The sequence below is a fragment of the Megalops cyprinoides genome, chromosome 1 (genome assembly GCF_013368585.1).
Source record: "Megalops cyprinoides isolate fMegCyp1 chromosome 1, fMegCyp1.pri, whole genome shotgun sequence".
Lineage (NCBI taxonomy): Eukaryota > Metazoa > Chordata > Actinopteri > Elopiformes > Megalopidae > Megalops > Megalops cyprinoides.
In genome coordinates, this window is record NC_050583.1 from 73161501 (window position 1) to 73231026 (window position 69526).

At 39.2% G+C, this 69526-nt stretch overlaps 2 protein-coding genes across 3 annotated transcripts; one reads left to right on the forward strand and one right to left on the reverse strand.

Annotated features, from left to right (window-relative positions):
• The first annotated feature begins 684 nt into the window (after positions 1-684).
• LOC118785601 (neuromedin-K receptor-like) lies at positions 685-9207 on the forward strand. The gene is made up of 5 exons (XM_036540412.1): positions 685-1159; positions 4117-4311; positions 4939-5089; positions 7591-7787; positions 9021-9207. The coding sequence occupies exons 1-5, from the start codon at positions 753-755 to the stop codon at positions 9205-9207; spliced, it is 1137 nt and encodes a 378-aa protein (XP_036396305.1). The 5' UTR covers positions 685-752.
• Positions 9208-13149: 3942 nt separating this feature from the next.
• On the reverse strand, positions 13150-55654 carry LOC118774185 (hexokinase-1). 2 transcript variants are annotated; one of them, XM_036523348.1, is made up of 19 exons: positions 55390-55654; positions 41556-41718; positions 33995-34143; positions 33626-33745; positions 32696-32791; positions 32220-32319; positions 29790-29973; positions 29357-29512; positions 28966-29199; positions 26268-26572; positions 24083-24231; positions 19514-19633; positions 18193-18288; positions 18031-18042; positions 16812-16911; positions 16375-16558; positions 15684-15839; positions 14889-15122; positions 13150-14468 (listed from the first exon to the last, which is right to left on the reverse strand). In XM_036523348.1, exons 1-19 carry the CDS (start codon positions 55450-55452, stop codon positions 14321-14323), a joined length of 2769 nt encoding a protein of 922 aa, XP_036379241.1. In that variant the 5' UTR covers positions 55453-55654; the 3' UTR covers positions 13150-14320. The 2 variants fall into 2 exon arrangements, with proteins under 2 accessions (XP_036379241.1, XP_036379246.1); XM_036523353.1 differs by lacking the exon at positions 18031-18042.
• Positions 55655-69526: the final 13872 nt, after the last annotated feature.

Here is a 69526-nt window from a genome sequence, read left to right on the forward strand (position 1 = left end):
AGCAGGATGAATTATGAAGTGTATAGAAACATCTTGTCTGCTCACTTCCAAGCTCACCGAACGGCTTCGTCGCGCAGGTGGTGGTGATGTCTATGGGTCGCAGACTTCAGGCACTGCATTGCACTCCTTCTGTATTTTCTCCTAGCGCTGAGACTGCAAGTAATTCAGACCCATTTCTATTCCATTTTTATTCTACAGCACGACGACAGTTAAGATAATTAATACGATGCAAAATATATAACTTTAGCTTCCAAACTGTCTTTAAAGAAAACACATTTGTTTTGAGCTTAAGATTAGTATTAATTGAATACAAACAGGGCATTTTGAGAACACCTTTGCGTAAATGCTCCTCATAACAGAAGCCAACACCCTCAGATAACTGCTTTGTTGCAATCACGAATTCTCCTCCCCTACCACCAAAACGTCACTGTACTCAATCACCTCCCAACTGGAGTATGTCTTAAATTCCATCACTTCTCAGCAGAAGAGGTTGGCGGCGGTAAAGCTCCGTGAACGTATGCCTTGACGAAGACTCATGAAGTTCACCGTTTACAGTGAGCGACGTATCGTTTGTAAATGTGCACGTCATGTTTTTGAGAGCTCAGCAAAGTATGTCGTCATTTTTAATTTGAAACCTTGAAGATGTGTGTTTTCATAGGTCAGGATATGCCGAGATGATGCGTAAAATTTGTTCGGCTCTGACGCTTTTTGCAATATCAGTATCAGACCTAAGACACAGCGTCTGAATAAGAATGGATACAACTTCGGCCCCTCTGTTATTTTTGACCTCAACTGTTTCATTTGAAGACATAAAGGATGGAAACGAAACCACCACTAACGTTTTCGCACAGCCAGGCTGGCAAGTAGCTCTCTGGGCGATTGCATACGCATTGATTGTAACCGTGTCCGTGATTGGAAATGTAACTGTCATTTGGATCATTCTCGCACATCAGAGAATGAGGACAGTAACCAATTACTTCATTGTGAATCTAGCGTTTTCCGACGTGTCAATGGCAGCTTTCAATACCGTTTTCAACTTCGTCTACGCCTTGCACAATGACTGGTACTTTGGATTAGGATACTGTAGGTTCCAAAATTTCTTTCCCATCACGGCTATGTTCTCAAGCATATACTCCATGACAGCAATTGCTGTTGATAGGTAGGTAAGCCAAATGTCGGTATATGATGAAACAAGTTTGTTATAGTGGAATATGAGTTAAAAACACTGAAGCTGAATTCTTTATTACCAAAATTAACTCAAATCTGTATGTTACATCTAGGAAGATCAATTATTCATAATATACGGTATATTTTGGGCGTATTAATATATTAATGTGACATTTAAACACGCATTGGCAAACGTAATTTGCAAATTGTTGTGGCTTAAATTGTCGAATTTATTATGGAACGGCAGAGAAGTTTTTAAATTGAAAAAGAAAATCTGTTTTGTAGTAAAAGATTATGTAATGCAAGTGTCACAGAATATTTGCTATTGTTTATGCTTGACCGTATGTAACTGTAATGACCGTATTCGGTGGGGAGATATTTGGGCTAACGGCCTGTTTTAAGAACAGTTATTCATTTTTTAGTTCATTTCTTGCATTATATTATTTTACTAATTAATTACTTACGTATCCACCAAGAAGAAGTGTTGATATTTCTAATATTCACATTGCAATTCCTATTGACTTTACTTTTTACTGTTTCTTTAGTTGCATGCGATAAACTATATCGGGAAACACTCGGTCAGGATGCATTTCTAAGTACTATAGACCCCGGTTGCTTTTTTATTCACTTCTTGTGTCCGCAGGGGTTGTTTTACACTTAAATATTGTAAAACGTGATCCAGTGTAAAGCCTGTAGAAATCGTTCAGCAAAGCACATCTTCCGCCAATTAGCGTTGTCACCCTCAATTTCTGAAAGTTGGGAGAAGCTGGTTTACAGATGTAATAGGATTGGTTTGCCTAATAATTACGTAGGCAATTTTTCATACACGCCTAGAGTTAATGACAAGTTAATAGAACACCTCAAAACTGCAGAATGATTTGTTTTGACAAATAATTAGGACTCTTGTAATATTGAGGAATTGACTGAATTGAATTAATTGTATCAACTTTATTTAATTTGACCAGAAATCATGGCTGGGTTACTTTTCAAATTTTGAACCCACTTTTTTCATTATAGGCAAGCCTTAAGTATGCCTTACATTTTGATGTCTGTAAAACACACAAATCTATCCAATTAGTTATTAAACCTGCATAGTTTTCTTTTTTGAGCTAATGCAACTGTCTTTTTTCACAATAATGAGATGCACAAAGTAAGGACATTCATGTACCATACAATTACATAGCATTTTGTAAAATAATGCTAGAATTATGCTAATTTCTTATAAAGTATATTAAAACATACTGTTTAAGGAATTCCTTACCATCAAATACCAAATACAAATGACATTCATTTTCAGTAAGCTTTTCAAGTTTTAACATAATACTCAACCCCCATTTAAGATATAGGCCCACAGTTGCTCCAAGGCTAATGTTTCTCATATCAATTTTTCAAAACATGTCAGATGTCAGAGGGTAAATCCCTGAAATGTGTGTAATTTGTGGTTATATATTTCATATAATTCTTTTTTTTTCTCAAAAATATGTAATATTATACATAATAATACATAATATGTACATTGCTCAGACCATTATTATATTTGCTAATATTCAGTTTTATTTGCAGGATTTAATTATTGTTTTTGGAGTCTTGAGGAAAGCTTGATGTGTGATTGTTTTAGTAATTGTTACATTTTGTTATGTGGACAACACAATCAAAACACACATTTAAATATTTTACATTTGTCATTATGTGTTTAAATTAATTTTATTCAAGTATTAATGTATTTATTCAACATTTGTACAATGATGTTTGAATAGTAAATCTGAGGAAAATTATTGCACCAAGTGACTTTGCTTGTTGACATATACATGTAGAGAACATGACACCTGAGACATTTTCTAAAAAAGCCTCCAGTTCTAAAGGGACTTCCCCTTGAAAGACCCCTTGAAAAGGTCTTTACAGAGAACAATGAAAGCCTAGCTGAAAAGAATCTTACTGTGTCATAATTATATCTATATGATAAGGAATTTAATAAAACACTGATTTCAGTGTTTTGCCCAGATAAAGACTAAGCAGTTGTTAATGTGTTTTTATGGAGGGAACACAGGCACCAAAGAACAAAGAATTTGCAAACAGTGCATGCTTGTTCTGATATTAGCACACTCTATGTGCAAATATGAATATGTGAAATGATTATGCTTTGAAGTCTTACAAGATAATCGTGATAATATAATGCCAAACCTTTTGTCAAGGTCAGACATTTGAACAAAATGTTCAGCATGAAAGGAGTCAGGTTTTTTGTTATGTATATGTCTATCCAGAAGCATGCATGTTTCATGGGGTGGCAATGTAACATAGTAGTTAAGGAGCAGGACTTGTGACCGAAAGGTTGCTGGTTTGATTCCCTACTGGTGCACTGCTGCTGTACCCTTGGGCAAGGTACTTAACCCACTATTGCCTCAAATATCCAGCTGCATCAATGAATAACATCGAAAAAAATGAAACTGATGTAAGTAGCTCTGGATAAGAGTATCTGCTAAATGCCAATAATGTAATGTGATGGGTTTTGATAAATCAAAGAAAATTATCATGATTTACATTGAAATATGTATTGCTTGCAGTTTCAGTGGACATGTATTCAGTTACATTTAATCACAAGTATAGTTAGATAACTCATTTGTTGTACATTTATATAGCTGCAAAACATTACACATTTCTGGCAGATAATTCATTCTAGTATTAAAATATGTTTTAATCCCATCCTCTGATATTCATGTTGATATGAGGCTAATATGAGGACAAAGTGGTGTATTACAATTAACAGTGCTGGTTAGATTGTATGGTGTGGAACTAAAGGATTGTGGGTTGGAATTTAAAATGGGAGTATACCCTTGAGGTATATACCCTTGAGGTATATACAGTACATGAGTAAAACTCGCATAGTAAATCCAAATGCATTAACTGGAAACATGCACAAGCCACATGTAATAGATCTTTTTTCTTTTACAGGTACATGGCCATAATCCACCCATTAAAGCCCAGGCTCTCCTCAACCTCCACAAACGTAGTCATCGGATTGATCTGGGCTGTAGCTTTCTCCCTGGCTTTCCCACAGTGTTTCTACGCCAAAACCATCTTTTACTCCCCCCGCACTGTTTGCTTGGTGGACTGGCCTGAAGACATTGGGGGAAAGCATCAGCTTGCGTGCGAAGCCATCCTACTTTCTCATTTGCAAGAACAGCTTTAGGAACACAATTTGATGTTAAATATACTGTTCAGCTTAGATGGATTTCAATAAATCAGGGTTGTACATATCTGTACTTTCCACAATAATCTTTTTAAGCTTAGTACATACTGGGCATGCATTTTTTATTTTTCTATTTACATTAGATTTAGCTGAAGCTGAAATTCATCCAGATATTCTTCTAAGAAGAACAAAAGCCATCTGCAAATTAGCACCTCACTTCCAACTGAATAGAATACTAGTAGCATGGGTATGGTTTTACTCAGATCATGTTTTATTAAACATTATTACAGTGTTATTTTTTGTTGGCAGTTGGACAGTATTTTTATTTATTAGTAGCTTTGTGAATGAAAAATGCTGTTTAAGTAATAGGTCTACCATGAAAGTATTGATAGCACAAATTGTTTTGTTTTCAGGACTGAATCAGGCCCCTAGACAGGTGATTTTTTTATAGCCAATGTAGTCAAAGGTAGTGAGCAGAATATTATGTGAGACACAAGGGTCTACTTCAAGTTCTTACCAGAAACAACCAGAGGCCAATTATTTGCAAAAAATCAATATCTGTATGTCATTTTTTTTTGTTTCAGGTACCAGATTGCATTGATCATCCTGATCTACCTGCTCCCTCTGCTGGTGATGCTCGTGACCTACAGCCTTGTGGGCCGGACATTGTGGGGCAGTGAGATTCCTGGGGAAGCCTCAGAACACTATCAGAACCAGATACAGGCCAAACGGAAGGTCAGCTGTAGCCATATATGTATAAAGGGGTGCAATCCTAAATACTGAATTTGTAACAGAATTGCAGAGGGTGTCCTCTGTGCTGAGTTTTGTCATATTGGAATGAACCCCCTTAGGTCTACCATAGTACATGTGATATCTTCATGTGACTGACCAATTGACTTCTGTCATCTTGTGATGACTACATATAGAGTATATGTATATCGCATCTGTGTGTGTGTGTGTGTGCAAATATATGTGTGTTCATAATGGTCTATTAGCATATTTGTTTTGTGTGGCATCAGTAAGATACAGTTTGGTTGTGGGTGCTTGTGATGGGATGAGGTACTGGAAGAAAACTCAGATGACTACAAAGGAATGCACAAATACTTTCATTTTTGGAGAAATTGAAGTATTGGATCATTTCATTTGAGCCAAACCTTGCATAGTATAGCCAAATCTTGTATACTATAACTTGGGGTGGTGTAAAAAAAAATCACAAGAAGGTGTACTGCAACTGTACCTGATACACTTAAGTAGGAGATTACCGCAGAATTCATGCAGTTGAGACTGACATAAAACATGAGTTTTGAAATCATTGAGTCATAGTAAGCGTCTCTACTTCAGGATCTGGCAACAATTTCCAAGCTGTTCAGTTCTGCCCACTGGTCAAGGTTGTGACAAGTACTATACTTAACTATAGCTGGAGACACAAAATCACATACCATTTTTGCTTTTTTCCTGAATTATTTGGTATTTTTCATGGCTGTAGGCAGGGATACAAACTATTCTCTCCATTCCACTTGTTTTTATAACTTATAGCCCAAGTTATCTGTGACAATACTCTAACTTCCACATTGAAAACTGATTTCTACTGCTACACAAATTCTTTATACACTGATGATACACTTGTATACATGTTAGACTTGTAGCCTTTTCTTCCAAATATGCTTAAAATTATGAATGATTTTTAGTCTACAGCTGGCACTGAATTAACTGTTAAAAAGTTGCATTTGCATGGGTGTTACTCAGTTCTGATACAGGTAGGGTAATATTCCCCCTAGCCTTCCAGCTGCACATTAAGTGACTTAATTGGGTATTGAAATATATCATTTTATTTTAAAAGAACTTCAAAAAATTGAAGGGGGTCTAGGTGGATGCTACTATACTTTCAGCATCAACCCCTGCTACATTCCCTGCTACATTCCACAGATAAGTTCAGTTATGTTTCCATTGCCTAGACTTTTGAGTTACTGTATAGAGAATGAGGGGAGCAGCTGCTTTCTATTCCTATGTTATTGAATGATCATTTTCATTGATGTTAGAAGTTGAAAGCTGAAAGAAATTGACTTGTAGTGTGGAGGTACAGAGTAAGGCAATTATTGTCACTAAAGCATCTGACACACTACACATTTTTAAGTCAGTGTGGGATTTCAGTGTGCACATGCTGAACTTCAATAGGAATCGTAGCAAACCCATAGGAAACATAAACTGGCTATCCCCTGTATGAACCATTAAGCCTTGCAGCCGATACAGAATGATGGCCCGTCTGGTTTTCAATCAACCAAAGAAGGCTCACGATACATCTCCATTTGCTTTGCTCCACTGGCTCCCTATAGCTGCCCACATCAAGTTCAAGGCATTGATGCTTGCATTCAAAACTGCATCATTACGCTCTGCTACTGAATGGTGTCTGGTTGTCCCGTCACATCGTGGCATAAAATCAATATCCAGAATTTTCTCCGCCATTGTCCCCCAATGGTGGAATGAACTTCCACACTTCATCTGTTCTGCTGAGTTGCTCACTCTCTTCAAGAAACATCTGAACACAGCTCTTCTGCACTGGCCTGAACAAATGAAAAACACTACCACCTAAAGCAATTTCTTATGTTTTGTTTCAACTTTAACTTTGTTAAAAAATTTCAAATCTATGGTTTCATACATTTGGATCTACCAAGTGTATGAAACCATAGATTTGATCTACCAGCTAGCTTGAAACCATAGATTTGATCTGCCAGCTAGCTTGTACCTAGCTTGTACCTTGTCTAGCCAGCTACTGAAACTTGGTCATGCAGCGCTTCTAATATTGTTGACTCCTTATGTGGATTTTTGTTTGTGCTGTACTCTGCCTCACTTGTAAGTCGGATGAAAGCATCTGCCAAATGAATAAATGTAAAGGTATTAAAAGAGCTAGATCTGGGAGAAACTTATTGTGGATACTAAGATTGCGTGCACTGTGTGTGTGTGAATCAGTGTCCAAAGGTCAAAAGATTTTGAATAATAATGCAATTAAATTGCATAACAATGTAAAATATAGAATAAAAATTATGAAATGATATGTTTGATAGATGACAGCTATATTCTAGCATACTCTTTGTGTCTCATCTAACAGCTGTTTTCCTATAGTTGCAGGCCATTACTCTTGTGTTATTGAAAATGAATCATTCTTACACAAAATTGACTTTGTGTAAAGTTAAAGGTGTAGCCATTTAACACATTAATCTCAAACTGTTTTGTCCCAGGTGGTGAAGATGATGATTGTGGTTGTTGTGACCTTTGCCCTCTGTTGGCTGCCCTTCCATATGTACTTCATTCTGGGCAGCTTCAATAAGGATATCTATAATCAGAAGTACATCCAACAGGTCTACCTGGCCATATTCTGGCTGGCCATGAGCTCCACCATGTACAACCCCCTCATCTACTACTGCCTCAACCAAAGGTACAACCTTTACAATATACAGGATATACATAACCTTTACTCTAAGCAAGGGTGAGGACCCTTGGACATTGGCTTTCATGAGGCACAATGCATGCTAATGCTCCCTGACAACTAGCAGTGCCAACTCACCAGGATAATCACTGACATCACCTAGTCATACATCAAATCAAAAATGTAAATAAGCAATCTGTTACCAACATCGGGTTGTATCAAACCGACTCAGCATTTCCTTACCAGTTTTAATATTGCGTTTATGAATGACATTTGACCAGTTAGTCACAATTTTGACTTTACTTACTTTCTTATAAACTTTAATGCTTGAAATGCTACTGTGATATGATAATGTAGCAAATGTTAACATTTGAAATGTATTATGTTCTAAATAAAAAGTTGATACAATTCAGTTAACTTCAGCCAATAAGCCAGAATTTACAATTAAGCAAGAATCAGAAAGATCTTAGGGGGAACATTAATTTATTAACTAATCTTGATGAATACAATTAATGTTAGTGATCTTGTAAATTTAAAACGCGATATGATGAGCTGCTCGCTAACCCTGCATGCAGGTCACAAGCCAGTCACTGTTAGCCAACTTCCATGTTTGTCTGGGTGTACACTCTACAGGCTTAGGCTTGGAATCATAACTCATAGCCCAGGTTTTATTTAAATCAAACAAAGAACAAAAATAAAGATTTCAAAAAATAATGGATGATATTTATGTACAAATATTTAAATATTTATACAATCTTGGCTGAAAAACAGTTTGAGGGAGAGATGGAGTGCAAATCACACTGCAAATTCTGTCACTTGCTGCCATGACGAAACAAAGTGCATCCAAATAAGGAAGTCCAAACTCAGCAAGGGAATATATCCGTTTGAAGCTCATTTTCAGTGCACCCCCAAAAATAGTGTATTAGGCTTCAGGTACAACCCTAGCTTCTGTGCATATCCATGTGTATCCTCACATTTTAAAAATGACAGAATGAAAAACTTGAAGGAAAAAAGTAAGAGGGTGGTACAAAGTTCTGATCCAGTTACCTTTCAGAAAATACAGAAATACACCCATGTGCTGAAGTTGTCCAAAAACTGACAATGGTGTAGATATTTTGCAGCATTGTTCCTGGTGGATGCTTATGAGACTGATAAGTTACATGATAAATGAGAAGTTATGATAAAAATATTGCAAAAAGCTGACAACCCAAATCAAGACCTGGTTCTCATGCCTTCCCCCAGATTCCGTGCAGGTTTTCACCGTGCCTTCCGCTGGTGTCCTTTCATCACTGTATCAGAAGAGGACAAGATGGAGCTGCAGCACAGAAGGACCTTCATGATGACACGTAGTTTCCGTATGGAGTCTACCACCACCACAATGTATCGTGACTCCGCCGAACACACCACTACCAAGCTTATCAAAGCCTGAACCTAACTGTATCCTGCTCGTAAACAAGAAAAGAGTAAAGGACTTGGAGAAATGGGAGGGATAAAAGATTACTTTCTACTACACCATTCAGCTACTTCACCATCCACCTTAAAAACATTGAATGGCAAGGTATGGAATTCCCATGGAAGCCCCTCAAACATTAAGTGAGTAGGAATTAAACTATGTAATTGCACATACTAACTTATGACTGTTGCTCATCACAGTGGGAGGTCATGTTTATACTTTGATTAAAAAAAAAAAAAGTCAGCTATGTAACCATGGAGCATATACAAATATGTGCCATTTACTTAGTCCTTTCTGGCTTTTTTGACAATGATTAGGGATAAGGAATGGGAGTGGTATAGTAGATCCTGGATGATGTTTCGGGACATCTGGTAGTTGGTCTCCATATGGATCCATGATGCAATTGAAGCACCAAATGCAGTTATTTAGGAAAAACGAAAACTGTCACATTGACCAAAAATCGACTACTGGTTATAGCACCAGACAAATGAATCATTCAAAGTATAATGATAAAGTGCCTCTTTTCCAAACATTTCCTGTTGTAATTAAAAACAAACTAGGCTTCAATGTGAGAAGTTAATCATACATTTACGAATTGTTAGCTAGAGCAACTGTCACACACTGCAATGAGAGCTGGACACAAGTGCGGAAACACAAAACTTAATTCTAGAACGGGGCAGGATACAAACAGGGTACAAACAAAAGATCAGATGGGACATAGGAATTACAGAGCTGGTTGGATTCAAAGACAAGCACTCAAGAAACCAGGCTTAGCATACCCTTACACAAGAGTAGACTTCACACAGGAAAACTAAACACAAGGGTTTAAATAGGGGAAAAAATCAAAGTTAACGAGGCGGAGACAGGTGAGGGAGATGATTGCTGATCAGACCAGTGATTAGCAGGTCAGCAACTCTGAGTGCTGAATGGCTGAAGCTAGAGTGGGAGGAGGCAAGGTCGTTACAGCAACACAATGTGTTTCAGACAATAGCATATCTATGATGCTTTCGTCAAAGGGAATTAGTTTTAGTAGGCTACATGTTGCAACAATACAAAATGTAGTTGTAGTGCACATAGCCAACTGCTGAAATAAAAAATGGCAGCTAGCTAGAGAGCTAGTACTTATGGTTCACAATAAAAAAGTAATACTGTCAGGACTCCGTCCCCCTAGCCGTGGTGTTTTTGTTTTTTCCCTGTCCATGTGCTTTTTGTTTTCCTTGTGTTCCGCCCCGCTCCCTGCCTGGTCCCTGCCCACCTGATTGCCCCATTACCTTCACCTGCCTGCCTGCCCTTTCTTTGTTTTCTGCCTGCCGTCTTGTCCCGTTGCCTGATCATTTGCCTGCTCGTGTTACCGACCCTGTTTTTGTCCGCGGACTGCCTTCTGGTTTTTGACCCTGCCTGCTTTTGTTTTCGCAACTTGCCTGTCGTCATTAATAAACCCGCCTGGAACCTGAAGCTCTCTTGGTCTGCGACTGAGTCCTTGCCTGAGTCGTTACAAATGCATAAAAATCTTGGTCTTCAAAATACCTTCTTGTACAAAACAAACTTATAAATTATATAGTGCTTGCAGTAGCTACTGTATGTGTGTAATGTCCATGCAAAATGCCAAGGGAAAGGAAATGGACCAATATTTAAGATGCATTTGTTTTTACTTCAATGAAACACTGTAAATATCTGATCTGAATGTAAGTAACTTTTCACAGATTTTGTAATTTCATATTAGCTATGTACATTTTGTGTTAACTGTTATTGTTGAATTAGATTGGTGTATATTGGCTATTTATGAAGAGAATTACCTTGCTTGTTTTTAGGAGCTTCTGTCACCTATTTGATCATCTGTTCTATGCTGCTAGTGAGCTGCTACTCAGTTTTCATATTGTTTGAAAAGCACACCACATTTTAAAGTAACTTGAAACCATACTACAAACGCACAAAAGACTGCACTATGAGTAGTTATAGTGTTCATAATTAAAATATTGATTTACTGGATGTTATCAGTGTTTGTCACTGGGTGTGTTATCAGTTAATTCTGATATATGTGGAAAATGCAGTCCTGTGTAACAGTTATTTCACATATATGTCACTGCTGTCTGATATCACTGAGGTACAGAAATGCAAGATGCAGAGTCCTATATCAAAACAATGAAGAAGGCCTCTTTATATCTCTACCATGTCAGATTGTGTCACAAGACCAATTGGAGGAATGATGATGAAAAGACTGAGAAAAGCCAGTGATTACTAGAAGACTGTTGGAAAAGGTCCAGACAGATTAAATACACCACAGTCAATACATATTTTGTGAAAAGGAGAGCTTCTTGAAGAATTATAACTTATAACTTAATTTTTGGTTGGTATTCCTACTCTCATGTTTTTATTCAGGCCTGGTATGCTATAACCAAAGGATGTAATATGTGTATGTCATTTGATGGCAATTGAGATTTACACATTTTAATGTCTGAATGGCACATCTCTTGCTACATGTCTCCTATCAGCATATTCAGATGAAATGGAAATGAATGTGCAGGTTTTGGGCTTGTTTTTTGTCAGTCACATGCTGTTTATTGATCTTTATGTTATGTGGATCAGCTGATATAGTGGCCTCCTTAAATATCCATTCACTTTGGTAGGGCCATGCAGATCATATCTGACTCATACATTTGAAAGCCTAGTGTCTCTAGGGGATATAGAGCATGATTTTAGGTTTAGGAATAACACAAAAACTAAGATTTAAAGAAATTTCCCTATCGGAAAGAGCACCTCGTGAAAGAGAAACCATACTTTTAGTGAGTAAAAAAAATTGTTTGCATAGTGAGGTGTTTGCTGATATACATTGCCAATTGTGCCTATAATCTGTTTAATCGATTTAACAGGTCCAGATAATGTCATAGTCATTAAAAAGCCAGAAATATAACTGTATTTTTGTAGCTATGGGTATGAAGTTGTAGGCTGTACTGAAAAGAAATAGCAATCCCCTGTGGATTTTATCAAGTGTAAGTCTTATCAACTGAAAAATCCACCTTGCAAAACCAAGGAAAGAACAAATTATTCAGATTGTGGAAATGTCAATGTAGAAATTCAAGCTTAATGGATATTTTGGCGATCAGTTCTGGAGGAATTAGTGTGTGAGCATGCATTTCATATCTTTACAGCTGTCTCTGATAATAACTGAGGATAGCTTATCCAACAGTTCAGTAAACATAAAGCACTTTGCAAGTTCCCTCCATGTAATTGTTTACAGTATGATGGCCAATTGTTCAACCCTTATAATGCTGGGCATTTGTTGTGAATGGAACAGCATATTTTGTGAAGTTTATATTGTGGACAGCCATAACGCTGAGCAGTACGTGCTATAAAGATGTCTTTAATCTGTTTTGAAAACAGTTTTTCCCCAGTTGTCAAGAGCAATATTTCAAAGTAAGTGAGTAATGAGGCGGTAGCTATTCATTTCTTCTTTCTTTGTTTCACAGTAAAAAAAAAAAACTGCATGAACAGAAGCTAAAGTGCTCAGTCAGTTCCAGGCCTATCAATGGAAGATGTAACATGGTAACAAAAAGTTTACTACAAGTGGTGAGAGGACAAAGAGTAAAAATAGATTTTCTTTTGTGGAAAAAAAAGTAGTGAAAAAATGTGATAATCAAATGCATCCAGCTGAAAATGTGTAAATGTCATTAAATTTGATTGCTATGCCTTTTGAGAAATACATAATAGATTTATAGAATACCTCACTGTAATTTTTCTTTGTTGCATTGACAATGATGTAAATGGAGATGTCAGATACAAAAGATGTGTTACTGAATAGGTTTTATCAGTTGCTGTGACTTTATTGTGTAAATATTTCCATCTGTCAGGGGTTGTGTGAAAGAACATAACTGAAGATACAAAGACAACAAAGAAGAAAGCAGAAACAATTCCATTCAATTCACTGCACATCAAAATAAATTTTAATGTATTGAGTTATGTCACTTTCTTGAACACAAGTGCATCTCTATCAATGTACAAAATAAAATAAATGAATCCTATACCTTTGTGTCACCAAGTAAGGCATGCATTCATCATATAGTTTCTGACATGTAAAGCTACAGGTTGTTTTACAGTAGGACTCACAAACATTCACAGTACACATGAAGCATACTGAAAATATACGCTCCCTTCTGACCCAATAAGCATATATTCCATTTGTACATTGCGCACAACAGGGATTCAATAACATCTACAGTAACTCACAAAAGCAACACATACTGCAACTGGGGTCATTTTGGTCTCTGAGCCCTCTAAGCAATAATTATTTTCAGGGAAGTGGTTAAGTGAAGGCAAGAGGTTCTGTACTGGCAGAATTTGCTCAGTTCCAGGGCATACACCTAAGAAGAGCTCAGAGTACATTTAAAGTGGATGGTCAGAGAACATAACATAGAAATGCAGCCGTGACTCTTGCATTTGACCTTCTTAGCAGCTTATTGTCTCAATAATTACAAAAAGAAGAATCCCTAACTTAACATTACCCCATGTTTGGTGGAGGACTTACTGCATCAATGGAAACAATTACAAATTGTAATACAAGTTAAATGTTAACAGGTATCATGTTTGTAAGTACTTAGGACTGCATGTTCAGCACCGTACCGGATGGTGTTTATGCACAGTTCAGAAAATTCATGTGGTCATATGGCTGTAACTGTACTTATAAATATTTTATCACAATATGTCACCCTATAAAAAATAAAGTAAATAGTACATTTACCATCAGTAGTTTCAGAAATTTACCACAGAGATATTTTTCCCTAATTCTCTAATAATCTTCATCACAAAATAAATGTAGACATTAAAAGGATACTGCTGGTACAGTAAGTATTAAGAAAGAAGGGGTAGATCCAAAACTATACGCTGTATCTGAGATTTCTGCCCTGGACACCCAAGGGAGAGTAAAAGTCCATCAGAGATCAGAGAGAAATAAAACATGGAAGTGTTCATCTATCCCTGACTATGAGAATAGCTGGCATGGGTTGAAATGGTCGAGTCACGGCTGCTGAAGAAGAGTAGTAGTCTCATGGATGAAGAGGTGAATTTTGGGTTCTGGAGCGGGCAGGCTGCAGACTCAGTTCTGCTGTTCATGCTCTCGCTGGCGGCAGCCCACTGCTGTAATGAGGGCCGCCCCCTTTCCACTACCATCCTCAGACAGCAGGAAGGTGACATCACACTTAGGTGCCAACTCCTTCACGGTCTGGTGCATAATTCTGGAGAAGCTATTTAGACAGGAAGACAGGAGGTCAAAACCTTTCCAGAAGTGGCTGGGGTTGCAGACCAATGCCATGTCACAAACCCATGTTACATGTTACATGTAATGTTTGCTGGCGTCATGTGAGAAGTTTTTATAGACATAAAATGCTGTACTTTGATTTTGGGACTTCCCAATAGTGGAGCACCTTCCATTCCAAAATTATTCCCTTAAAGAATTATTTTCATTTATAATTGAAATTGACATCAATTGTACCCAACAGTTCTATTCAATAAATAAGAGATACACAAATTTGCCAATCAAAATCAAATAAAAATAATCAAATTAAAAAATATAATCAAAAACCAAGCATTGATTGCATTGATTATGCCTATAATCAGTAGCAACAAATGGCACAGACTGAGCCTTCTCTTGATTTACTACTTACTGGGGGTGGAGTTTGTACAGCGTGCCGTCGACTCCCACAGTGATATCTAGGTGATCCAATCCTCGGTTCTCTCGGATCTTGTCCACAACAGCAGCCATGCCGGCTCCACATATCTGAGCAGCCCGGCGAGATACAGTGCCACACACCTCCTTCACGATAATACTGTCATCGCACGTGCTGTCCAGACCCAACTGCTGCAGGATGGCCCTTACCTGCAGCAGTGCCAGACGATCACTAGAGGATAACAATGCCAAGAAAATTCTATAAATACTTACATTTTCTCAGCATAGTAAGCACCCCTTCCTCTGCCATACAGAATAGACTGCAATGCATCATATAGATATTATACCCAGAATTTCCCTTCGTTGGCTACACAATGCTTTGATCCTAGAAGAAAAAAATAGCATACAATAGTCTGAAACTTATTCTAAATAGATGGGATATCACACAATGTCTGGAGATTTAAAGTGAAGATTTATATGCAGAAAACCTATAAATGAGGCATTTCAAAATCCTTATGATGGGTCACTAATGTAGGACACAAGGAAGATGAAAGAGATCATTTAAAAACACATTAAAAGTTATCTCAACTGACAATTCCCTTTCTACTTCCACTGAATCATATGGCATGCTTTGGATTCTTAGTAGCTCACATGGTGTCCTGTAAAACACTGAACTCTGGTGGCTCTGAGTTGGTCCTCTTTTACTCTCCACTTCTACAGTAGTAAACCATTATATCCATCTTTTCATTCTTCATCAGAACGTCTGTTAGAAAGCCGATACTCCATCACTTGCCTCTCAATCTGGGAGAGGAATTTGGTCTCGAAGATGCCCCGGGTCTTCAGTGTCTCAGAGATCTGCCCCCTGAAGAGGAACCCACGCTTTGTCAGGTCGATCAGGATATTCCTTACGATTTCACCAAGGTACATCCCGCTGACCATCTTCTCGTATCTGAAACAATGGCAAAAACTCAATAAGAATAGCTAAATTAGTGGACAGACAAGGTCATCATGGGTTCACCCAGATCCAAGACCTTAACCAAGCCCATGTAAGTTTTCCCTTTCCAAATGGCAACAATTTTTTTGTGCTAGGCCCAGTTTCCATAATGATATGTGAACAGATTCTCAAGATTCATTCCTCCTTGCAAACACTTCCTCTAAATTGGAACTGCTTTAAAGAACCTTCCTACTCATATGGACGTAATCACTGTACAACACATTGCTGCTCTTACAATGCGGCTGAATCAACTTCAGGAATTAGTTATGCTATGAAGAATATATGAAACTGGTTCAAAAGCCTTTTTCTTTACTGTTTTAGCTAGCCAGTGACCAAATGTGGAGTGACAATAAGGTTGAGAAAAAGATGGCCTATTAACTTCCAATCACACAGAAGCCTGGTGTGTGGAAATTCTACACTTAAGATTAATGACATTAATGAGATAATAACATAGATTTCTTTGCACAACAGGGAACAAATAACGGGTCACCTTTGTTTGCCCTCATTGAGCGAATTTTCATCCACAGCCCTGTCATACTGTGTCCTTATATCATCCAGACAGCCATTGTCTCCAAAGGCCCCCCACTCCATGTTGACACACATGCGGCCCTGGTCTCCATCCACAGTCTCAATGTTTCTCATCTCCTCCATATAGCACGCATTGCTGCCTGTTCCTACAGTCATAACAGATACATGGTCAGTTTGGTCATTCCATTCACAGTGAATCCAAAACACTGATTGATTATAACACTGTAGTCCTTATTGTAAATCACTCCTCATATTGTTAAAATTGTTAGAAAAAATAAATTTCACTAAATTTATTTCACTTAATGATGTCCAGTCAGTTCACTTCATTAGTAATGATGACAAAGGCAACTTCCTTTTTTGGTGAATACAGTTATGATTTAGATGAGAGAAATGTCTTACCAGCAATCAGACCAACTTCACAGGAGGGCTCTTCGTATGCACAGGTCATCATTGTCCCCACTGTGTCGTTAACCACTGCCACCACGTCCAGGTCAAACTCCTTTAGCAACGAAATACACATGAGGTCAGTGACATACATGTCTTGCATCTTGCCTTGTCAGGTCTTGCAAGCACAAAGAGCAGACCAGACCAAACACAGCACAGTAGCACAGTACAGAGCATCTGTTAAATGTCAATATTGTAATGTAGTGTAGTATAGTGTATCGAGGTGCCGCTGACAGTGATAGTGAAGGGAGGCCACTATTCTGAGGAAAGCTTTGGGATTGCTAGTTAGTACCAGTTACTACCACTTGAAATTTCTTTGAGCCAAACAGAACAATGCATCAACTAATTCACTAGGTAACATAGCTGTTTTATAATTAAGAGGCTTTCTTTTTTGTTAATGTTTGTCATTAAGTTAGCAACAGAGTTAATGACAAAGCTGGAAATCTGTTAAATCATAGCCAATATCAGCTAGCTCACCAGCAAGTTACACCAAGCTAAAGTCAATCACCTGTTGGTTGGCTAGCGAGCCATATTAGATATATACTACTAATGTGATATAATATGGTGACCATATGTCCTCTTTTTCCCAGACATGTCCTCTTTTTGGCACACATTTTTTAGGTCCCATAAAGAGGACATGTCCGGGAAAAAGAGGACATATGGTCACCCTAGATATAATACTTTTTTAATATACACAGTAAATACACAGTAATTGCAATACATGTGTCCTAAAATCCACAACCTCGGTCTATACACACTACACAGACAAATCTAAATGTACACATACTTTTGTCAGTCATAGAATGTGAATGTTTAAACAATGTTTTCAATGAAGACATGAAAAAGTACAATTGTTTCAGTGTTATTTGTTTAATCAAATAGTGTTTATCTATAATGTCCTTCCAGAACATGCAGAGTTCTTGAGATAATAGGATGGAGGCTAGGACCTTAAACTTCCATGGTTGTCTTTAGCACTTTTCATTATCTAGTACAAAAGATATATGATATATAATATAAGATACATTATGACTGGAATTTAAACTGAGGTGCAAATAGTTAATCTATGTGTTATTCACGCTTTAGCACAGAGTCATTCTAACTCTGCTCATGCATCTGTACTACTTTACCTGTATTTTGAGTGTTTGTGTGTCATTTTGTTGAATTTATTACTTACTGGGTCTTCAATCTAAAAGGTAAGGGTTTTAAAAGAAAGAACTGAGGATAACAGATCTTTGATTAAATCAGTTGATGAAAAGTTCTGCAGAAATTAGGATATCAATGAACATAAATCTTAGATTCATTGCTACAATGTGCTGCTTCCTATTTATTTTCTCACCTCCTTCCTTTTGATTCCCTCCCGCAGAAGTTCCACCACATCCTCCCCCTCACAGTCGGTGGCCTTGAAGCCTTTCGTCCAATTTACAAGGATGCCCTGGGCCGTAAAGAACCAGTCTTAGTGTTATTCATGTTTCATTCAGAGTAAACAGCAGCAGTCTGTAAGCTTCTCATTAATCACTTGCATATATGCAGTGGCACCATGCTATGCCACATCAAATAAGTACTGAAGGTCTACTTTCACTCGATCAGCCAATGTCTGCATCCAGGCAAGTACCTGGTAACTTAAAGTCACTGAAAAAAGTCAGTGTCACTTAAATCTCCGAAATTCATCATCAACATGGGAAAGACCAAAACTTGGACTTGGCCGTATCTGGACCTGGGTCATGACCAGTATATTATATACAGTTCAGTTAGGTGACTCACTGACATAGCTTACTTGTCAGTACTTCTGCGTGATGTCCTGCTTGTATTGTTTCTGTCTTCCTGTCTGTCAGTGTGGGTGTGTCTTTTGTTTGTTTTTTTTTTGCATGCATGTGTTTTTGTTGTCAGCCCATCGTCCCACCTCCTGTCCTGCCTATCTGCCCTGCTGCCACACCCACCACCTGAAGCCCACCCTGCACACCTGTTCCCTGTTTACTCATCACCAGCCTGTGCATATATACTCCTCTATCTTCTCTGTTTTTCTGCCAGTTTGTCTCAGTTTATTTACCTGCGTGAAGTTGGCACCCCAAGTATTTAAAAAGTTCAAAATGGTTTTACTGTTCGTTTGTGCTACGTTTGTGCCGTAAAAATTTTCGTTTGTGCTGCTATGATTTTTTAGATAACAAATTATATTGTATGTGCTGTGACGTCACCAAGCACCCCAACCTCCTCTGAATTGCTCCAAAATGGTCTCGTTCGTTTGTGCTACGTTTGTGCCGGTTTGTGCCATAAAAATGTTCGTTTGTGCTGCTATGGATTTGTAGATATAAACATTATATTTTTAGGCAATAACGTCACCCAGCACCCCAACCTTCTCCGAATTGCTCCAAAATGGTCACGTTAGTTTCTGCTACGTTTGTGCCGGTTTGTGCCATGATCATTTTCATTCATGCGGTCATGCTTTGGATAAACACTGTACGTCATGGCAAAAATTCTGTGACAACTTCCAGAACGCTGCTTTCTCCATAATTACGAAAGTGGGTTCTACTGTGCAACGTTTTGCTGGTTGGTGCCCTGAAAAAACTTTGGCATTACATTATTTCCTGATAGGCCTACACAGAGCGCTTCAATGCCAAGAGCAATAACAGGGAAAGACAGAAAAGAGGTGGTCAGCTCACCGCATCGAGCCTGGTCTGTTTGCAGGGAAAGGAGAAGGTGAAGCCCAGTGGCAAGCGAGCATTCTTCATCCCCATGTAGTCCAGGAAGTCAGAGATGCAGTGCACAATGTGATCAAAGAGCTGGGAAACAATAGGAGAAACCAGTTTTATTGACATACTTACAATTATCTCTTGAAAGTTACAGGATGATACCACCTCTTTGAGCACACCGGAGTCACAGTATTTAGATTTTTTCTTATTTTTTGAATTGTAAGTCATTGAGGAAAAGATATGTAACAATGCACTGTGAACATAAATTATCCTCAAAACAAAATATATCTACAGTACATTTGTTCATTCAAAATAACTATTTTCTAAATGTGGAGTTTGTAAAATTATTTGGTTTTTATTTTTCTTTAAATCCAAGACATTAATGGTGATACATTTAATTTGAAAAACAGTGAAAATTGGTGTATAAATTCGAACACGCAAACCTGGAAGAAAAATGGAGTTAATTTTGACATGATCTTACACTTGCATAATTGTGTGTAAAGTCAAAAGTTGTCAGGGCTCCGTCCCCCTAGCTGTGGTGTTTTTGTTTTTTCCCTGTCCATGTGCTTTTTGTTTTCCTTGTGTTCCAGCCCCGCCCCGCTCCCCGCCTGGTCCCCGCCCACCTGATTGACCCATTACCTTCACCTGCCTGCCTGCCCACCTGCATCCCATCTCCTCATCAGCCCAGCCCTATTTCTACCCTGCTTGTTCCTGTCTTGTTTGCCAGTTCGTCTCAGCGTTTTTTTGTACCTGTTTTGTTCCTGCAGTTTTTTTCTTGATTTCTGATTTCTCCGTGTTTGACTCTGCCTGCCCTTTGTCTTCGTTTTTCTGCCTGCCGTCTTGTCCCATCGCCTGATCAATTGCCTGCCTGGTTCCTGACCCTGCCTGCTCCGGTTCCCGACCCTGTTTTTGTCTACGGACTGCCTTCCGGTTTTCGAACCTGCCTGCTTTTTGTTTAGCAACTTGCCTGTCGGTATTAATAAACCCGCCTGGAATCTGAAGCTCTCTTGGTCTGCGACTGAGTCCTTGCCTGAGCCGTTACAAAAGTATTGTCACCATATTGTCATTAATGAACCCTGATTCACATCACATGCTACTGAATGTAACATTTTGGTGCTTACTCTAACTTTGTCAGGATTTTTCTAATAGATGGCAATGGTAACTAAAACAGATGAACTGTGAGACTTTCACACATTGTTTCTTGAAAGCCTGTGGGTAAAAATATGTGAAAACATACATAAAGGGGTTTAAATTGAGGTGACAATCAGTGTAGTCTTATTTGTCAGTATAAAAATATAGGGCTATATATATATATACACAGGGTTAGGGAGTAACATGTAACAGCGTTACATATTTAAAATACAAAATTTGAGTAACTGTATTCCATTAGTTTAATTTGATTTAAACTAATTTAAATTGATGGTAATCAAATTAGTTGCATTTTAAAACTATTTAGATTACTGAAGAGATTACATTGGATTTTTTCATTTATTTTTTCATTTAATGTTAATTCAGTTGGAAAATCTATCCAATGACCGGCAACTCCGGGGTGTATCTCCCATATGCCCCTCCCAAAAAAAAAAAGATGAAAAAAGCACCAGCCTGCCTGACTCACAAGACAGTAGAATGGAGAGTGAGACAGAAAGCAACCAGTGCAACGCGTTTATGTCATGGAAATACTGGGACCATTTTACTTTCAAATTTGGCAAAGGTCGCAACATAACAGTACAATGCAAGCTGTGTTTGCATTCAACCAAACTGCTACCCGCTTCAAAAGAGTCTACCTCTAACCTGAAGGATCATCTTGCAGTAGCTTAAGTTCTCTTTTTCATCATTTAGGATAATATTGATCGCTAGCTAGCTTACATAGTTTGGCTGAACTGGATTAGCTATTCAGCTGGCTAGTAGGTACAGTATTAAAGCTAACTAGCTAACGAAGTTGTTAGAGTGACAAAACAAGTGAAATTTCACATGTTCAAAACTGATTACTCCAACAATTTTACACGATGCATATTATACATTAAATCGTTAAGCTACTCCTTTCTCACTCACAATGTGTTTAGGGTGGCTCGTGCCTTTTCTAACTCATGTTTTCGTGTAATGTACAGTTTTTGAATTAACATTTACAGTTCTGAAGAAACTGTGATGAAACGCCCACAGACATAACATGGGGGTGCCAAATTGTTAGCCACAACAATGCTAAGTGAACATTATAAAAATAACCATTCAGAACCTTAGTCGGATGGACATTCTTTAAAAAAAAGCTGTTAAGAACGTTCTTTGGATTCCATCTTGCTCTTTCAAGGACCTGTCAGTGCTTGCTAAAGAAATAATTTGAAAAAAAATGGTACTTAAAATGGCTTCTGTATTTCGGTAATGAGAGAAATTTTATTTAAAAAGTATATTAAAATATTTTGAAAACTACTTTTAAAGTACTGTTGTGATCAATTTATGCACCTGTCTAAATGTGAAAAGTTCAGTAAAATAGGCCTTTTAATTAGTCTTTTAGCTTCATCATAAAACATATCAGTAATGAGAATTATACCGGTGCACATCCTTATAAAACTTAAATAAAATGCTTTAAATGTTTTTTTTCATGTGATATGTTATCATAATTAAAAAAATGTATAGACTGTATTTTATGTATTGAGTAAAAAAAAATCACTCAAGAAGTTTAGCTATTTAGATTTTGACATCACTTGGACATAGATTGTGAGAATCACCCAACCAGTATATGCCACATTCACACTTTTACTTTACTAAAAATTAAAAACACAGTGTTCAGAAAGTAATCCAAAGTATTTAGATTTTAGGATTTAGGATTTGTTATATGGGGGGCTCTGTGGTTTCAGGGTTGCCATGGGTGCTCATGTGTGTGCGCATAGACAACAACATCTGATTGATATCATTCGACACTGTAAATAAAATATAACAAGGTGAGACAACCCTCTGCTCTGAACATTAAAATGCTAATCACAGTCATTCTAGATATTGTTGGCAGTGTGCAAGACTACAGCTGATGACAATAAAATCTTTCTGTAAGTGCACTCTCCTGTGTATCTGTGTCAAATATAGGAATGGTGTTGTTACCACTAAAGGAGAGAATAATAATACAAAGTAATATGAATAGAACAGTCTTTTTAATAGTTACATTAAAGTGGAATTAATTTACATCTTACAATATTACAATATACACAGGCTGCCAACTGTCCCAACACCTTTTCACATTTCCAAACCTTTCCATGACTTTTCAAAGTCCCATAAAAATTCAATCACCATTTCCTTGCAATCTTGCTAACCATAATCTATAGATAGAAAAGTGAAAAAATGGAGAAGCAACTACATGTGTATTCACTGAGGACACATTATCCCAACTAGCTAGATAGAAGAATTAATGTAACAGTTAGCTAGCTACCAGATTGGAGGCAATCTGCTGCAAACTATCTTACATTAACATTCATTTAGTAAGATCAAAACATTGTTTAAGCAGAATATCACAGCAATTTACATTCTGTTATTAAACGTGTCAGTTTCTGACCTATACTTTGCCATCCACCTATCACTCTGCCATCTGTACTGTCTGACTGACTGACAAGTGACTGAGGTCACTGATCTGCTAGGTAGCTTTTAACCCTTCCACGCATACGGTCACACCAGTGTGATTAGAAAACTAGATTGGAAATACTGTAGCTAATTTTGGCTTTGAGGAAACAGCGATTTAACATTAAAAAATAGCAAATAGCAAATGCTAACTGAAAACTATGAGAAGCTTAATAACGTTAATGAAAACATAACAAACTAGATAACATAACACACGCGCTACATAGCATAAAAAAGAAATTATGTGTGAAAGGGGGAAACCCATTGACAGAAAAAAGAGAAACCCTGTGAAAGTTCTGATGTTCGCAGGTTCTTACATCATCTTATTTATGTTCTCTACTGCTATGAAGGAAACGTGTTTTAGTCATTGTTTGAGTTATTAAGAATGAGAAAAGTGTAACAATATAGATGTGTGAGGCTGATTGTCCCCTGATGACATAGAAGAACGCAGGTGTATGTGCCGACCCAATTTAATCCCTGTATATATATATATATATATATATATATATATATATATATATATATATATATATATATATATATATATATATATATAAACACACACACATACATCATTACATTACGTTACACAGTTGGCATTTGGCAGATGCTAATTCTGGGCTAAGTACCTTGCCCAAAAGTACAACAACAGGACCCCAGCAGGGAATCCTTACCACTATGCTATGCTGCCCATATATATGTACATACATCAACTTATAACTGGATGGTTGCTATACCTTATATAGCAAATTTGTAAATAACTTCAGAGTGAATCCCAACTTGTATCTTAATTACCCTCCAAACCCACTACTGCCACCCTTCCCCCCATACCACCACACACATACACATTTCCCAGAACTGCTTCCCACTGCACTTCTTTCCCTTCAAACAACAGCCTTTGATTTCTTTTTAGTAGTGTTTGGAGCTTCCCCTGCATACCTCTTCTCCTGTCCCTTGCATGACTTCAATGGGAATGGCATAGATTTTGTTGTGCATCTCCACTGTCCGCCTCTTGCCACTGCGGATCTTCACCAGCAGGACCCTGAAATTTGTCCCTCCAAGATCCAATGCCAGGAAATCACCATTTTCTGAAAGTATAACCAACATAACAATACTGGTTCAGTTTGATGTGAGGAATTTCCACAGATCTCTTTATTTTATGTTTCATCTTTACATGTAAAATATAAAGGCATAAACATGTATAACAGTGAAACCATCACTTGATAAGTCTTGCATTTATATTAGTTGTTATTTCCTGTTATTTACATTATATATAAAACTTCACTATATTTTCAGTATAAAAGCAATTGTGTGATTGAAATTAAGAAAGGTGACTCCTAAAATGTGGCTGTGATCTGTGTTTACATGTCATGGACATGATTGGAGCCATCCTCCAGGGACATATTCTATGTGGCAATAATCATTGGGGTACCAACAAAGAGTCATTGCTATATAGTGACAATATTTTCTTGACTGTTCACTGAAAGTAAGGAATTCTGACAGGAAGGAATTTTTTGGCTTCATAAAGTAAACAAATTTTATTTAATATCCTGTTGTCAGGTGTATTCTTCATAACGGCAATAATAAACAAAAAATAAAAAGAGATCTATTACTATTTTTTTTAATCAACAAAGCAACTTTGAAGACATCGGTCTGTGCGTGGAGGCAGTGGCCTAGGAGGGGAAAGAAACAGACATACATTTGAAATTTGATATATTTTTGTTTATACTCTAATAATTTGGAAATCAATCTTCTTAATTAATTATATTCTTTATATTTTAAGTTGTCCAGATGTGCTATCATTTGTTCATTGAAAAGGGTTATCTAGGTAAAAAAATCCCACTTTCTTCTTCCTTGTCACTCATAATGCTGTAAAAGCAATCATTTGACCGCAACAGTTGCCATGCTTCACTGTAAAATTACAAATACATCCTGAATTTTATACCTGTACAGTCATACAATGAAATACCACAATAACTGAATGGTTTCATGAATCTGGTAAGACACCCTGGATTGTGGCCTACAGGTGGGTTGTGAAGTGGGTTGAGATGGATTGCAAAATGCAAGTGAACATGTTGGATCAGTTCTTGTTGGTCAATACCTTGTTGGCCATGTATATATTCATAAAACATAATGGCTAAAAATACCTTGTGACAGGTTTTAACAGTTTTTAACATAGATTTTAATCTATGAAGACAGTATCCATTGAACAACTGAAAATGAAGTCATAGGGAGCAGCAACATTGATGCTCCATGACACTCTTTTCCCAGCCATAGTTGTGAATGAGAACTTGTTGTCAATTGACCCTTTTGCTTCAATAAAGGTTTACTAATACTGTGAAGTGCCCAGCTACTCTTCTCTTGCTTTCACCATATCAGGTGGGCTTCAGATCAGTAACTTATGATTTACACTGTAGATAATGGGAGTATGGGCGTATGATTTTGGTAAGCATTTATAATGCAGTCAGTACACCTAAAAGATGTACTAATCACTAGTTTACTAGTTACAGATAGTGTCCTAAGCAGGTGTGGTATTATCTATGTCTATTCATGAGTGCTCAGGATCTGAGAGTTCACTGGCGATAATCTTTGCAAAATGGAAGCGCCAAGGTAACATCGTGATACCAGAGAAAAATTATTTAAAAAAACAAAACCCATTGAATAAAATAAACTTAAGACTTCACCTGCTACAGAGCCTTTATAGTGGTTATACATCCTTTCAATGATAATGTACAGGTAAACCACAAACACTAACATCTGATGAATGCAGGTGCAGTTACAGCTAGGCTACAGCTGACTTGGCTTTTAAATATCTAGCTGGCAGAATTTTAAATAGACAGAGTTATTTATGTAATATTTGTCGGCAGGAAAAAAAGATTGTTTTCATGTTTTTTTTATCTTTCTTGATTGTATTTTATAAGATAACAGTAATATGAAAACTTAATACTTAGACTTCACCACTACCTGCTTAGTATTGCAGCCTACAACATTCTTGGCACTGCCAATATTGACATACCATTACCTCATCCCTTTATTATACTGTCTCCATAGATATTTATGCTCTACTCTGATGTTCAGGGAGGCTCCTGTGGAATGGAATCCTTCAAGCATCTTCTTTTCATACCTGAACCATCGGGTGTGCTGCGTACAAAGGTTGGCAGCATCTTGACCGTGGCTGTGTCATGTGTCTTCTTGCCTAGGCCATTTTGGATCTCTGTCCTCATCCTCTTCTTGACCTCCAGCAGCTGGTCTTTGCTGAGACAGAACTCTGCCAATGTCTGAGCGATCTGCCGACTCTGGTCTGCCAGCCGGTAGGCCACTGCAGTCACCATGGCGGCACCCTTGCCACTTCCACTTTCTGACAGCAGAAAGCGCACATCTGACTCAGGCACCAGGCGTCGTACTGTCTTGTGTAGACGGCGGGCATACCTATGAATGTGTGGCAGGAAGACTTAAACTCAAGCAAATATTTTGCCTTTCAGCTATCCTGAAACCATTATTATTACTATTATTATTATTATTATTATTAATAATAATAACAACAATAAAATAATTGTTTCTGCTATTAAATGTTAATACATTGTGCTTTTATTGTTATAGTTATTTAATAGTAGTAGTGGAAGTAGTACTGTTAACAAATAGCAATGATATTAAAAACAAAAAAGACTAGGAGATTGATACACATTCCAAAGCCTTGCTTTTGAAAAGTTCTGCACAGCAGGATTGTTGTTGTATACAAACCAACCAAAATACTGTTCTGAGCCAGCCAGGCTTTCACTGTCATTGACAGTAACAATCTTATCCTTTCAGAGGGTCTTGGCACAGGCACTAAAACTTTCAAAGGACTTTACTCCAGATGGGAGGCCACTCAATCACAGGGCAAATAATATACAGATGGACAGATATACTGCAATGCTTCTCTGTATATGGCATTTGACAAGAGAGTATCATATTACACACCAGCTAGGCTGTGTTCTTTTCTCCCTCCGTCAAATCCTTGTCAAAATAGTTCTCTCCATATTCACAACTTGGGCCTGTGTATAAATAGTAAGGGTAGGCTTACTGTTGAAGATTCCAGAGTGGTGGTACTTTTTAACCTGATCATTCAGCAAACAGCAGACATTTAAAAATTAAGAGTGAACACCCTGTTTTTTATATCAGTTTATGGTATTTCAGTCCATGCATCTTCCTTTCCCCTGTTATTATGATGTCCACTCCACTCTACATACAGTATTAAACGCTAATTTCTAGAATGGCAGGTGGATCCAATGAATTGTACGTGGATACAAGAATGGGCACAGGAAAAGAGCAAGGTTTTCGGTTGGTTGATGTTTGGGTTTTAACATGCAAAGTTAAAACCCAAATAGAAATAGAATAGCAATGGAAAGGGCCAGCTAGGCAAGAATGGTTCCAGCTTTCAAACATACACCACATGGACAAAAGTATTTGGACGCCTGACCATTACACCAACAGGGACTGTAATGACATTGAATTCAAATACATATATTTTAATATGGAGTTGGTCCCCCTTTTGCAGCTATAACAGCTTCCACTCTTCTTGGAAGGCTTTCCACAAGATTTTGGAGTGTTTCTGTGGCAATTTGTGCCCATTCATTCTGTAGAGCATTTATGAGGTCAGGCACTGATGTTGGACGAGAAGACCTCGCTCGCAATCTCCGTTCCAGTTCATCCCAAAGGTGCTCGATGGGGTTGAGGTCAGGGCTCTGTGCGGGCCAGTCAAGTTGTTCCACACCGAACTCATCAAACCATGTCTTTATAGTCCTTGCTTTGTGCACTGGGACACAGTCATGTTGGAATAGAAAAGGGCCTTCCCCAAGCTGTTGCCACAAAGTTTGAAGCCTAGCCCAAACCCTGAAAAACAGGTGTGGCCAAATACTTTTGTCCATATAGTGTATAATTTAAGAAGAGAAACATAATCTTTTTATTCTAGAAATAAGGAGAGCCAGGGGGGATTTTATTGAGATTTTTACTTTTTTTTAGATTTTTCTCTTTTTCTCACAGGGAGTTGTATATGCATGGAATTTGTAGCAGAAACTGAGACCAGAAGCAGAAGAGCGAGCTTGAAACAGTATTAGATAGACAGTAGTTAGTTAGACAGTATTAGATACATTTTAGACCACAGATGAAATGACAAGCCTAGCTGGGCTAAATGACCTGTTCTCATTAAATGTCTTATGTTCTTATGTTAAGTTCTCACAGTCTTTGTCTCATTCCATCCTGCTTGTGTTCTGCTAACACTCAACAGCTGTAATGCTAAATATTGAAGAGTAATGTTATGCCCCAGTGGGAGGAAGATCTAACATCTAACCATTTCCTCCTGTTTAGGAAATGAAATTTGTTGGCTCAAAATATATTATAACTATAGAGTTCAGCTGGAATAAAAATAGGTAGTGGTCCGCTGGGCCAGGGTTTGGAGCTTCTGTTTTTATGGCTTCTTCTTCTCCAATCTGAAATTAAGCTGATGGTAATCAAGCCAATCAATTTACACTGATAATGATATACAAATGATAATTTTTAATGACCAAACAATCAGAGCTTTAACATTTAAATGATCAATAAAAGATGAAATATATGCACATAAAACGAGGTATCCCACCATCAGATATTGGGAAAACTTGTGAATCATTCATTGGTTAAGTAAGTTATTTGTGTTGTTAGGAGGAACAAAAGTGCTTGGATCTGAGGGTTATGTCATGTGGTTTAAATGCATACTGAGAATTCCAAAATAGTTCTTAAATTAATCAAACAACACTCCACAGATGGATAAAGATTGGGATGTGTGGACAGGTTTGTGTACTCACTGTGGGTGCATCTTGTAGAGGGACCCATCAATGCCCACAGTGGTGCGCAGGCGTGGGACACCTTTATTGTCCTTCAGTCGTGTGAGGATACCCCCCATAGTTGCGGCAACAAGGTTAGCAGAGCGAAAAGAGACAATGGTGCACACGTGTTGGACAGCAATGCAGTCCTCTTGCGATGGCTCCACACCCAGGCGGGTCAGGATGTCCTTTGCCTTAGAAAGGCCCTCCTTGCTTCTGGAAGGTGAGAGACAGAAATACAGAAATCTTGCTGCCATTGAGAAATACAGGACAACATTCTATTCCCTTAGGAAAATGCCCCTCGGGACTACTGATTGTCCTATAGATAGATTAACGTGCCCATCCAGGGGAGAAAAATGCAGCAGTGACTCACTTCTCAATGGCTGAAACATGTTTTGTTTCAATCTTCCCTTTGGTGAGAAGCTCAGGAGTAATTCGGCCCTCAAACAACAACCCTTCCTTGGCCATCTTTACCAGAATGAGTCGCACAAGTTCCCCCATGTACATCCCACTGACCATCTTCTCAAACCTGGGAGGACAATGATGCATGAAGAGGTCAGGAAGTGACATATTATTACAATATATGATTTTGAAACAACACAATGAGGAATATTGCATTTACATCGTCAAAGTGCATTAATGCACTCCTAGGAGATCCATTAAAAATATAATCTGGTACTGAGGAGTAGTATTACAATGAAAAATAAGCAATTGTAGAAATGGCTCATCTTCACCCTCCTTCATGTAGAAATTATTTCAATTGCAACACTGTACTGATGACATGCATTCAGGGTCACATGACTTACAACTGCTTCCCAGGATTTAGAGAGCCTCTGTCAATTTCTCTGTCAAATTCCGTACGGATGTCTTCCAGGGAACCGTCGTCCCCAAAAGCCCCCCACTCAGTGTTGATGCACATCCTGCCCTCATCACCCTCCACCAAGTCGATGTGCCTCAACTCCTCCATGTAGCATGCGTTGGTGCCTGTTCCTGTGGTTTGTACAAGAAGCAAGCCATCAATACCAACCTCCTGTGTAAACACTGCTGAGCAAGGCACCCTCTGTGGAACTCTGCCTTTGCCAAGCACACTACTGTCAATGTTCTTTCACCCTAAATGTCTACTTTATCTTCTTCATACCTTTCTGTTCAGTCTGTTCTAAATGCCATACCTTTACATTGTTTGCAGTGGATGATGTAAGACTGAGAGTATTACTTCCAGAGCTGGAAATGTCAACAAGATCACCTGCTGTACAGTTCCTCCTGGACAAGCGAAGAGGTCAGGTGATGTATCTAAAGTCAGTCAAGTCTGACCTTTGCTATCATTTAAATTGTTAACCAGGCTTGGGGAGTAAGGGAATACATGGAACAGCATTACGTAATTAGGATACAGTATTAGTATTCTGTTACAGTTACAGAAAAAAAAGATGTAATCAGATTACCGTTACATTTAGTAAAAATGGGGATTATTAGCAGGATTACAAATTTAAAATACGCTTTAAAATAAAGAACGACATACTACCATGCACATGCGCACACATAACAACACTTCAAGAGTCTCAACGCACCACTCTGGTCTCAAGTGAAACCATAGCCAATCTTACAGTTGCCAATTAATTATCATGGCCTCTAGTGAAAAAAATGCTCTCACTGGGTGGACACTTCGCCATTATTTTGTCTTTAAAGCAGAAAAGGGGAACAACATGACAGTACAGTGCAAGTTATGCCTTCCAGCTGTGAAAATGCTGTCATCATCCAAGGACTCAACATCTAATTTAAAGAAACATTTACAGGTAAGACCAACCGCTAACGTTAGCTACACAGAAATCCAGTTAGCTAAAGTTAACATTAGTTAGCTAGCTAACCTGTCAATACTACTACTACTACCAGAGGTGGAAAACCCCGAAAGCTTCAGAAAGTAAAAGTCCTGCTACGTATTTGTTCCACCCATGTGCTACACCAGCTGAATTTAATTAGCACAACTCTTCAGCCAGGTAGAGGAGCTAATTAGTGAAATCACCTTGTTTAGTGAATGGCTAGAACAAATATATGGTAGGACTTTTACTTTCTGAAGCCGGGGTTTTCCACTATTACTACTACTGAAAAATATTTTGGGACTGTAGGTGGTGATGCCGATGACAGGATGGTGTGTGGGTAAAAACACAAGCCCCAGTCCGGAATAAGCTTAACTAACGTTAAGTTGCTGGCTAGATAGCTAGTAAACGGTACTTAAGATCAGAAGTCAATATCTTGGCTTGCAGTACGAATGTTAAAATTAACTATTTGTTCAGAAGAGACATGACAAATCTGTATTGGTTTGATTATAGCTAGTAAACTGCGTGAAAGCCAAATTAGCTAGCTAGCTACTTGCACATTCAACTACAAAGCACAAATACCACCTTACAAATCGAGCTAGCTAGCTAGCTATAATACAAACAAAACAATAGATGTAACTAGACTTCCCAGCTAACACACAATGTTGCAGCAATGTCGCCAGTAAGTGCTCATTTGGTCACTGCGAAATATGGTCACCAGGACGTTGAGGTTACAGGGTTACAAGGTACGTCACAAAATTACGTTGCCATTACGAAATGGCACCTTTCACTATCTACACTGCTGCGACGTCTGACTTGACACTGTAGCAACGTATGTTTGGTGACAAAATTACGTTGTCGTTACGAACTGGCACCTTTCACTTTCCACGTTGCCACGACATCCAACTTGACATTGTAGCAATGTATATTTGGTCATTACATTACATTGCAGCAACGTGACTGTGTTAGCTGGGTAGCTACTATCACATTCCGCTGACAAATACAAATGTCACCTACGCATAGCTAGCTACCTACAAAAAAACAATGTAGATAGATAGATAGCTTCCTAACTAATTTGGCTTTCACACACTTTGCTCAACTGTCATATTACTAATAGCTATCTAGCTAGCTATCAAACTAATACAGCCTCATCACATCTCTTCTGACCAAATAGTTAATTTTACCACAGACACTGCAAGCAAACTGTTCTGACAACTTTAGTACTGTTAGCTAGCTAGCTACCAAATTAACATTATAGTCATATTTGGTATTGAGGCAATCCAAGTAACAGAAAGTAATCAAGTTACGTTACTTTAATATTGTGATACTTGGATTAGGTTACTGACTACATTTTTTAACAGGTAATCAGTAATTGTATCGGAATACATTTTTAAAGTAACCCTCCCAACCCTGTTGGTAACATACCTATAATAATGCCAACTTCACAGCGCTGGTCATCAAACCCACAGGTCATCATGGTTCCAACTGTATCATTTACCACTGCCATTATGTCAGCATCATAGTCCTGAACAATACAAATTTCAAATAAATATAAATATTGCTGTGAAATAAAAAATGTACAAAATTACACCATATGGAAACCATGATGCTATATTATTTTCTTTCCTCATGTTCTATGCAAGTTTCATTTACTGTGATTCCTTTTTGTTGATTGACCTTCAGTTTGATTTAGGATAAAAGTGGCATGTTTTCAGATCATTATTTTACAAATAAACAATTTATGTAGTAAATGTGCATTTGTGTATTTGAGTTGTGAATACAATTTTTGACCTTTAGGATGTTTAATTTAACATTGTACTGGGGACATGTTACTAGCCACAGGCAAAATGCTTGGATACAACTGAATGACATCACAAATTTATTTTAAAGATAAAACCTACCCCTCGTTTCTTGATGGCCTTGTTAAGAAGCTTAACAACATCCATCCCCTCCACTCCACTGGCTTTAAAACGTTTCGTCCATGTTAGTAAAACAGCCTGCAATAGTCAGGTTTCTTGTTTACTCTTCCATATATAGCATATACACCAGCCACGTGTCATATGAATATTGTTCATCAATCATATATTCCACACAAAATACCAAACTCAAATTTCACCATGTCCTCATAGATTCCTCTTTAGTATTAGCTGGCAATAAAAAAAAACAAACCACTAGATAACAAACAAGTTTTTCTTTCTCTCATGGGATTATGTGCTTTCCCTAGACAAACTTATTTCAACGCTGTATTTTATTTTCCTGGAACTTTTTACATTTACATTTATTCATTTGGCAGACGCTTTTATCCAAAGCGACTTACATAGGTTACAGTTTTTTACAATGTTATCCATTTATACAGCTGGATATTTACTGAGGCAACGGTGGGTTAAGTACCTTGCCCAAGGGTACAGCAGCAGTGTCCCAGTGGGGATTGAACCAGCAACCTTTCGGTTACAAGTCCTGCTCCTTAACCACTATGCTACACTGCTGCCCAACTATTCCCCAACATCATTTATATTTTACAACATACAATTTATAAATTCATGAATTGCAATATCTTTCAGTGGTCTTATAAGACAATATAATTCATCTTTGTCATACGTAATCTTATTTAAACTAAAAATAGTAACACAGTGTTGGTTTTTATCATAATTTATAAACCAAACCTTTTACCAGTTTTGAACAGGTAAATGGTTGAAAGTGGCTGAGAAAAGATCACCCTTTCATTCTTTTGGATTCTACTGTAAAGGACAAGTAAACAGTATTATAAGAAAACACTTCCAGTAAAATTAATACAACACGACCCTTTATTATGACCTGCTAAAATCTCTTACCTCATCCAATTTGCTCTGGGCACATGGGAAGGAGAAGGTAAATCCCACAGGAAGCTTTTTGTCCTTGATTTTTTGCTTCTCCATGAAGTCCCCCAGGCATTCCGCAACATGGTCAAATAGCTACAAGTTTATACAGCAATATGGGATATTTATGTAAAGGTCACATTTATTTTTTCAAAAACTGCTAATGATTTATTGACCCTTGATGAAAGGTTGTAAGTGTTTTGAATATCAGATTTTAATTGGTGTATTCCCTATTTTACCATCAAATATATATGCTGTAACTAGTTCTTAAATGATTTATGAAATTTGAGCCTTTTTGTAGCAAAGGATGTTTGAGGGAAAGAGGTTGGTGGAAGACGTTTTTACCCGTGCCCCACTTCCATGAATGATGTCCTCTGGAGTCTCATAGACCTGGCTTTCCATCTGAACTGTCTGTCTCTTCTCATGGGACACCTTCACACGCAGAATGCGAAAGTTTGATCCCCCAAGATCCAGTGCAATGAAATCTCCCTTTTCTGAAAATTGCAAAATAAACAATAAACGCATTTAACTTCATCATGCACTGCATTCTGTGTATTTAATTCAGCAGTTAAAGAACAATAATTATATCATTAATTATATATTAATCATACATACCTCTTTCAAAATATTCAAAAATAAAAACCAAGTCTCTCCATGCCAGCAGCAAAGCCTTTATCATGTACAAAGCCTAAGGGTTTGAATCACATTTGATATACGTACATCTTGCAAAGGCTAACACTACACCAAAACACAAAACCATTACCAATCATTAGTTTGATACTTCTGGCAAAATAACAAAAATGCCTGTGTAACTTTCTTACATAGCATTGATGGCACTGCATGTGCTTGTGTGAACTGCTATGAAATGACTTGCATTTGTAACGCTGTATTCTGTGTTTAGAAAGGAAAGGAAAGACCACAATGGCAGTGTGGACATAAATGCACTGCTGTGCAGGGAGGACGCTAGTAGAAATTAGTTTGTTCTAAGCCAAAAAAATTAAAAGACACAGCACCACCATGAAATAAATCTGTTTAGTCCCACTTCAAAATAAGAAGGGATGAATGTATTGTGGTGGCAATACATACAAGTAAGAGAGGAGTGAGTAAGAGTAACTGTACAAGCACAACTTTTAGGGATAAACATCATGGACATTTCAGTAATGACCGGCAAATTTGGTTCTTGTTGAATTAATATATTTCACTTAACCCTATACACCACACTCTATTTTTGATGTTTTGGACTCACCTCAGTTTTAGGTAGATTAGCTGCCCACTGTCATGTGTGCTTAATTTGAATTTTGGGTAATCAGATTGTTGTGCTCCACCACATTTGACAGTTTTGATGGCATTTTCATTTAGGGCTGCAATTTCAGACCAATTAAAAGCGTGCACTCCTATTTTGGAGGTAAGAATAAACATGGAAATAATAACCACCTTTTTGTATTCTGATAAATTACCTTACTTCAAACTTTTTGTATTCATTAGAGATGGGCATCAGTCTCATAAAATTGTTTTTATGCCAGTACATATTATAAGAAAAAAAAGAAGGATGGAGAAGACGAATGCGTGTTGCAGTGAAAGTCTTTAATTCAGTAGAAAACAGAATCAAAGCACACAAAACAGACTTCGGGTTCAGTGGTGTCAGAGTGAACCCCAAACGTTCAGACTAATTTCCATATACACAGTTTAGGTTGTTTTTAATGTAAATGAACCGGACCTGTCGCATGTATGATAACGAAATCGAAATGACATGTTTTTTAGGTTACACTTTTGATGTGAGTGAACCAAACCTGTCGCCTGTATGATAATGAAGTCACAGCATTGGTTTTGAATAAACCAGGATACCATTGTTTGAATAAGCCCGGATACCCCTTTGTCTGAAATAGTTCTTGATTGCCCACTCCCGGTCCCATTCTATAATTGTTTGCCACCTCGCTTGACCAAATTGTTAAGGTGTCAGCAGAGGTGTGGACCATCCTGTCGGGGTCTCTATGATCTCAAGCCCTTTCGGATGCCACAGCTATTCAAATTAGATCATGCCTGGTGGATTACACATTCTGGAGCAGAATGCTGTAATTTCTTACAATATGTACGGCTTCAATTCCTCCAAGCAACGACCAGATTATGATCCAGCCAAACTATCCATTAGTCCCACTCTGTTGCCTACTCAGAATATAAGTAAGCAAACATTCAAAAGGAAGGCAACTCAATGTAGCAATTATTGGGTACTCAAGCGTACCAGAGCTCTGTGAGGATTGGGAAATCATTAACTTATCCCTTGTTAATGTCACTGCTATGTGCCACATTGGTTTACATGCTTACACAAGATTACCTTGTGTATAGCAAAGCATAAAGTCTACTTGTACTTTAATTAAGCCAGTAGGTACAATGTCTGGATTACAAAAACACCAAATATTAACAAGTCTGAAAGTCAAAAGATATATACTGACTTCTGAAATTCTTTATGGTAAATTGAGCTGGTCCCACACTGACACTGGCTCTTAGCCCCACACTGTGCTGGTTCATTCAGCTGTTCTTTCACTGTGAGCCTGTTTAATCCTGTCAGGCTCTGATTGCTACACACTCCTGATTCTCATTCACTTTTCACCAATAATACAACATAATCAAAAGACAATACAATTGATCACACCATTTCATTATGCCTTCTTCCAACTGAAATTCATCTTCCAGTGCAAAGACATCATCCTTTCAAAGACCTAATGATCACCCAGAAAAACATAATGGTGTCAACCTACCAGACTGTCAAGACCCCCAGAATGACACTTCACAGTGATCTGTAACACCATGGTCTACACAGTGGCAACCAGCAGGTTCTCTGTAGCGTAGCAGTGTTAATGAGCAGGGCTTGTAACTGAAAGGTTGCTGGTTTTAATCCCCACTGGGGCACCATGGCTGTATCCTTGCGCAAAGTACTTAACCCACAATTTCCTAAGTAAATACGCAGCTGTTTAAATGGATATCATGTTTCAACCAACGTTTCAACCGCATCTCTGTTGTGCATGCTCACAGTGCAATAGCTATACAACTATACTTGTACATATCTATAGTCTGCACTCAGGTACACTTTATCTCATGCTCATTGTGCAATAGCTCTATAAAACACAGAGAAATAGTTGTCCTTCCCTCCCGAGATGGCCACTCCTAAATCATCAGCATGTCTCACTGACATCTTGGGCTGGATGAACAAGCAACAGCTCAAACTGAACATCGACAAGACTGAGATAGTCTATGTCCCAGCATGCACAGCCCCTCCGAGGAAGCTCTCAATCTTCTTTGACAACGTAAAGGTAATGGTAACCACAGCTGCCAAAAACTGAGGGGTAACCTTGGACAGCAGTCTGTCTTTCAAAGAGTATATTGCAGCTACAACCAGGATCTGCAGATTCCTGTTATTCAACATTAGGAAGATCAGACCTTACCTCTCTGAATATACATCTTAAGTTGTGATCCAGACTCTCATTCTGTCACGTCTGGACTACTGCAATTCGCTGCTTATCCAGAATGCAGCAGCCCAATTGACATACAGCCTCCCCAAGTAGGCCCATGTGACACCTCTCTTAGAGTCTCTCCACTGGCTACCGGTTGCAGTGAGGATCAAGTTCAAGACCTTGCTACTAACTTTTAAGGGACTTAATGGATCAGACCCCCCAATACATACAGGACATGATCAAGGCCTACAAGCCAGCAAGAGTGCTGCACTCTTCTACCTCGGGTTGCCTGTGTGTCCTGAAAAACAAGGGCAGGATCTCTCTAACCTGCCTCTTCTCAGTACTGACTCCACACTGGTGGAATGAGCTTCCTGCCGAGATTCGGACAACAGACTCCCTGGGCGCCTTCAAGAGAAAACTGAAAACTCATCTTTTCAAGCTGTAATTCTAGTCTACCTTCCTCTCTATCTATCTATCCTATGTATCCCTGTTTTCAAACTCTACACTAGTTTAGCACTTAACTCAGTATCTTACTGACCTCTTGCGATAACTACTCTTAGCATAGTTATGCACTTATTTGGAAGTCGCTCTGGGTAAGAGCGTCTGCTAAATGATGTAATGTAATGTAAAGTCCTGCACTACTGTTGTTGTTTGTTGTATCACTACTGTTGGATCGCATTTGTTGTTGTCTCCTTGACATTGTATGAAAGCACTACGAGAGACATTGGAAACATTCCTTGTATATGTAAAAGCATACTTGGCCAATAAAGTCTGATTCTGATTCAGATTCTTATGTAAAAATTGTAACTCTGGATAAGAGCATCTGCTGAAGTGACAATAATGTAATGTAATGTAATCTGCAGATTCTTTCTACACAATATCAGAGGAATCCACCCCTTCACCACCAACTGCTCAACCCAGCCCATATGCTATTGCTTGGCCAGTTCACAATGCCCCCACATTCTCTGATGTTTCCCCCATCCTGATCTTCTAACTGGCTAACAGTGGTGAGTTGCATCTGTTTCAAAACACTGGTATTAGCCCATAAAATGATGCTTGGAATGGATCCCACTTATTTTCAATCAATCATCAAGTTATATGAGACAATATTACTCAGGTGAAATTATTTCAGTCATGTGTGGAATGTAAACTTTACTCCCAGGGTGGAAGCCAGATTTCATTACAAAGACAATGCTACAGAAAACTCAGTTGTACTCACAGACTGTAATTACTGTGTAGAATGCTCAAAATATTCTTTTAATTCAGAAATACCACATTCTGCAGTAGTGAGATAAAAACCTGAGTGCACAATTTAAGGTGCCTTGCTTTTTTCATGAAAAATCATGTGAGGGTTCCTGTTTAAATGAAGATGACCCAGTAAAAGTAAGACATATTTGGTGTGTGTGCTACTATTATGGAAGATGGATGATTCAAATTAAGATTTGGCTTTATTGAAGGGAAGTGCATTTTCGCTAAGGTGGTGATGGAGGGATGATGTTGGAGCTTAAAAGTTTCCTCTAGATCAGTAGTCGGCAACCCGCGGATCCCGAGACGCATGCGGCTCTTTAGCCCCTCTCTAGTGGCTCCGTAGTGGCTCCACCAAATCCTAGACAAACATTATAACCATTAAGCAGATTCCTGAACATTAGATATATATAAACATGAATAGTTTATATGTCTAATATTGCTTCTGCAGATCTGGGATTTTAATTGCTGAATCTTTGGTCCTTATTCTCAAACTGTGTTTTTAATATTCCTCAAGATAAGAAGGCAGGGTATCCTGGAAGGAATCATCTCTCCCCCTTCCCATTCCCCTTTGAGTGCCTCAATGGGGTAAACAGGACTTTCAGACATTTGAAATAAACTAATACTATACAGTAATTATGATTTTGTTTTTACTTTATGAACAAGGAGTAATAGCGTCCTCAGTTACCCTGTTTTAAATGTAACTTTGGCCTTTAGCATTGCACATAGGTTGAAGGGCCCAAAGAGATCTGTCTGAAAAGTGATCTGTGTCACGTTTTTCTCACTTCCCCTTGTGCCATGGATACCTGGCTATTTATAAAGTCAGAGATGATGTGAGTCATTCACAGTGCCTGAGCTGAGTTCACTAAAATACTCTGTGTACATATCACAGGGTCTCCATGCTCACAATATTCTTTGGATTTTGTTGATTGGCGTAAGAAACATGCTATAGGAATACTACTTTTGTCTTATTCAAGGGGGAGTCATGGATTTTCTCATACCTATCCCATGGATTAAGGGAATCATAAGAATATTATATATTAATATAAGTATTAATGAAATCACTCATAACTCAAACTAGTTTAAAAACCAGGTGAAGACAGCAGGTGCTAACCTGCTGAAAATATCCCATACAATTAAGAATATAAAAAGAAAATGAAAATAAAAGTATATTTCATATTCTTTTCATCTCAATGCTGTCTATTTTAGAAAGCACAGATTAATTTAGATATTGTTTTGTATGGACTAAAAAGTAAGGAACTGTATGGTATGACAAGTTTTATACGTTGAGAGAGGCAATGTTCTATTTAAACCCTACACACCAGATCCGTTCTAGTATAATTGACAACGAGCATGATCTAGAGGCTAGTGGATCATCTATAACTGGCAAAAGGATTCACCAGAGTTCCATCTTAGATAATATCTCAGCCCATGGAATAAATGAAAAAAGCAGAGAGGGGCAGAGGCTTGTCATACTGAAAATCATTAGTGGTACAGTATTGGTGTTACAATTAAGTGGTGAGTGGAACTTAAATTCATTATGAACATTTATATTGTTTCTTAATTTTAAGACCTCAAGACTTTTTTGCTGTTTTATTTGTTTTCATCAGGATATGAAATTAACTAATTTGTAGTTATCATGTGGCCTGCAGCCAATTACACGGCATCCAAAGCATAATAGAAGCCCCAGAATCTATTTCTCCCTCTCTGTTTCTACCTCTCTTTGGAATGTGGGAAAGGACCCATCAGGCAGTGTTAGAAAGCCCTGCTGTTGTAGCCTCGACAATTATCCAGCAAGTCAGACAATTGTGCTTAAACAGCATCTAAGATTAACTTTGATTGTAATGGTACATGCAAAATTTTCGGCACTGATTTCAATTAAACTCACATACATATGAAAATACAATAACATCAATTCTGCGAGTATTGGGATAGCTGGTAAATGACTTGCCAACTTACAGGGTCATTATAAACATTTACTGTTGTCCAATCTAACCACATTTAAGTAAACATAAGTTGGATACAGTCTCACATAACCACTCCATAAAAGGACAAACTTGGACAATTTGAAAAGGGTAGCTGAAGAAGCCAGTGATAAACTCTCTCCAGTCTCTACAGCAGTGCCTTCTCTCTTCGTGTGCAGAGTAATCTTTCTCTATGGCAGAACAATAGCATTATGTGGCATATAACATACCAGGTTCAAATACAAGGGCCACATACAAAAGGGCAAATGTCACAGAATAGCCCCTGTGCAAATTGAAAGGTCTCAGCACATTTTTGGCATACAGCAGTGGGTGATTGCTTATTAAAAGGCTTACAGTATGAATGCACTACTCTTTGTGGAGCAACACTTAGACTAATGTAAAAGGTCAGGCCAAGTACAGATAGCACAAACACATACTGTTCTTTTTTAGTCTTCCACCTCTGCTTGGTGCCATTCCAAGTATTCCTTGGAGGGAGGTATTAGGTCATATTTAGGAATATTTCATACCCAGAGTCAATTCCCTTCCTCAAATGACTTTACCACAAGAATGCTGCAAGATGATCACTGTTATCATTCATTTCACCCAATCACTGTTATCATTCGTATGATTACAAAATGGTTTCAGCATAAAAAAGTGACTCACAAGTATTTATTCTTTACAAAATAGGTCTGCCTTGTCACACTAAACAATTTGTGCCTTGTTACTTCACATAAATCAAAATTTCCTAAATTTGTGAAACACCTTTTTCATAAGTTAGTTACCTGGCTGAAATTAAAATAAGCAGTCAGTCTTATTTTCAATGATTTTATGTGTTATTTTGAACAAAAAAAATAACAAAAAAAGTATGGAGAGACCTAAACAGCTTAAAATGAGCTAATTAGCTAGCTGGCTTCTAAAATACATTACTATAAAATGGCTGAACTCCTCATTTTTTCTACCCACAGTGAATTTATATATGTAATTTATAATTATATTATAATATATAGTTTTTATTTAGTTATATAAAAAAAATCACATTTCAACTGATATGGAGAAGGATTAAAATGGAGGAGGAGATAAGGAATCTTACAAACTGGGCATTCACTCGACCGTATTTGCACTTTTGTTGATTTTTGTTGATGAGTCAGTGGTCACTTGGTGACTTCATAATTGAAATATTTTAATGTGGATCTATACACATATAGGAAGGTCAGCCAACAGCTGAATTCAGTTTATAAGCAGGTTTACCTGATCCATCAGGAATAGATCTCACAAAGGTGGGCAGCATCTTGACAGTGGCTGTGGGATTGGTGTCGCGGCCCAGTCCATTCTCCAGCTCCCTTCTGAAGCGGGTCATGATGTCCAAGAGGGTCTCATCAGAGAATCTCATGGAGTACAGGTACTTATCAATCTGAAAGCCACCACAGAGACAACTGACTGGTTTAACATTGTTATTACAATTAAAATACAGGGGCAGTTTTAAACCCTTCACAAAATTCTAATCCCAATATCATCAACTTTGTATTGGCATCCAGGACAGACAAAGTATCAACATGTAACAATAATGCTTAACAATAATGCATTCATTATTTGAAAAGTGGAACTGCAAAAGTGCCTCCAGCTCCAGCTCCAGCCTCCAGCCTCCAGCTCTTTTTTCCAAAAGATTTATTGAAGGATCTCAAATGTAAGTTGCCAGAATCCATTTTCTGTTTGATAGTCCATTGCTCCAGGAGAGGGTCAAAATTTGAATACCTCTGATTGAATCAGTTTTCACATTAGCCTCAGTGTCTGCATTCTGATTGCAAAACGAGGTCCATTTAGACTTTGATGGTTTATGTAAAGGTGTTCTAAGATAGTACAGCACAGAAGAAAATAATGGTCTAAGGCAGTGTTTCTCAAACCTCTCCTCTCTCTCATGTTTTAGATCTGATTCAAATGATCAACTTATTATGAATTCCTGAAGCTGCTTAATAACAAACTGGAGCAGGGAGCGATCTAAAACATGCAGGACAAGTGGTCCTCCAGGAGAGGTTTGGGAAATGCTGGTCTAAGGCTTACACAGGGGCTGTGGAAATAAGTATTGCTCTAAGTACAGGAACATAGGATAGAGAAAATAATCAGGTTGTACCAGCATTTGCCTCCATGTTGTTTGAAATATAACCTGGTAGGTTTTCTTGCTCTTGCTCGATTGCTATAGCCTGGACGAGTTCCTGCTGTGTTTGTTTGTGCTGTGTTTGTGGAGTGGTCTCTGTGCTATTACCTTCAATAGGATAAAAATAAAAATTGTGGCTATTTACCTAGCTATTAAATAAGGTAGGTCTGATCTGCTCCTAAAGTTGAATCTTTTGTTGCCATTAGGGGAGAGAGAGGGAATTTTCCACTCTTTTCCTCCGTCGAAGCGTTATCCAACGAGTAAGCTTGTTGGCAAATGCAGCTAATGCGGCTCTAGCCGACGAGAGGTTTTTTTGTGGTTTTTCACCCTCTCAGGAGCAAATCTTTAAATATTTAGCGGCACCGTTTAGCTAACTAGCCGGTTTGCTTGTTTCATTTTTTCTACTATTCTTCAGTGTTAGATTTTAGGATATTCTGATTCTGGTTGTGTTAGCGCATCTGCTGAACTGTAAACGTGGTTTTATTGTATTTAGGCTAAGTGGCATTTCTTGTGCTTGATTTCTGCCTTTGACTGTTCTGAGCCACCTCAGTGCTTTTAGCACTTTTTTTAGCTGGTAATTCTGTCTCGGTAGTAAATCTTTATTTAGGAAAAGCGTGTTCAGTTAGGGGAAAAAATGTAGCCAAAACTGTGCGAAAGTTGCTGGATTAGGGCTGTGCGATATGACCAAAATCTTGTATCCCGATAATGATACATATCACGATATAGCATATTTTCTGTAAATTCAGTGAATAAATAGTTTATATAAAATGACCACATGGAAAGGGCTATTTCTTATTACATTTTGAATTATATTCTCGACAAATAAAAGGTACTTACTCATATTTGATTATTTTTCTCCTTTTATTTAGAACCTTTGTGCAAATTTTCAATTTACGCCTCATTTCCATATATCTCTGTGTACGTATGTGAGTCAACCGGAAGTCCATTCATTCCTATGGGAACCTCAGTGATCTCCAATGTGTTTGTGAAACTCCTCCTTCCATTTTTTAGGCCCAGAATTTGCCTTCGAGTGCCTTGAAAAAAATGAACTTTTGCGGCAGATGTCGGAGAGACTGTATGCACTGTGTGCCAGGAAGCTAATGGCATTGGAAAAACAAATTAGCTAACGGGCTATTTCCTTAAATTCAGTTGCTTGACTAGCGATCGAAGTTAAATAAAAGTGAGAGTTCATTAAACATATTTTGAAGAAAGAATTTGCGTAATCAAGCAACCTTTTGCGTCGACATAAACACTGTGCTTTAAACAGTAATCTTAAGAAATACAGATCATCTTTATCACTTTGACATGAAAACTTTACCTCCCTCCCATTCTACCGCTGTGATTTCCCTCCATTATATTGCCGCACTATATGGACAAAAGTATTTGGCCACACCTGTTTTTTAGGGTTTGGGCTAGGCCCCTTATTTCCAGTGAAGGGCAATCTTAATGCTCCAGCATACCAAGACATTTTGGACAATGCTATGCTTCCAACTGTGTGGCAACAGTTTGGGGAAGGCCCTTTTCTATTCCAACATGACTGTGCCCCAGTGCACAAAGCAAGGACTATAAAGACATGGTTTGATGAGTTAGGTGTGGAAGAACTTGACTGGCCCGCACAGAGCCCTGACCTCAACCCCATCGAGCACCTTGTGGAAGAACTGGAACGGAGATTGCAAGGCAGGCCTTCTCGTCCAACATCAGTGCCTGACCTCATAAATGCTCTACAGAATGAATGGGCACAAATTGCCACAGAAACACTCCAAAATCTTGTGGAACGCCTTCCAAGAAGAGTGGAAGCTGCTATAGCTGCAAAAGGGGGACCAACTCCATATTACAGTATATGTATTTGAATACAATGTCATTACAGTCCCTGTTGGTGTAATGGTCAGGCGTCCGAATACTTTTGTCCATATAGTGTATAAATAGAGGTTGCTTCACCATTGCATTCGTTCCATGATGACACCGACACGAGTGAGAATTAACGTTTTGATCCATCTCGTTTTCCCTGCATTGAACACTAGAGGGAATATTGCATATATTATACGGACACCAAACAAAACTGTGGAAACGAGGCGTAACCCTTTCATGCGTACAATCACACCAGTGTGATTTGTGTTTAGAGCGTATGCTAAAACCGGTGCGTTTAAAACACTAGATTGGAAAAAATTCTAACTAATTTTGGCTTTGAGGAAACAGCGATTTAATGTTAAAATATATAGCAAATGCTAACTGAAAACTAGGAGAAGCTTAATAACGCTAATGAAAACATAACAAACCAACATATGCACTGCATAGCATAAAAAAGTTAAGCAAGTAACAAAATATAAAATATTAATGTATAAAATATAAAAAGGTGAATAGAAAAAACTTTTCAGCTATAGTTCTGTGTCACATTTACTCTCCTCCATGTTTGTGTTGCCTTCATGCAAATTCCCTGCCTGCATCTGTGCCCTGTGGAAGAACTCAAAGCGTCGTCCAAATGACAAAAAATATTGCCGTAAAGAGTCTGATTTGCGACACAACGAAATAAATGATAGAGCATAATATGGAACGATTGACGTTTTTCTATCGTCACACGATATATATCGTCATATCGCACAGCCTTATGCCGGATGGTCGGATTTCTGGAGGGAGACCTCCAGGATGAGTTCATCTGCGATCTTTGCCGACTTGTTGAGCACTTGGAGAACAAGATTCTCAATCTTGAGGCCCAACTAGCTGGACTCCACAGTAATCCTGAATTGTTTAGAGTTCCAGGAACTGATTAGTATGCCCTATAGGGAGATAGTGTGCTCACCAAAGCCAGGTAGGGGGGAAGATACAGACCAGATAGGGTGAGAGAGCTGGGTTACAGTAGGGCATAGGCGTAGAAAGGGGCACACAATTCCAAGAGGGGCGGCATCTCCAGAGATCGGGGTGACCAACAGTTTCATGCCACTGCAGGACGAGTTGGCCCACGATCCTGAGAGTGGGAGGACTGAAGAGCCCCAGGGCACCCAGGTGGCCTCATCCTCCAAGGAAAGGGAGTTAGTGATAGTAGGGGACTCAATCATGAGAGGGGTAGATAGTATAGTGTGTTCGCTCGACAAGGAGTCTCGCATGATCTGTTGCCTGCCTGGTGCCCAGGTTGGAGACCTCCTGGAGTGCGTGGACAAGCTCCTGGCCAGAGCAGGGCAGGATCCACTGGTCATGGTCCATGTTGGAGCCAATGACATAGGAAAGGGTAGGTTCGGGGTTCTGCAAGAAAAAATTTTTGAGCTAGCGGGGAAGATCAGGAGCAGAACCTCCACGGGAGTCTTCTCTGGAATTCTACCAGTACCACATGCAAGCAAAGGGAAGCAAGCCTTTATATGGAGGTTTAACACATGGCTACAAACCTGGTGTAGGAAAGAGGGGTACAGGTTTATGGGGCACTGGGACTCCTTTTGGAACAGGGGTGACCTGTACAAGCGGGACGGGTTGCACCTGAACCGGAGGGGTACAGCTGCACTGGGCCAGCACATGCTTAGGGTAGCAGAGGGTTATTTAAACTAGGGTCTGGGGGGGCAGGGAGGTTATACAGTAAGATGGGTAGGGATAGACAGACTGCCGGAATAGAACACACCATGGCTAAATATTTTATTATTACTGAGAAAACGATGCTTGTAAATCAGTCAGAGCACCACTGTGATAGCGGTGGTTCTGGGCAGCTGGGGGCGGGGGTGAAGGACGAGAAATGCACATGTGGTACCCTGAAATTCCTCTGTTTAAATGCTAGAAGCATAAAAAATTAAAATTTGGATCTAGAAACCGTTATGAGTAATAGTAATTATGATGTTGTTGGGATTACAGAGACATGGCTTGGTGCAGGGGATGGGGATGAGTACAACGTAGAGCGATACAAGCTGCTAAGAAAAGACAGAATCAATAGAAGAGGAGGAGGCGTAGCTCTCTATGGAAAGGATAATCTTAATATTCAGGAAATACCAGGAATGGAGCCCCTTGGTGTTAGTGAAGACATATGGATTAAAATATTGGGGGAAAATGAATGAATGTTGGAGTATGCTATAGGCCACCAGCCTCAGACAGCAGTGTCAACAGTATGCTCTTTGATAACATTAAACTAGCATGTCAGGAGGGTGAAACAATAGTAATGGGGGACTTCAATTACCCTTCAATTAATTGGGAAGCTGTGTCAGGTCAAGGTAAATGTTAGGAAGAGTTTTTAGATGTTGTAAATGACTCTTTTTTTGATACAGTCTGTTACTCAACCCACGAGAGAGATAATCCTAGATCTGGTTCTGTGTAATAATCCTGATAGAATCGGAAGTATTGAGGGTAGGGAAGCCACTCGGAACAAGTGACCGTAGTGCAATTACATTTGAGGTTTTTTGGCAAGTTAAGTCTGCATTCTCCAATGCTAGAGTTTTCAACTTTAGATGAGCTGACATTATTAAGATGCGTGACTATACAAGGAATATAAACTGGGTACCTCTTCTAGATGGTAAAACTGTGAAAGAAATGTGGTGCATATTTAAAACGATTATTCTGGATGTTCAGCGTAAATTCATTCTGCAAGTGAGAAAAGGGAAGCTGAAAAAGAAGCATCCGCAGTGGATGAATAAGTCGCTACGGGACAGTTTGAAACAAAAAAGAAAATTATTTAGAAAATACAAGTTGGAGAGCTCAGATAGTAATAAGATTGAATACAGTAATATGCGAGTCTCAAGTGAAGAAAAAAATAAGAGAAGCTAAAAGGTGTTTTGAAAGACAGATTGCACTAAATGCAAAGAGCAACTCTAAACACTTTTTTCAATATTACGGTTGAAAAAGGATAGTTAAGGATGAAATAAGAGGTATAAAAAATAAGGATGGAGTTATGGTTTATGATAACAAAGCTATTGCTGATACACTAAACAGTTACTTTGTGAAGACTTTCACTAGTGAAGTGTTTTCGCATATGCCTTCAGGTATAGTCAGTTCTCAGAGACTTATGGAGGAAATTGATTTAAATGATGCAGACTAGATAAACTTCATAAACTTAAAACAAATAAGGCAGCAGGCCCCGATGGAATATATCCAAGAGTTCTCAGAGAACTAGCAGAGGTGGTTTACAAGCCTCTGACAGTTATTTTTAAGCAATCCCTTAAAACTGGAGAAATGCCAGATGACTGGAAACATGGCAGTGTAGTACCTATCTACAAGAAAGGAGACCGGACTGATCCAGGAAACTATAGGCCTGTCAGCTTAACTTGTATCGCATGCAAAATACTGGAATCCATCATCCAAAAGTGGGCAGATACCTGGCAGATGACATTCAATTTAGATAAATGTAAAGTCTTGCATGTGGGAAATAAGAACCTTAGACAAGACTACTTCATGGGTGGAAAAAAACTAGAATGTGCTCAATTTGAAAAAGACTTGGGAGTAATAGTTGACCCAAGCTTAACAGGATCTAGGCAGTGTGCTGTAGCAGTAAAAAAGGCCAACAGGATGCTGGGATATATAGCCAAAAGTATTGAGTATAAATCTAAGGTTATATTGAAATTATACAATGCCTTAGTCAGACCTCACTTGGAATACTGTGTGCAGTTCTGGGCACCACACTATAAAAAAAGATATCAAAGTTCTTGAAAAGGTTCAAAGAAGGGCAACTAAATTAGTTCCTGGCATGAAATATGAAAGCTACGAGGAAAGACTTGTAGTTACTTAACCTATTTAGACTAAGCGAGAGGAGGCTTAGGGGTGATTTAATTGAGGTTTTTAAATTCATAAAAGGACTCAATAAGGTCAACTATAATAGACTCTTTAGGGTGAGTTCAGTCTGTAAAACAAGAGGACATAAATGGAAACTAGTTAAGAGTAAGTTCTGCACTGATATAAGGAAATATTATTTTACACAAAGAGCTATCAATACGTGGAATAGGTTGCCAGGTCATGTAGTTGAGGCAGAGACTCTTGCTGTGTTCAAGTCCAGACTTGATGCAGTTTTGGATACTCTTTAATTAAGAAACGGCAACCTTAGTTGGGCCGAATGGCCTGTTCTTGTCATAATATGTTCTTATGTTCTTAAAAAATTTTCAAATTCTTTGAACAATATATTCCCAATCCATAAGCAATTCTTCGTCCACAATTACAGTTGAATTTATTCATTTGGCAAGAAGCTTTTACCCAAACAGACTTACAAATGAGCCAGAGTACAAGCAAAAACAAGCAAACACAAGCAAAAAGCTGTATAAGGACTCAACTATTTTAGAATTCCTGCATGACCGTGTTTCAATAGTTGACCAGACAAGGTACAAGCTACCTGGTAGAGATGTGAGTATATTAAACCATTAAATCAGATTTTTTAAGGAAAAACAAAGTTTAAGGCATAAGAAATTGCTTTAGGTGGTAGTGTTTCAGGTGATCAGGTGAATGTGAAAGAGCTGTGTCTTCAGATGTTTCTTGAAGATAGTGAGGGACTCAACAGAACAGAGGAGATCTGGAGGGTCATTCCACCATCAGGCGACAACAACGGAGAAAGTTCTGGTTCGTGATTTTGTGCTGTGATGGGATGGGACCACCAGATGCTGTTTGGTACATTTACATTTACATTTATTCATTTGGCAGGAACTTTCATCCAAAGCAACTTACAAGTCAGGTAGAGTACAACACAAGCAAAAAACCATAAGGAGTCAACAATATTAGATGTACTGCATGACCAGGTTTCAATGGTTGGCCAGACAAGGTACAAGCTAGGTAGAAAAGTGTAGTGGTTGAGGGGGGGGGGTTTGGGGGACATAAGCTTGTAGTAGTGCGTTCAGGTAGGTAGGTGCAGTTTTGTTGGTTGTTCTGAGGGGAGGCAACAAGGCATTGAACTTGATGCAGGCAGCTACAGGGAGCCAGTGGAGTGAGGCAAATGGTGCGTTTCCACCAAGCAGTAAAATACAGTTTGGTTTGTTATGTAACGGTTTGGCACGGTAAACCCTTGTACGGCTTGTGTCTCCACTGCCAACTGTACCCTACTTAATAGGCGGGGTATATGCTGGATGGCGATTGCTGCGTCAGGTAGGTGATAGATGAACTGTTGTCTTTGTATTAGGGCTGTCAATGTTAACGCGTTAAGGCTCATTCACGATTAATCTGGAAACTTTAACGCGTTAATGTTTTAACGCAAATTAATCATATTATCAAGTTTGACCGCAACTTCTTTCCATAATTCCAGCGCGGATATTTACCTGGCTGAATTACTGAAAAGCGTGGCAAACGCAGATGTGCTGGACGGCACATTTCAATTTAACCCTTTCACATGTAACTTATTTGTTATGGTATGTAGCGCGCGTGTTCGTTATGTTTTCATTTGCGTTAAGTTTCTTATAGATTTCAGTTAGCATTTGCTATATTTTTAGAAATCGCTGTTTCCTCAAAGTCAAAATTAGCTAGAATTTCTCCAATCTAGTGTTCTAATCACACCAGTTTTAGCATATGCGCTAAACAGCTAATCACACTGGTGTGACCATACACGCGAAAGGTTAAAGTCTGGTTAATCTGGAAACGCGTTAAAGTTTCGTTATCATTGACAGCCCTAGTTTGTATTCACGTTGTCGCACTGAAGTGACGACTCTCTGTTGACCAATCAACGGACAGCAGTGGGTGTAGTTCCATCCTTTACAAACCGTACCACTGTGCTTGGTACCCTAACAGAAGGGTACCAAAAACCAGTACCATACGGTACGCTTATTTTGGTATGGTTTGCAACTTTTGATGATGGAAACACAAATAATTGCGTATCGTACTGTACCAAACTGTACTGTACTGCTTGGTGGAAACGCACCAAAAGAGAGGTATAACGTGGGCCTTCTTCGGTTGGTTGAAAACCAGGCATGCAGCCACATTCTGTATCAACTGCAGAGGCTTAATGGTGCATTCAGGTAGGCCAGCTAAGTGAGCATTGCAGTAGTCCAGTCTTGAGTTGACAAGAGCCTGGACAAGGAGCTGCAACTAACGACTAATGACTTTTGGTAGTCAAATAATCTATTGATTATTGAAACAAATAATTGACTATTTGGAATATGAATCGCACGCATAGACACGAGATGTAGAAATATTTCACGATTTAGAAAGTATCAAATTCTCCGTTGTTTTCTAAACTTGCTCACTTGGCAGCAACACTATCTCCAGCCATAAACATTGCCATGACAACGATGCAAGTTTAAGCAAAGAATTTCTAAATAGCAGATGGCTCTAAACATTGTTAGGGCACATTTGGAATGTGAACAGGATCATTGTGAATAATAGGTTATTATTTACTACACTGTATGTTCAACGTCATTAATAATTTATTAATCAAGAGAAAATATTTCATTCAACATTAGCTATGCTAGCTAGCGAACTAACTAACGAGACAAGTCTTCATCCAGAGAGAAGTGTGCCACCTTCAGATGCTCAAGCATAACTGATGTACCCCATGCCAGGCAAGGTCAGGTTTTCAAATGTTGCAGTTCATAACCTTCTTGGCAGAGTTAACCCTTTCGCGCATATGGTCACAAAGGTGTGATTAGCCGTTTAGCATGTATGCTAAAACCAGTGCGATTAGAAAACTAGATTGGAAAAATTCTAGCTAATTTTAGCTTTCAGGAAACAGTGAATTAACATTAAGAAATATAGCAAATTCTAACTGAAAACTATAAGCTTAATAACGCTAATGAAAACATAACAAACCATGTAACGTAACATGCGCAATACATAGCATAAAAAAAAGTTGCGTGCAAAAGGGTTAAGAGTGAAATGGTGCCACACTTTTGAGGTCTTTGGTCGTGAAGGTGTTGCCATCTCTATTGTTCACTCCAGTAAAGCAACGTAGCTTGGGCTACTTGTCTGAATATTCCGAGTCAGCACGAAAAACACATGCAATGGCGTCACCAACTAATCGACAAATTTGTTAAATTCGTTGGCAACTAATTTGGTCATCGATTTTAGTCGACTACATCGATTATTTGTTGCACCCTACTATGCAACATATTCAGATAGGTAGGACTCGATTTTCCTGATGTTGTATACTCCAACTGGATGATCTGGCAGTCATCGCGATGTGGTTGGTAAATTTTAGCTGGTCATCAAACACTACCCCAGGTTCCTTGCAGACCTGGACGGAGATAGTGTCATTGAGTCAAACTGTATTTTGTCACTCTTTTTACATCACTGCATCAGAGAGCAGGGTCTGCCCATATGAAGCAAATAGTATTTAGTGTGGAAGACATTGAGAGAGGTCATTATGTAAGTCAGTAGGTTCAAAATACTAAGACAACAATTAAAGAACTACTCCATTTCAATTTACATTCCACACAGTTGTCACATATTTATTACTGACCATCAGTACTGAATTATATTTTTATTGTATTTTACTAATTGTGGCCATACTGTAATTTAAGGTAAGGAACTTTTCATGAGACTTTTAATTGCCCCATTTCATGAGTTCAAAAGCAAAACAGATGATTCAGCCAATAATCACCCTTGGTGATTCACGAGTGGCTCAATCCACAAGGCTTTCATTTTTAACACAGGTTGAACCCTGTGGCCTGGCTTTGAAACTAGGAATATTATTTGTTGAGAATGATGGGGAAAGTGGTGGACCAAATTGGTTTCATTCCACTGGTCATAGGCGTGGATAAGTCAGCCAGTTTTCTCACTGCTCTTAGGCACCCTGTGATTCTTTGATTGCCTCCACACTTTATGAATGACATCAGTGGAGTAGTGCCTCTCCACCAATTAATGCTCACTGCACTTTAATCCATAGTGTTACTTGGGTGTTAAAAATAGCCATTGGCTGTGTATGAGTATGTCAGGGGATTGCTTTTGTCTTGCACCAGTGCTCAAGAGCAAGTTCAGAGGTAGTCGTAAGGGTCAAAATGGGATCCTTCAACAAATAATCCTTATCATAACATTTACTAAAGATCATGGTAAGGCTTCAGTCCACTCACACCATACAAGGTTTTCCAATCCCTAAGTATTTGAATCTCTGCCTACAGATTAAGAGTCCTGAAACCGTGCCTAAAGGAAAACATACACTGCAGAGAGCAAAGCCAAGTTTATGGTGTAGCTTCTATTCCAAAGTACAGCATTACTTTTTCAGACAGGATCAAGGTGGCACAAAACTTCCGCAACAGCCTTCACAACACAACTGTGCAAAGCAGTTGATCCTTAATTACTCACATGAACATGAACATGATCAAGCCATGTTAACTTTGAGCCAATAAACCGCTCATGAGTTAACAGAGTGAAATAAATGAAACTGTGAATTACACCAATGCCCATGATGACAGAGGCAGGTGTCCCTTGCTGGACAAGTCTGTCAAAGGAGCACAGGAAGAAAGGAACACACCTACTCAGAACAAAAAGAGATTGCCAAGAAATGAATGAAGTCAGGCATTAATGTTCATGAGAAGACTGATCACAGAGAGAGATCATCACTGGCATGTCAAGGGGGAAAGGAATCACAGGATGAACTTACAACTTCTTGAGTCATGCAGCAAGCAGATTTGCCATAAAAGTATAAGAGAAGCATGTTTTAGCATATGTTTTCATTTCCATTTTTCAGCATATGCTTTCACATGCATTTGATATCTAAAATGTAACCCATGCAAGTCAAACTGGGTAAGAACAACACCTATCAAATTTAAAAAATATTTTAGTACCAATTAGGTAGCATGGTACATGAAGAATAGTTATGCCCATATGTTTGCCATAGAATAAAGAAAAGAATTCAAGAAGTGTGTGGGGCACGTCTCACCAAGGACAGTTGAACCTTACTATTGTAAATGATGACACAATACCATGTGCAAATAGATTTCAGAGGCCTAATGACTGGTTGAATAGCTACCTGATTAGTGAGCAAGAATTTCAAGAATGTTGTTGCCATGTCTTGTTCTGAATGTTGGGCTGTTATGAGATTATTGTGTTTCATTATATCCAAATGTTTTCCAAAATTGCAGATATTTTAATCTATGTATTTGGAGATTATTGTGAGAGCTCATGCTGGTATATAACAATATGAATGTCTCTAACCTCTTGGTCCTTTGTATGGGTGTTTGTCTTCTCATTGACTTATCATCCACCAATAGGCTCAAGTTTTGTTATGTAAGGCAGAGTTGAAAAGCCTTGGCTATTTGAGAGAACAGAAGAGTCACTTCAATGAGTGTCCATAATCCACTCACAGTGTGGCACACCCACCACAAACTGCTTTAAGAACATAGGCTTATAAAGGAATTACACTGTGGACACAAATGATTGTAAGGTACTCTATTTTGGCTATTGAACCTAGCAAGGACAAAATTACTTGGGATAATTCAGGTCATTTTTTCTTTTGTAAGAATAGCCATGGAGGTTATAGGACATGGGCAATGCAGGTTGTATGGTTAAACTAACATGAAATGATTTGAAACTCAAGATTTCTGTATATATACTGAATTAAATCATCCAGCATTTTTTATCTCGTATCAAATGTTTATCAAATGATTATAATCGTATAAATGTGTCTTCTGGATTATATTTTACATATAGTAGAACTTCTCCTCAATGCACAGACTATCATCACACAAGCAAAGTGAAACAAACATATAAAGACAAAATAAAATCTATACCTCTGTCTAAAATACAATAAAATCTATTTATTATGGTAAAACTGTCATAACAATTGCACAGGGTCCTAATTCTGTTCTTTACCCCATTGGTATCAACAGGTGCTTTTAAAAATACCCTGCAATAATTACAAATAGGTTCCAAATTTCACTGAATGGGTCTTGATGGAAGTATCAGGCAAGTTATTATGATGTTCTGCAATAAGGATTTTTTTTCATGAAAGATTTCATGTGGGCTCCAAGCACTGGAGAATCTGTGAGCACAGCACATATAGCAAATCTGTATTCAGTACTGCATGTCACTCACACACACACACACACACACACACACACACACACACACACACACACTGGTCTGTCTGATTCTGGTCTGTTTTTAAGCATGTCCACACCCTCAGTCACACTGACAATTTCATCAACTACCTGTATAAAGCCTGGCTTCATTGTACCAAAATGGGATAAATGCTTTCCGTAAAGGTTTTTGGAATATTTAAGAGCTGGTTTGCGTTTCTACCTTGATGTGTAACATTCACACTAAAGCCATATGAATATCAGCAATTGCACACTGTTGTATTGGATGCATAATCACTAACCACCTAAATTTATCCATGTGAATATACTTGAATTCATGGATCACATGAGCAGTGCTGTGAGTAAAGGATGATAAATTGTTGATGAATCGTTGTCATAGCTGATACCACACAGCACTCCCTCCCTCATCAGTAATGAACACCTTGCGTATGTCCACAAATGATGTTGAACATAGTTCAGCCTAGTAATTTTTCCTGTTACTGGGAGAAAAAAAGCAATTTTGCATGCAAGCACAAAACTGCTCTTTCAGCCTTTAGAGACTGTGTGCATTCTCTTTTCTCTGTAGTGAGATGATCTGACTAGACCAGTCTATATGGGAGCAGGAGAGCAAGAGAGTGAGGAAATTTCAACACAGATGGCTCCTCGTGAGCAGACGAGAAAGGATGCTCACGATTCAAACCGCCCTGGTTTTCAGGCCCCCACTTATTTAACACAACCCAACCAGTAGCAGAAATAATTACCAACACTCTAGTAGGCGACTGCTTAGACATATACATGCTGATTTCAAGGACAACATGCTGACAATTCAGCATCAGAGGATACAGCTGCTGCCTTGGTTTACAATTAGGGATGATCACATCTCCACGTATTTAACAGCAACTGGCACATCCATCAAAGAATGCCGATATGCCAATGAATGAAAGCCCAGCAGCACAGAATCACCTGTTGGTGCATGGCCCTGAAGTGACAAACAGGTAGAGACAGACATGGCTTGTTGAAACAACACCGTCCACAGACTCACCTTTTTGACCTGGTCATCCTTCAGCTCAGTGAAATAGTAGGCCAGAAGCTGTGCTGCTATCATGCTGTAAGCAGGAACAGAGAACAGAAGAGCAAGAAAAAGAAAATAGATCCAGCTGCAGTCTCTGACCTCAAATCCTTTCTAACTGAAGACACCAAACAGGCCGTCGGCCTGTTCTCCCTTATATCTTTTGAATGCAGATATTTAAAGAGAATCAGACATTCATGGGCTCCACAGAGCACACACTCTTGCTCACTCTCTGTCTCAGCCAGCCTAGCAAACTAGCATTCAGGGGATGGAGCAGCAGGCTGGGATGGTGACTGGTTAAGGCCCTGCCCACATGCTGCTCTCTGATTGGCCCAGGCACTGGAGCTTGGATGTGAGGGGGATGAGCTGACAGGCTTCCCTCTGAGTCTCTCTCAGGAGTGGTGAGGGGAGAAGAGAGGGGGAGGGGAATGAGCTGCTGTAGATTCCCTGCAGTTTTAATGCTGAAGAGACAGTCAGCACGTCCGGCACGTCTCTGTGGTAGTCCAGGAGGGGCGTATGGGTGACCAAGCGGTAACACATCATCCCCATTTTCAAAGTTGTTTCTCTCCTCTCACTCCTGTGCCCTTTGAATCACTGAAGGGAAAGAATTAAAGGGACATTTAAAGCTTTCCAAAGGAGTACTCTGCAGAGAAGTAAACCAAACCCATTCAGTGGATGTTAAAGAATAACACAGGTAGAGGTCATTCCTTTCTGAGCTTTGTGAGAACAGACATCTTGTGGATAAATCAGGGATAAGGGGATTTCAGAGAGATTCCGTGAGGGGAATCATGGTGAACTGATTAACACTAAAGCAGATGACATAACCAGTTTGTGGGGGCTAGAGCATGTCTTGGTTCAAGCAAACCCTTCCCTTTTATTGTGTTGTCTGGGACATCTTGACATTTCATTGTTCTCTCCTTGTAGTGTTCCTTCTAGCAGATAATCTTGCTGGGTATTTCAACAAACTGTGCATCAGTCTTTTGACTTTTACATTAATTGTCTTGTAATGATAGCCAAGGCATATGTATGAAGACAAGGATTTAAACTAATGGTTTGAGTCCTGACAAAAATTCATTTAAAAGAGAAAAATTAAGATGTACTAATTTAATTACATTTTTATTTTAGTCACGAAGATTTCTCTCTTCTGTGACACTTTTTCATGTGGCTAAAATAAAAATGTAATTAAATTAGTACATCTTAATTTTTCTCTTTTAAATGCAAAAAAAGCTGACCAGTTTTTTATACCACAGAAACAGACAGATGTAGTTTTGCCTCTACGTGCTATCAATCATCAGTCAGTAATAGCATGCAGCAAAGGTGACCTTGACAAAGTCATTCTGCTTTAACAGCAGGCAACCCAATCCTAATAATCAAATGGTTACTCCCTCTGGTTAGTCATCCATTTTTGGGTCTAGAGTATTAGAATCTAATCAATGCACATTGTAGGCAGAACTGGGTAAATCTGTAAGTGGTGCTACAGATGCATGTAAATGCAATATAGGTTACAGTTACAAAAAAGTCATCCTGTAATGTTTCATGAAATTGAGCAAAAATACTTTTAAATTTCCAGAGTAATCCAAATCAACACACACACGTATACAAACACAATCATCATCTTTATAACTGAATATTTACACCCAGATTTTCCTCTCTGGTGCAGGAGCTCCACTCAGTGAGGAAAGGGTTAAGAATGGTTCCGTCCCTCTCCCTTTTCCTCCAGCCACTGAGCTGCAGAACTGGGCAGAATGCTCAGGCACAGAGTCGGGTGACCAGATGACGTGCCTCTGACGTTTTTATTTTCCCTACCCCAGGAAACAAGGACCCACCCCCAACTCCACTGTGCTTTCTTCTTGTCTCTCTACTACTGCAGTGCTTTCCTTCCGTTTTCAGTGAATGAGTGGATAATGGCGGTTTAGTTTTGTGTTGGTTTATCCATGCCAAGTGCCTCAAGGCCTCAAATTGCACATTACCTCACCCCTAGAGTGAACCCCTCTCAAGATCCTATGTTTGTTGTCAGGTCAGTAAGGAGCACAAATGTGAGATGTAGGAGGGAGATTGGACAGCACATTTTCAGAAAATGTGAGCCTCATTTTCTGACAGACTCCAATACTTGCTGTATGCACCATTCAATGAGTCAACATTTCATCCTAGTCATGGTAACTTTACTATAACTTGCAGGTCATCTTAGATTTGTATTAATGAGTTAAGAGGGTTACCATACCAAATCATAACAATACAGTCTTTATGTCTTAGTTAAAATTACAGTCTAAGAATTCCACACTGTTAACCTGAGAAATGGCAACTGAGCATTTTCATTCTATGTAAACCGAGTGTAAGTTTGACATGCCTCTAAACTTGGTGCGCCTCTCTGTTCATCCTATTATTATGCTCTAGTAATCTCTTTTGTCTTTCATTTAAACAGCCTGAGAGGTGGTGCCAATGAAAGCATGACTGGATTGCAAGAGTGAAGTACAAGAGTCAGACACACACAGATACACTATATATGTAGAGTGTGCTAGGCATTAAATGTGGACTTAAAGACACCTGATGAATCTAAAGTCTGGGTATATTCCTTGTATATTCTTCTTGGTGTGAATTATGTAGAACTATATGTAAAAATCTTAGTATAGCTCAATCATAATGTAACTCCTTGTGGAGATGACAATGTGAACTATGCAGACTAGTAGTATTAGTATCACCTGTGCTCAGCTGCAACCAGCTGTTTGTGCTTTGTTTGTTTGATCAAGCTAGTTAGCATCACAGGTATTTAGTTTAACCATGGTGGCCTCGTCGTCATTTCCTCACAGCAATTTTATCAGCGTTTTCCTGACTCATCTCCTCACTCTCCTATCACCAGACCCTTTACTCATTACATCATGTGCCGCCTTTCTATCCCTATCCACGCTTCCTCTCATTCCAGGAGATACAACTCCCGTAAACGCAACCTGGCTAACCTGGTCTATCCTCCTCTGTCCTCCTCCGAGGTGCTCTCAGTGGTGGGTGGGCTATGGAATTGCCAGTCATCAGTTCAAAAGGCAGAATTCATCACGGCCTATGCTGAGACCATGTCACTCCAGTTCGTAGCACTCACTGAGACCTGGATTTCCCCAGACAACACCGCCACCCCTGCTGCCCTGTCCTCATACTCCTTCTCTCACACTCCACGGGCCTCAGGCAGAGGAGGGGGCATGGGCCTGCTTATCTCCCCATCCTGGAGATACTTCCCCCTGCCCCTCCATACTCTTTCCATTAACTCATTTGAATTCCATGCCATATCTGTATCACATCCTCTAAAACTCACCATTGTTGTTTTTTACCATCCTCCAGATCCCCTCGGCCTCTTCATTGATGAGCTCGACACTCTTCTGAGCTCCCTCCCTGATGACACTCCACTGACTCTACTGGGAGACTTCAGCATTCAATCTGAGACCTCCCTGATGGCCAGCATAATCTCCCTCCTCCAGTCCTTCACCCTCAACCTCTCACCATCACCTGCGACCCACAAGGCTGGCAACCAGCTAGACCTTGTGTTCACCAAAAGCTGTGCTACAACCCACCTCACAGTGACTCCCCTCCACGTATCAGACCACTATTTTGTATAATTCTCCCTCACTCTCCCCTCCTCCCTCAACCCCCCTCCTGCCCCCCCCCCCCCACCTCCACTTTCAGGAGAAGGCTCCACACTCTCTCCCACTCCGCATTCACCTCCACTGTTCTCTCTACTCTCCCTCCCCCTCCCTCCTTCTCCATCATGCTTGCGGAGTCTGCTACATCAGTCAGATCACATGTCTCTCTCAATCTATAAATGCACTCTGCCCTACTGTCTCCAGGCCATCACGACCATCACCCTCCTGTCCATGGCTGACTGACTCCCTCTGCTCAGACAGGACTGCGCTGCAAGCTGCTGAGAGGAAGTGAAGGAAATCCAGATCCTCTGTGGACCTGGCTACCTATCACTCTCTGCAAACAGCATTCACAACTGCAACAACATCAGCTAAGTCCTCATTCTTCCAATGCAAAATTAATGCTAATGTAGCAGGATTGCTAATACTAATGCTAATGTGTGTGTTTGTGTGTGTGTGAGATATTTTGTGTGTGGCTAAGTTCACCTTGTTGGAACTCACCTCTCTGCTGTACTTGTTTGTGTGTTTGTGTCTCCACATCACAAGTGTCTGCGGTGTCACTTCCACTTCTGGTGTCGTGAGTACCCCTCCCAGTGTCGGCTCCTACCCTCACGCAGACAGTGGCGCCTCTGGTGGTCCTAGAGGACCTATTGTCACTACTCTGCTTTTATAACCGCTTTATGGAATGTTGGTTTGGAACAAAGTTTTTTTTATCTTTGAATCCAAGCCTCTGCTGACTTTATTTACTTAAGGGGACCTGGGTGGGGAATAAACAGTATTGTAACTAATCTGTAACTACTGTAACTACTCCCTTGGGCACAATTCCCAACGTGGTGTAGTCTAGACCAGTGCCTCCGGTTACACTAACATAACTAACCCGCAAAAACTTTTCTCCACCTTCTCCACCCTCCTCTCCCCTCCTCCTCCTCCCTCCCCCTCTCTCCTCTCTGCCAATGATTTTAGGGTTTACTCTGAGGAAACGGTGACCAGCATCCATGACTCCCTCACTCCCTCAACAACACCCTTGACCACCATGACCAACTGCATGAACCACCTGTCCTCTTTCATGCCGCTCAACTATTTGGATGTGCTTCAACTCATCTCAGACCACCACGCCACAACCTGCCTTCTGGACCCCATCCCCTCTACTCTGCTCCAATCTATATCTCAAGAAAACAGAACTGCTCTTCATTCCAGCCAGCCCTTCCCCCTGACAAGACCTCTCCATCACCGTTGATGGCAACACAATGCCATCCTCTCGATCAGCAAAGATCTTGGAAGTCATCCTCAACAGAAACCTAGACGTCAAGGAGTACATTGCTCACACATCACCGGGCTGCCGATTCCTCCTCCACAACATCAGGAGGGTTCGTCCGTTACTGACAACATACGCCACGCAGCTCCTTGTCCTGTCCACAGTGCTCCCTCTCCTGGACTACTGCAACACTCTCCTCGCAGGCCTCCCAGCCTGCACCACCCAGCCTCTGCAGCTTATTCAGAACGCAGCTGCCCGACTAATCTTCAACCTCCCCAAACTTTCCCATGTAACTCCCCTGCTTAAATCCCTCCACTGGCTTCCTGTCGCAGCTAGGATCAGATTCAAAACACTGACCCTCGCCTTCTCTGCAGTCAACAGGACAGCCCCTACCTATCGCCAAGACCTCATCCAGCCCTACACACCAGCCCAGCCCCTACGCTCAGCAGTAACTGGACGTCTTGCTCCTCGCACAGACAAAGCGGGAGGTTCTCGCTCTGCCAGACATTGGCGTTTCACTTACAAACTCCCTGTCCCACAACGGACAGCTCTATCACTCCAATCCTTCAGACGTGGTCTGAAGACACATCTCTTCAGACTCTACCTGGACTGACCTATCACACAATCGCCCCCCCCCGACCACTCACTTCCCAACTCCTGTCTGCTGGCATATGTCAGCTCCCCATCTGGATCAATGCTGTTAAAAATTGCTGTTTTTATTTTCTTGTTACCGCCTTTACTCTGGCACTATGGATCTTGTTATTTGCCCTATACCCTGTAGTTGTATAAATTAGCTAGTACTGCATCCTCAAACAGACTTTGCTCTCAGCTGAGAACTACTGTCTCATTGTGGAACTGTACACATCCTGTCCCTGTACTGTCACTATACTTACTGTATGCACTTTTGCACGTCGCTTTGGATAAAAGCGTCTGCTAAATAAATAAATGTAAATGTAAATGCAGTAGTTTGAGTGGTGGTCGTTGGATGATATGATATTTTAAAAGTGCCTGGAAGAGGACGCATGTGGATGATATTAATAATAAGTCAAAAATACGAATCCAAGGATAGCATAATTTTTTCCCAGTATAAAGGATTTGTAGCAGTTATGCAGTTTAAATCATAACTGTTAAATCAACAGTTATGCGTGTTGCTGTATTTATTTATTTGAAGTTTTTATTCATCCAATCAACAGGTAACACCCTGTGATTTCATTCTAGCATTGATGTTGGCATGGCAACTGCACCCCATGTATTTGTAATTATCTATAATGCTTTGAAGTAGGCTTTCCGAAGAATTCTTCAACATCATATAGTTTAAGGTCTGATCAGCCTCTCAGCAGCCAAAACATTAAATGCCATAATATATATTTCATACAACATTAGATACACAAGTTAATCAATATCAGTGTACCCATGCAAAATGATCAGTACCCTGATAAGCAACTACATTCAGAATTGCCTGTGTGGTATTTCATAAGATTGGTCATGATTGAATACCATCTAAATAATATTCTCTTTTGAAAAAAAAAGGAGAAAGCTTTTCCTCATCATTGTCAGTTCTGGTTTGGGTGACTGGAGCATTCAACACCAGACCGACCATGCTAACCACCCCAACAGGAATCCAAGAAAGCTGCTTCACCGCTGACACCATGGATCAGTTGACAATTGAGTAAACTCAGCACCTCATCAGCCTGGTCTTCACAACCACACTACAAGCACAGGATTAGGTCACTCTCCTTAATTGGTTAGGTGTCGAGGCCTTGAATGTGTGCAGAGTGTATTTCAATCAGGTATGGAAGAAGTGTCTAGTGCTCTACCAGATCTGGTGAATTTCACTGTCGAAAGCCAATTAGTGTTAGCAACATGATTGGAAGTTAATACTCACATTATTACTCGAAGATGTGTTCAGACAAAGACGAAGGAGTCTATATGCAGGAATTCATCAAGAGAGATCAGGGAGATTACAAATACACCATGTGTCTCACAATTTCTGTTACCATCTCCTGCAGAAGATGCACTCACCATCACTGTCCCCTTGTTCTTGCTCCATCATCAACCTTATATCTCACATTGACCCCTACTAACAACCTGGCTGTTGCAAGAGGCCTGTGGAACTGTCAACACAGAAGGCTGACAGAAAGCTCCCCTGGTCTCTGTGGCTTGTGGTTTTCAGAGAGATCACTCTGCTGTTTTCCTGGCAGCACATCTCCTCAGCTCCTTTCCACACAAACACTCACAACAGAAAACAAACACCACTCTGCAAATAGACAGATTAGAAAACTAAATAAATTGCAGTGCAGCTGCAGCAAACTGGTCACAACTCACTGCCCTGATTCTCTGAATTCCTTCCTTTCTGGTCTGCGTAATAAAGGAATTGTCAGGCTTTCAGGTGGAAGGACCAAGGCACAGACTGGGATAACAAACCAGGTGTTTATTTGAAGAAAATCCAAAATCAGTAGTAATAAAACAGTCCAAGTCAAAACCAGAGAATCCACATGCAGAAAATACAAAAACACAAGACAAGTTCCAAAATCCAAAAAACAGGCATAAAGTCAAAAACCAGAGCGAGCAGAAAATAAACAGGTAGAAACAAATATGATGTGACAAACTGGTAGAGAAACAAATAAGATAGAGGGGTATATATACACAGCTAACAATTGCTGATATATTTGTGACAATCTATTTTGACCATTAAATTAATAAGACATTCAAGCCTATGTGTCACAGTCCTAAATTATTACAACATTCAAATGTATATTTTATAATCTGCTGTAACCCAGGGTTAATAAGACATTGAAGTGTATATGCCTTTGAGCAATTCCAAAGTGCAGCATTAAGAAGTTCTTTCTGATGCATTGTTTGTTCATCTAGATGATTCTCAATCTAAACAATATTCAGTGTTCAGTATGTGATGTGACAGAAACATTTCCACTGGTGTTTTTGGCAGTTTTGAGAACAGTCATTAAAGTCATTAAATAATATCAACATATAGGGCACAGAAGAAGATGCATGAGTTTTGCATTCTTTTCCATGTCTAGCTCATACAGACCCATGCCTAACTCAATAAATCATCACATTTATAATCCCTTGAACACAGGCATAATATTTGCTTCCCCCTACTTGCCACTAGCCTCACCTACTAGCTTGGGCCTCCATGAACAGTATTTCCAGAAAATAATGGAACTGACTCTGCTACCCTCTTTTCAGAAAGGCTGGTCCTTAAGGGAATGGAATCAAAGCATTGTACTTATGAAAGACTATCTTATGGCTCTTCCATGCCGAGGTGGGTGTTTGTCCTCTTTAACAATAACCCTCTGGCTCCTGAGAAACTTGGCAGGCAAAGGTATTCATTCCTACAGCCCAAGTCAAGGCCAGGTTGTGTCATTAGCCAACAGCAAGGATTAAACAGTGGTGGAACACAATTGACTTTGTTGCATTGGGGTAGGGTTCCCTTTTCATTCACAGTTCCCTTGTTCCACCTCTCATTAGCATCATCCAGTGACGTGTGAGTTATTTGGATGCCATTGGTGAAAATGCCCTTTATATCCATTTAGCATTTGCTCCACTATTCAACATGGTCATTTACTGAATTTTATCAAGTGCTTTATACTTCACCCGACTTCAGATGTATACCAACACTGTCAGGTAATATGCCGCTCATTCCATACCCACATCCCAGCCGTTAATACAACATGACAAAGAAATGCATATACAAATTTCATGTTTTGAGATAGTGCTCTATACAGGAAACATGGAAGGTGAAAAAGATGACAATATTATTGCTCACATTTGCATTTTGCATTTACTTCAGACAGGTGTTTTGTCTATATGATGTACTGATGTCTTGCTTGCATTCCTGTTTGCATTCCAGACAGCAAACAGATAGGCTCTCATTCAGGGTTTTTACCTATATTTTGGAGCAAAGATCTTAAATGATTAATAGTAGATGAAAAGTTTACAAGCATTATTTGAGGTAAATCTAGGGTGTAGCGATCAACTAATCTGAGATTCCCATGCCTCTCATCCAGATGGGAATGGGTTCATTCTCTAAATCAATTTATTACCAACTATCAAGCCCATCAAGATTTCTGTCAGTAGGGTGTTTAGTTAACCATAACCTTTTTAATAGAAGCTTCAGTGGGTATGCTTTTTTCTATCTGGGTTTCTAACTGGGTTTCCTGTGGATCAAAATCTTACAGCAGCAACTGCATGATGTCCCTCCATTGAAGCAGCATCAGGTGGTCACTAGGGGGCAACAGACAATTGTTATTTACCCTTGAACAAACCATGCATGGACGTAGTGTGGTTTTAGTCTAGGTGCTCTGATCTTAACTTAAATAAGCTGTCACTATCCCATACATATAGACTATATGTATGCGTCAGACTATGGTCAAAACCTGTGGGGTTGGAAAGTGATTAAAAAACTACTAGCATTAGTTCATCATTATACTGTATATCTTGTAATACAATTCAGGATAAACAATTTACTGAGATAACCCCCTAAAAAAAGGAAACTATGGAATGCATAGCATAATCTGCAGCTCTGCATAGCTCTGCATAGCAGTCAGAGAAAGTAGAGGAACACCTGCCAAAGACAATGTCTATTTTTCTGAGACAAGAATGTCTGTTTTCTCTGGCTTAGACAAAAACTGAATGCATTGAATTGAATGCAAAACCAAACAAAAATTTCATGTAATTATATTGCTCTTACATGAATTATTTTTAATTATGGATTTTTTAATTGAAATAAAAAGCATGTTTTAAATCTATAAATTAGACCTTCTCTGCACAGACACTAAATTTTATACAATAGATTGGACATTTTAACAGCTCTAAGTAAAAGTACTTAATTTACACATAATTACTTAAAATCTTATTTTAATCTTAAAATATAGTTGTGTGCATCTAAGCTAAATTTACCAAACTCTGCATGCTGTTTGAAATGCATAATACTACTTCATTTAATGACACATTGACTGATAGCCTTTTGACTTCATCAGCAGCATAGGACCATCACTACATTGATAATACAGGTTATTTGCTCAAGCATATCCTATTTTATTGGCCTAGTTTACAGATATCAATCTCAGGATACTTCCCCTTCAACACTACTCTGTGTTGGATTTAGCAACTGGCTGATAACATTGGAGAGCTGTGTCCACAGAAACAACCAGTTTAAATCAGTCTGTGTCTGTGGCAGGCTTACAGTGTTAAGCAGTACTCACACCAATTCATGTTCCACCACACACAACTGCTCTCAAAGGGCCCATTTCATGTGCCACATGTTCAGTAATCATTCAGTTATTGAGTCTAATATTATTTTGCCACCTTTCTCCTGTAGCAGTGCAAACTGACATATATTCATTAACAAAAATACATTCTACAATCTTCAACCTCCCCGAATTCTCCCATGTTACTCCCCTGCTTAAATCCCTCCACTGGCTTCCTGTCGCTGCCAGGATCAGATTCAAGACCCTGACCCTCGCCTTCTCTGCAATCAACAGGACAGCCCCTACCTACCTCCAAGAACTCATCCAGCCCTACACACCAGCCCGACCCCTGCGCTCAGCACCAACTGGACGCCTCGCTCCTTGCATGGTCAAGGCAGGAGGTGCTCGTTCTGCCAGACACCTACATCGCTCCCCAGTGGTGGAACGAACTCCCTGTCCTGCTATGGACAGCTCCTTCACCCCATTCCTTCAGACGGGGCCTGAAGACGCACCTCTTCAGACTCTACATTGCTGTGCTTTTTAAATTGTTTCTTGTTGCCGCCTTTACCCTGCCGCTCATTGCGCTGGTTGAAGTTGTTGAAGTTTGCAGTTTGAAGGTGTATCGTAGTAGTTGCCCTATAGGCTGTAATTGTACAAATCTGATAGTACTGTGTCCTCAAACAGACCTTGCTCTTAGCTGAGAACTGTCTCATTGTGGAACTGTACACATCCTGTCCCCGTACTGTCGCTATACTTACTGTATGCACTTTTGTAAGTCGCTTTGGATAAAAGTGTCTGCTAAATAAATGTAAATGTAAGTAGTGAATTTCTTGTTTCTACCTTTACTGTGGTTTGACCTTAACATAACAGAGCTAACATCTACAACGCTACAAAGTTTCAATGAAAGTAGGCATACAATGGGATTGAACCCATTTAGCATAACTGTAACTAATTCTGTGAAGTTTGGCTAGAGCCAATATATTCACAATCTCCCCAAAGCAGATTGACATAAAGCCTGTTTTTTCACTGTATTCTGCATCTATACTCTGCAAAAATACTCTTGAACAAAGTGGGTGACAAGGGAGACGGTGATTAGAGGGACCAACAGTGATACACTGGTCGGCCAATCCTTGAAGCGTAAGGTGTGACTTCTCGTCTCCCTGTTTAATTGCCTCAAACAGAGGTGGTGGCAGATTGTGTCCAATTCAGAGGCAGTGAGTATATTTTTACTTACCCACTTAACCACTATGCAACGCTGCCTTGACATAAATAAATCCAAGTTGATATTGCAAAAGCTTTGTCCTGTTATTGCTCATAATGGCACACTTTACATGGTATCAGAGGTTGGCAAACATGGCTCAGGGTCTCTGTCATATTGAGCTGCTGGTATTTGACAAAAACATTGTCAACGATAGGAGGAAATCTGAAAATAAATGCATCTATGGTGCTTCTACTGCCATGCTGTCTTATTGGACAAGTCAAAAGTGAAGGTATATATGCTGCTCAACCTATCATGTCTGGGCACTGCTTAGAAATCTGAAGCATTAACCTTTGCTGATGGGGTGGATTATGAGGATCCAGAGGTACTTCTGAGGAAATTTGCAGAGATATGTCTACCTGCAAAAAAATGTTATAATAGACAAACAGCACAGAGGGCACTGCTATCCTTCACTGCAGGGACAATTGAAATTTAATGTCAACAATCAGGATGTAAAATCACTGTTGGGCTTGTCTGACAACATTGTTTTGGGACTGATACAGTTTGGACCTGATGTCCACATGTTGCAGTATCAAGCACCAGAGGTCCACAAACATGACGACATTTGATTGTGATGTCTGCATGAAGTGACATTCATACCGCCCTCTTAGATGTGCTAGGGAAGGATTATCCTCACCTGCACAGCAACTGTCCTCCAGACATTCATTCCCGTTGCCATGGTCATGCTCCGACCTGCTGTGGTAACTCATGTGGTATCTCATGAGACACTTGAGAGAATGAGGATGAGAGGGAAAGCATATTATGACCGCAACTCCCATCATATCCTGGCTTTGGAGGCAGGGAAATCTGTCAGGATGGATAGCACATGGCTTTGATAGGCTGGCAATAGTGAATTTCTCAACCTAACAGCTACATAGTCACCTCACAAATAATATACAAGATAGAAGATATCTCAGGAAGAAGCAGCATTTTATAAATGTCTGTGAACCAGTCCCTGCCAACAGTTTTGCAGAAGACCCACCGCCTGTCACTGCTTCTAATGTGCTTGATGCTCAGCCAGTAGCTGAAGATCTACCACCACATCCACCTATGGCTGGAACTTGGGCACTTTAGTTCCAGGTTAAGTAGGTGTACAATCGACCCCTGGTGGTCACTCACTTGCCCTAACCCAAGATACCAGGATTATGTTCTAGCCTGAGTCCTTTAACACACATTTTTTCCACAGCACTTACACAGTTACTTTGCTTTTAACTTGTTTTGAGCTATAATATGCATAGTATACTCTTTATCATATGTATTGTATTTATCCATGCAACTGTTATCATACTGTTTTTATCAGTTTTCTACATCTTACTATAAGGAGGTGGGGGTAGAGTGTTATAGCCCCAGCAACCAGTGAACCCATGGTGGGCGATGACATAAACTGGATCGTGTAAACTGGGGAAGCAGGAGTTATGTTGGAATAAATCCAAGCTGATATTGCACAAACTGTACTGTTATTCTGCATATAAGATACTTTACACTGCAGACAATGCACAGAACTGTGAAACAGTGGAAGAGTCATAAAGGTATCTCCGACCACTCTGCGAGTTACCTACCTACCTAGGCAGAGGTCTAGACAGCAAAATAAAAAAAAATATCACTTTTCTCTTGCAACAAAAAAGGCAGCAGAGAAAATTCAGCCACAGCACTCTGAGAACTTAAGAGTGGGGTACGAAGAAACCCCTAGCCTCCTTTAGATATTACAGTGTTTTCAACACTTTTGGTTGTATAAAACAGTGATTTATGATGACTCTTTTTAGCTAGCTTGCAAGTACAAATTGTTTTCATTTTGTTGAAAGGTGTTGTTTGAAATGGGCAGGCAACATGTCAATTTAGTTGTACTAACATTGACTACATTTGAAACGGTAGCTAGCTCAGAAAGGCTACATTGAATATAGACCGATTCATACTCATGACCATAGGAGGATCATTGTATAACTGTATAAATACAAACAAAAAAAGTACATGCTGCAATGAGAGAGCTGACACAAATGTCCTAGGTAGCTAGTGGTTTGAACAACTAATTAGCTCAGATTAGATACAACCTATCCATCAGTGTCCAGGTGTTCAAAAATAATTTTTAAATATAAAAAAAATCACATTTTTTGTATAATTTTACTGCTGAGTGTTGTTAGCAGTATACGCTCCCTACTAATACTACCCCTGAATTTGAAGAAAGCTATTCAATCAAGCAATTATTTTCAGTTAATTACAGTTAGTTGTTCAATACATTTATGTAGACCTTGCAGTGGTTATTTGAACACTTTACCATAATTAATTTTATACAGCCTGTAGTACCAATTTGTATGAGTACAATGTGTACTCAAGACTAGGATTGACAATCACCATTTTATACAAATGTACATTTTCAAACACCCAATAAAAATATTTTTTAAAAAATTCTGTTGATTCTGTAATTAAATTAAATTAAGGAGTCCAAGAAACCTCAACAGACACCTTCTCTACCCCACTTAAATTACTGGTTCTAAATCTGTAGACACCATGCAATGATTTCATATGGGTTTTGTGTTTTTGCATTTGCCACAGTAATAAAATGTTAAACATCACTTCACAAGAGAACAACAGAATACTTCATTCAGTGTGCACACAGAAATTTTAAACCTTAACTGGATAGATTAGATAGACTAACAAATAGATACACTAACAAATCAGAGCAGGGATGTAAGTTTTTCCAGTGTCCACAAATTTCTCTGATTTTAACTTACTGCAAACAGGGGCAAAAAGCAAGTGACCAGGGCAG

Excerpts from the sequence above, each read along its gene's own strand:
- LOC118785601 (XM_036540412.1), top strand. The coding sequence starts at position 753 with ATGGATACAACTTCGGCCCCTCTGTTATTTTTGACCTCAACTGTTTCA. Across the intron at positions 4,312-4,938 it reads GGGGGAAAGCATCAGCTTGC|GTACCAGATTGCATTGATCA; the intron begins GTGCGAAGCCAT and ends TTTTTGTTTCAG. Across the intron at positions 7,788-9,020 it reads TACTACTGCCTCAACCAAAG|ATTCCGTGCAGGTTTTCACC; the intron begins GTACAACCTTTA and ends GCCTTCCCCCAG.
- LOC118774185 (XM_036523348.1), bottom strand. The coding sequence starts at position 55,452 with ATGATAGCAGCACAGCTTCTGGCCTACTATTTCACTGAGCTGAAGGAT. Across the intron at positions 41,719-55,389 it reads AGGATGACCAGGTCAAAAAG|ATTGATAAGTACCTGTACTC; the intron begins GTGAGTCTGTGG and ends GGTGGCTTTCAG. Across the intron at positions 18,289-19,513 it reads AACAGACCAGGCTCGATGCG|GGCATCCTTGTAAATTGGAC; the intron begins GTGAGCTGACCA and ends TTTACGGCCCAG.